Genomic DNA, 60,948 nt, shown 5'->3' with positions numbered 1-60,948 from the left:
AAAGTCAGGAACTATCTGAACACAATTATAAAACATTTTCCACATAAGTCAGATCTAATAAGTTGGAAAAATATCAAGTGCTCATAGGTGGGCTGAGTTAATATAATAAAACTATTTGACAAAAACTTCTGGGCAAATTGGAAACTAGTATGGCAGAAACTACGCATTGACCTATACCTAACACCATATACTAGGCTAAGGTCAATATAGGTTCATGATTTAGACATAAAGATTGATATTATAAGTAAATTAGAAGAACGAAGTATAATTTATCTCTCAGATCTGTAGAGAAGGAAGGAATTTGTGGTCAAAGAAGAACAGGAAATCATTACTAAACAAAAAAAACAGATAATTTTGATTATATTAAATTCATACAAACAAAACTAATGCAGACAAGATTAGAAGGGAAGCAATAAACTGGGAAAACATTTTTACATTCAAAGGTTGTGATGATAAAGGCCTCATTTCTAAAATATATAAAGAATTAATTCAAATTTATAAGAATTCAAGCCATTCTCCAATTGATAAATGGTCAAAGGATATGAACAGATTATTTTCAGATGAAGAAATTAAAACCATTTCTAGTCATATAGAAAGGTGCCCTAAATCACTGTTGATCAGAGAAATGCAAATTAAGACAACTCTGAGGTACCACTACACATCTCTCAGATTGGCTAAAATGACATGAAAAGATAATGATGAATGTTGGAGGGGATGTGAAAAAACTGGGACACTGATGCATTGTTGGTGGAACTAGGAAAGGATCCAACCATTCTGGAGAGCAATTTGGAACGATGCTCAAAAAGTTATCAAACTGTGTATACCCTTTGCTCCAGCAGTGTTTCTACTGGGCTTATATCCCAAAGAGATCTTAAAGGGGGGAAAGGGACCTACATGTGCAAAAATGTTTGGGCAGCCCTCTTTGTAGTGTCAAGGAACTGGAAACGGAGTGGATGCTCATTAGTTGGAGAATGGCTGAGTAAATTATGGGATATGAATGTTATGGGATATTATTGTTCTATAAGAAACGACCAGCAGGATGATTTCAGAGAGGCCTGGGGAGACTTAAATGAACTGATGCTGAGTGAAGTGAGCAGAACCAGAATTTCATTGTACGTGGCAACAGTAAGATTGTAAGATGATTAATTATGATGGACATGGCACTTCTCAATAAAGAGACAATTCAGATGAAGAGAGCCATCCACACCCAGAGAGAGGACTATAGGAACTGAGTGTGGATCACAACTTAGCATTCTCACTCTTTTTGTTGTTGTTTGCTTACATTTTATTTTCTTTCTCATTTCCTTTTTGATTTGATTTTTCTTGTGCATCAAGATAATTGTGTAAATATATATGCACATATTAGATTTGACATATATTTTGCCATGTTTAACATATATTGGATGGCTTGCTATCTAGGGGAAGGGATGGGGGAAAGGAAGGGAATTGGAACACAAGGTTTTGCAAGGGTTAATGTTGAAAAACGCATATCTTTTGAAAATTAAAAAAGTTAAAATAAAATAAAATAAAATAAAATGGTAGAACTACATCTGACATTGTTGAGAAGCACAAAGTGGTAGAGAGGACCCCAGATATAAATCTCATGACTTGAGTTAGGTGCTTAGCTTTGGTACTTACTAGCAACAATCTTAATTGTGGGGAAGAACCTCAATTCCTCTCTCCCCCTTCCGCTTCTCTGTTTCTTTATCCATAAAAAAGGGTATAAAAACTTATGTATGACTTATCTTATGGGGCAGTGGGAGAAAATGTTTTGCCAACCACTGAGCCCTCGGGAAAGCTGAGCATTTCTATAATCCATCCCTTTCCTGCTGCTCCTGCTGATGCCATGCTATACTATATATAAACTCTCATTATCCTTCTCATGAATTATTTCTACTTTTCCTGCCTCTTCTTTCCCCTTTTCTCCTACTCCTACTCTAATTCATTCATTGTTTGAAATGTTGCCAGAATAATATTTCTCACACATAGATCTAGTCCTGCCCCCTCTTCTATTTAAGAATCTTCAGTGGCTCCCCCTGGTCATCACATTAATTCAAACCTTCTGGTATACTAGCCCCTCCATAGTCCGATCTGACTCCAGATTAGTCAGTCCCCTTTCCACTCTTCATCCTCTCAAAAAAAAATAGATGCACAGCCCTCTTATTTATCTGTGTTTTTACCTGCATGCTTCCCTGTGCCCAGAATGCCTCCCCATTCCTACCCACGAAGAGGAAGGGTAGAAAAAGGCACTTCTCTGTGAGTGTGGCCCCAACATCATGACGGCAACTAGGTTATTCCTCGCTTTTCTCCCTATACATCTTGGCTTCTAGTTTCCTGTTGACCATTTGTTTTTTATTCTTACTCATCTAATGTTCAACCTTGTTGGTTGAGGGAGCAGAAGTAAATAGGAATGATCAGAAATAAAGCTTGTTTATCCCTAGAAACCACAGTTTCTGCATTGCATGTATGTGTTTGTATTCCCATCCAAACCATCCTAACAGTAGTTCTTGTGTCTAAATGCCTCTAGGTTGATCATGAGCCTTCTATCTAAGACTTAAAATAGACTTCTATATGCCATTACCCCTACTTTATGGATGAGTTAACTGGGACTCCAAGAAGTTAAGGAACTTATGATAAATACCCCCACTGTCTTCTGCTTCCTGTTGTGATAAGAAATAAAGATTTGCAGTGATTGTTCAAGTTAAAACTTGAAACACATTTACATTTTGGGTTTGAAATCAATAGATTCCATTTTATAATCCCCGAAACTCCTGATGTGATCGCTAAATGACTAAGGTTATAGGCTTGAAGCTACATGAATGTTCTGGCTCTAAGTCTAGTTGTCTCCCCCTTTCCCTCAACCCCTACTTTTCAAAGCTGGCGCTGGGCTCTCTGATCCTTTCCTGTGAAATCAATGACTCCATCCCTTCTATCCATAAGCTCTTTGGAGCCCATGGGGACATTTCTAATTTACAAGGCTCCCCTAATATGATAACTAGTGAGTCTTAAAAGTTTTAGGCAATAACAAGGAAGACATAGTTTCTGTATTGTTCTAGTACTTCCTTTAAAGTGGAGTCCATGTAACCAGAGACCTTTATATGATGAATGAAATTCTGAAAGAGAAAAATAAAAGGAGAACATTATGGAATAATGTCAAAATTTGATGGATCTGCCAGCTTCAGATAAATCCAAGTAGATAATATTAGTCATCATGATTTTAATGGAAAACTCGGAAAAGTAAGAGTAATTAGCATCAATGAACACTTTCTTGTGCTTTCTTTCCTGATCAATGACCTTTGCTTTTATCCCTTTTTCCTGATCAATGACCTCTGCTTTCACCCCTTTTCCCCATTAACATTTGGGCCAAAATTACCTTGTTTCTCTCTCAAGTATAAAATACGTGTGCATCGGGCAACTCTGTCCCGTCTATAAGAATGGCAGGCAGTGTCGGATCAATTAAATTTTGTTCTTTCATAGCTAAACTTTCCTACTGTGGTTGCTCAGGCATGAGGGACAAAATCAAATTCGTTTGGAAAAAAAAGTCATTTCTATGCCATTGCTGAAGACATTATTTTCCCATGGGCTGTATATTCTTGAAACATTTATTATCACGAACTGCAGGAGTGATACCCAAAATAAATGGAAAAAGACCCGAATAGCAACTGAAGATCCTTAGAACCAACAAAAGCCTTTCTCTTTATGATGGGATCCTTGGAAAGGGTTAAAATGATTGTAGAAATAGAGCCTTTCTAAGCTATAACTCTAAAGTAGTCCAGCTTTCTACAACTCTACACCAATTTATGTTGTGCTACCTTACCAAGGTTTGTTGTTGTTATTGTTATTGCTTTTTAATTGTGATATATGCAGTCATGAGGTTAAAGTCCATATGACTTTTGGATTAAATAATAAAAAGTCTCATTTCTAAGAGATCTTGAAAGTAAGCAAGTACTTTCTTTGGAATAGCCCCATAGGGGAGAGAGTACAAGGATTATCCTCATTATAAAGATGGGGAAAGTGAGACTACGGAGAGAAAAATGACTTGCCCAAGGTCATAGGACTAGGAAGTTTCAAAAGTAGGATTTGAACACTTTAGTCATCAAGGGTAAACCTTCTCCTCCCTGTTCCCCCATGATGTGGGCACACCTTCTTGATTTTATTGCCGAGGAAGCGGATCTTTGGGCACCGTGTCCAAACTCACCCCCCACCTCATTAGTAGCAGGATGGGATTCAAAAGCAAATCTTCTGTTCCCAAGCATAAAATGCCTCAGCATCTCATGCTTCCTCTTTTGTGATAAAAAACGAAGATTTCCAGGTATTGTTCAGGTCAAAATTTGAAATAGTTGAAAGTTGTGTTTGAGATGAACTCCGTTTCATAATCCCCTAATCACAGTCCCCTAATTGATGCTAAATGGAAGGCACTTCACCTTCAAAGTTTGTCATCTCCCCCTAAACTAACTCTAGGGAACATATACAAATGGGGAAACTGAGGCACTGAAAAATTGGTTACGAGTCTGAGAAAACAACCTAGGATACAAAGGTAACCAACATGGTGCTCCATACAACTGTTTTAATGGTAGACATGAATTGGTTTTCATACTGTTTTTAAATCAGTTCCCTTTCCCTTCTCATGTATTACTCCCAGTAAGTCTAGTGTGTTCTACCTTATTTGCAAATTGTTGTTTTCTATTCTTGGAGACATACTGACTGTAAACTATGAACAATGGCTTCTCTTTTTGGCCAGGGCCAGCCAGGGGAGCCCGGCAGATTAGAATGGAGTACGACGTGGAGTCGATATCTTGCTGCATTTTACAAAACAAGCTTAAATCTGATCTTTCTAGTTAGAAGATCTTTCCTTAATATTAGATATTCAAGAGTAGAAGCTGCAAGAACAAAGACGTTGGAAGGACCTGGAATCACTTTGGAACGATAGGTTCCAAATTGAATCTTCGTTATTTTGAGCAGTCTCAGCTAGTCATCGTGGTCTGTATAGAAAGATAAAATAAAGCCCTAACTCCCCGCCTTGCTGTTTGGGGCTCTTTCTCAGGGACTCTTTAGCGAGAGGGACAGCAAGACTAAGAGAGTTGGGGAGGATCCAAGAGGCGGGCAAGAGAGGCGGGCAAGAGAGACGGGAGTGCCCCTTCCTGCTGAGAGGACGCTGACCTACAAGGAAAAAAAGAGAAGCCAGTGGCTTTTCAGAGGTCACTATAGACAGCAAACAGCAAATAAGTGCTTGCTGAGGCCTTGGTGCCGTGTGGGATGCCGGGAATACACAGACACAAACCAAAATGGTCCCTGCCTTCCAGGGGAGTCCATTCTACTGGAGGAATGGAACATATGCCCGTATTAGAACAGGAAGAAAAGTAGAATATTTGGCTGGTAGAGATTCTGAAAAGGGATTTTTGCTGGGGATGAAAGGTCATTCATTCGTTTCTTCCATAGATATTTATTAAACACCTTCCATGTACCACATATTAAGGATTCAGAGAGAAAAAAAAAATCCTTACTCTTAGGGAAATTAGGTTCTATGGGAGTAGGGGGGCGTGGAATAACATGTATGTGCACATATTAGTAGAAACAGAAATCCATGCAGAGTAAATAGAGGTATATCTGCTAGTGGTCTTGGGAACCAAGGGAGAGATCAGAAAAGGTCCAGGGTTAGAGGGGCCCATTGAACTGAGCTTTGAAACAAATTAGGGATCGTAAGGGGTGGGGAGGGCAGCTAGATGGCACAGTGGATAGAGATCTGAGTTCAATCCAACCTCAGACACTTCCTAGCTGTGTGGTCCTGGGCAAGTCATCTGTCTGCCTCAGTTTCCTCATCTGCCCAATGAGCTGGAGAAGAAAATGGCAAAAACGCTCCAGTATCTCTGCCACGGAAACCCCAAATGGGTTCTAAGGAGTCAGACATGGGTGTGACCCTGGAACACTGGCCGGTAGCAGTTCCAGATGTATTAATTAATGGCTCCTACGTGCCAGGCATTGTGCTACGGGCTGGGGATACAAAGAGAGACAAAAGGCAGCCTCTGCGCTCGAGGACTCCCGGTCAAATGGGGAGACATCTCTGTGACAACCCGATAGACTCAGGATAAATTGGAGACAACCAGCAGAGAGAAGACATGAGTTTCAGGGATTGGGAAAGGCGGGATGTTAAGTGGGACAGGAATCGGGGAAGGGGAGGAGATGGGGACGAGGAGGGAGAACGTTCCACGAAAGGGGACAGCCCGGGAAAATGGTCAGGGATTGGAGGTAGAGTGTATCTGGGAGAGAAACAGCAAGGGAGATGCTAAGTGCACCCTCCCTTCTGAAGCAGATGCCCTAAGCAGGGTGCCCAGGTGTTGTTCTTAACCGGTGGTGTTTCCTGGATGAGACAAAGATGAGGTGGGGGGGGGCGTTTTGGGCCCATAGGACATCTCTGGCAGGGTGGGCCGAGGCGAGGAGAAGAAGGGCAGAGGGACGCCACGGGAGGTCACAGAAAGGAAGGGTGAAGGTAGCATGAAACAGCTTTGACTCTTACCCTGCAGAGGGAGAATCATGTTGCTGCCACATTAGCTCGGTTTCAAGACCATCCTGGAGAAGAAAATCCGTTTAAATGTAGGTACCTTCAGAAAGAAGCTGGACCAGAAAGTGGGGCTGGGGGAGACCTTCCGGACCATCTGGCTCAGACCATACTTGAAAAATAGAGTAATTCTCTGTTTTTATCACTTATGATTCAGGAAACATTTAGGGGTGTACTGTGGGTCAGGCAATGAATGGATGAATGAATGAATGAACAAATGAATGAATGAAGCATTTATTAAGCTTCTGCTATGTACAAAGCAATGTGCCAAGTGCTAGAGATAGACCTAGAAAAGTCAGACTCCAGGACTCACATTCTAACGGGGGAGATAATGCAGCTGGAAGATTTCAGCTTCCAATTGGGGGAAAGGTTCTAAGGTTTTTAGGGGGCTGCAGGCTCTCTTCTTTGTTATGGAGGACAGACAAAAAGGAAATAATCTCCTTTCTCACAGGGCTCGTATTTTCCTGGGAAGGAGGATATAACACATTTATAGAGAAGGAAACACAACTTTTCAAGATGGCAGCAGGGGGATGAATCGGGCAATTAATGCAGTGCGTGTATTCTAAAGGAAAGGAAGTATTCCAGAGGGAGAGATGGGAAGGGGACAGCTGGTAATTGTGGGAGAGGGCTACCTTTCAAAGACAAAGGGACAAGAGACAAAATGTCATGGACGATCACCATGATAGGGACCATAGGGAAAAGGAAGGAAAAGGAAATAAGACTGCAACAATAGATGGGGCCAGACTAGGACAATCTGAAGTGTGAGCCTGAGGCTTTTGTATTACGTTTAGAGGCGATGGGAAGTCATTGAGGATATTTGAAAATGGGGGTGACCTGGTCAGATTCGTATCCCAGTTCACTTCAGTTTGTCCGATGCATGGATTGGATGGAGGGGTTAGAAGGGAGAGAGAATGGAAGATTAGATTATAGCGATTGTCCAGGGAAAATCAACTGGGTTGGAGGTTGTGTGACTGGAGAGAAGAAGGTGGATCAAGAGCCGTAAGGCAGAATCCACAAGACTTGATCCAATGAAAGAAGCATCGGGGGCGACTCTTGGGCTGAGAATGGGCGCAGCTGCAAGTTTGGTGACGTCCTCCAGAGCAATAAGGAACAGAATGAATTCCCCATGGGCTGCTCGCTCCTCACAGAGAATACCCCATTCCTCTTCCTAATAAATGACACAGCCCGACTTATGCTCATTTTGTCTGGATCCCCCGGGGGTGGGGTACACCACAGAGCTCCCCTGTTCTTCTCTCTCCCTTGTGCTTTGGATCAATGTGCCCTGATGCCTGTGGGAGGGGCCCATGTCCCAGTGGTTCCTATGGCCAAGCTAGCCACAGCGTGGTCATCGTTGGGCTGCAGCGGCGCCCTGTTCTGGTGCTGATGTTCAGGACAGTCTGAGTGCTGTCCCCGTGCTTCCAAACGCTCTTCTGGGGCTGTTTCACCATCAGCTCCTTCCTACTCTAGAACTTGAAGGGGTCTTCTCGGATCCAGAGTATTACCCAGAAGGCTCATGTTCTGTTTTCTAGAAGTGAGCCTTGAAATGTCAGAAAATGAACAAGCCCCGTGACGGCCAAGACTGCCTTCAAAGGGGTCTCGGGGGCTGGGCCCATGGACCCCAAGCCCAAGCAAGATCTCCTAAGCAAAAGACCCAGAAACGGACCTTTGTTTGTATCGCCCAAGGAGAAGCCTGGGAAGGTCAGAGAGACAGAGATTAGCCGCCTGCCAAAATTGGCTAGGCCCAGAAACAGGAAAACCCATTTGCTAAGGCAGAGAGACGTTGGGGTGTGGGCAGTGGAAGCATCCCCAGCCCTACCCCCATCCCACAAGCTATCTCAGGCCTCGAAGATTTTAGGTTTTATTTACAAGGAGGGGGTTTAGTTTAGGAGGATGTAACACCTGCTCTGTGGCTACACTGGCAGGCTGAATCCCCCGGAGGGTAACCCTAGGGATAACCCTTAGGGGATGGAGTTTTTAGAACAGCCATTGGAGGGTCTCCATAAATGTGCTCCCCATTGGATTATCATGTAATTAACTTTTAGAAAGGGTATTTACCAAGTAGGAGAGTTATAAAAAAAAAATTCCTAAAGGGTAGGACATTCTCTCCTTGCCCACAAACAAGGTCCATAGGAAGCAAGGGCCCAGCCTTAAAGGTTCAAGAGAGAGTGAGGAACGGAATCCATGTGGCCAAAGGAGAAGCGGAATATTCTTCATCCTTTTCTCCTGTTTAGTTCTCTCCTGGACTCTGTGGATCAGTACCTTTCTAAGGGGAAAGGGATTCTTCCTCATTTGATCCATCTCCAGAACAATCCTGTAAGGTAGGTGCTAATTGTATCTCCACTTTACAGATGGGGGAACTAAGGCACAGAGGGGTTGTTAGTTGCCCAAGATCTCTATGATTGAATAACAACAAAAGTATTCTAATACTGAGGTGAGAATAAAATCACTGAGGCGATAGGAAAATTAGGTTTCTTGGGAAGATTTTCAATCTCTGCATTTATAAGTGGAAGCTGGAGTCTTTAAATATCAAGGTAAGAGTTTATGTTTTATCTTACACAATGGGGAACCATTGAAGGCAATTGAGGGAGGGAGAGGTTGTTCTGGTGGGTGTTTTAAGAAGACTTGGGCAGCTACGTGAAGGAGAGTTTTGAGAAGAACAGTCTAGAGGCACAGAGACCAGGGAGAAGGGAGGAGAACTTGGGGAGCTTATCCGGGTCCTCACAGTGCTCTCCCATCCCTCCACTCTTCAGCTCCTGGACTGGCACCATTCCTGCACTGATCACTCTCCTCCCCTGATCAATTCTAGTTTATGCTGCTTCCCTTCATCAAGTCCCTCCCCCCTATCCTATCAATGATCTTGATGCTCTTTCCTCCTCCCCTCTCCTCTCTCCTCTATTTTCCCTTCCACTGTCCCTCTTCTCTACTGTCTTCTCCTGTTATCTTCTTCCCTTTCCTCCCCTCCCCTCCCCTCCCCTCCCCTCCCCTCCCCTCCCCTCCCCTCTCCTTCTCTCTCCTTCCCTCTCCTTCCCTTCCCTTCCCTTCCTTCCCCTTCCCTCCCGTCCCCTTCCCTTCTCTCTCCTTCCCTTCCCTTCCCTTCCCTTCTTCCCTTCCCTTCCCTTCCCTTCCCTTCCCTTCCCTTCCCTTCCCTTCCCTTCCCTTCCCTTCCCTTCCCTTCCCTTCCCTTCTGTTTCTTTTGTTCTCTCCCTTTTCTTTTTTCCCTTTTCTTCTTTTCTCTTCTCTTTTCTTTGTTCTCTTCTTTATCTCCTCTTTCCTTCTCTTTCTACTCTCTCCCCTCTGTTTTCTTTTCTTCTCCTTTCCTCTCCTCTCCTCTCCTCTCCTCTCTTCTTTTCTCTTTTCTCATTTAGAATGCTCTTCCTTTTCCTCTCTACCTTCTGGTTTCCCTGGCTTCCTTCATGGCCCAGCTAAAATCCCGCCTCTCCAAGTAGGCAGAAGAACCTGGGTTCAAATCATGCAGGGGAGCGGGTCTGTCACTTCATATCTAGTACTCCGGGCCAAGGCAACAAGCATTCTCTAAGATATCTCTTTTCAGGGAATACGCCAAGCGCATGGGGGGGGGGGGAAGGGCACAAAGAAAGGCAAAATTCAGCATGGCTTCCTTCACTCTCTGTAACCCAGATGCAGAGAAGATGCAAATGAAGGAAAGTGGAGAGGGTCCCAGCTAGAAGGCAGCAGCATGGGGGGGGGCTTCCCAAAGTCTGGTCCCTGTCCCCCAAGAGGCAGATGGCCGGCGTGACCTGAGCAGGGCAGAGGACGGCAGTTCCATCAGTCTCCCTCTCTCCTTTCCTTCTCTAATCCCACAGAGGCGTGCACTCCCTGGAGGAGCTGCCTCCACCTCCAGGCCCCTGCACTTCTTCTTTTCAGTGCACTTCAGGCCCCGTGCACTCCCAGTGCCTTTAGAGCCTACATAGTGAAGCCCCCTGCTTCTCCCCAGGCCAGCCTGATGGCTTGGGGAGTGTGGGAAGGGCTTGGGAAAGGTTGCTGCCTTGGGAACATAGTTACGCTCCCATCCAAGGTATGGTTCCCTCTCTCCCCTCATCCTGCATAATGGCCAGAGGAAGACAGAGCCGGCTGTGTGACCCTGGCCAAGCCATGAAGTCTCAGTCCTGGATGGTAAGACTCATAATCCCGGCCTGGGGAGGAGCTGCCCAGCCAAAGTCGCCGCCTCTGATGGATGAGCTTGGAGGAGGCCGGGAGTGCTTCCCACCCGCCAACAAACTCAACGGCCTGTCTCCGATTGGTGGTCTGAGTGACCTTTGGGTGGTCTGACTGACCTTTGGGTTCCTTTGAGTTAGAGCAATACCCCTTTTAGAGTAATTACCCCTTTGAGGGGTGATCCATGAAGACGTGCACACTTTAGCCTGGGTTACTTTATTAAAACCTTTTCAATCAACACTGAGCAGAAAGGAGCAAGAGAACACAGCAAATGAGGTACAGAGAAAGTAAGCGGGAATCCCGGGGAGAGTGGGCAGAGTGTGTGCGCCAAGTCTGAGAGGGGACCCTGATGCGGTCCTGGGCCACTGAGTGTACCGGGTAGTGGGAAGGACGAGGCTCAGTGCAATGGCAAAGGCCAAGGTTCCACCCATCCCACACCCTCCTAGGGGGCACCCACCTGTGCGCGGCTGAATGGTGCACCCTCCGTGCCCTCCAGCCTGGGAGGATGCTCTTTATTGACTAGGTTCTTCCCTGTATGGGATTGCAGGGAGAGCACTGGGTTTGGGGTTAAGAAGATGGGTCCAATCCCACTTCAGGCTTTGTCTAGTAGCATAACCTTGGACCAGTCAGTTTCCTCATCCCTCTTAACCCTGATTTCTCAACTCTAGAATAGAGATAAAAAAGGTGTCATTTTATGAGCAACAGAGCTGTTCTGAGGATGCCCAGAAAGTATCCTCTCTCCTCTCCTCTCCTCTCCTCTCCTCTCCTCTCCTCTCCTCTCCTCTCCTCTCCTCTCCTCTCCTCTCCTCTCCTCTTCTCTCCTGTCCTTTCCTCCCTTTCCTCTCCTCTCTTCCTCTCCTTTTTCTCCTCTCCTTTCTTCTCTTCTCCTTTCCTCTCACAGCCAACCTTGGAGAAACGGTCTGCGGGGCCTCCGGCTAGAGAGCTAACTTTTGTGGAACGCTTTCTTTCTGTGTCTTATTCCACGCGTCATTAATGGGATTCCTGCTCTGGGCTTTACGTGCAAGTTTTGGGAACACACCCAAGGCGAGGCGGCCCGTGGGCCTGAGCCGGCCTTTCCCCGATTTTCTGTCCGAGGAGATAGCAGCACGAGCGGGACCGGCCTCGGGACTCCCCTGGGCCCAGCACTTGGATGGAGACGGGGCAGACGAGCCCGGTTTTTATTATGTTCTGCTGGCCTGTCACGGGGAGCAGAAACTGCTGGCTTTTCATCTGATGACCCGCAGGAAGCATTTGCACACCCAGCACTTTTCGCACAATGGGGTACGTGTGTGGACAAGAGCACATGTAAGTTTTAGAACCCTTTCGCTGACCAGTTCCATCTTTGCACATGGTCTCTGGGGGGTGAATGGAAACCAAGACCAGACTCCAAGCTGGAACACATGAAAAACTCCACCCTGCTGCCTGCACTTGGTGAGTAAAACAATTCACGGCGTTTCCGATGCTTCTTATTTTAAATAAAATTCTTAGCAGGTGGGAGCAAACATTTGTGGCTCGTGGCTGTGTTCTAGTAAATGCACTTGTGGTTTTCTTTTCATTTTAAAACTTTCATTAATTATAGCAAATGTAATCAATTTACCCTGGTGAATAATTAAAATGGAAACATAATGTGTTTAATGAAGGGCTGTTTACTGTTCAACTATTTCTCTCTCTCTCTCTCTCTCTCTCTCTCTCTCTCTCTCTAAATTAAAACTGGGGGGGCTTTTGATTGCTGCTGACGGAGATTTATTTCCCCTGAGTAATTGGTTTGGGGCATTATTAACATGCCTCGTTTGTTGACAAGTAGTTCGACTTTATTCCTATGCAGTAGACCTTATAATAGATTGTACAATTAACTTATTCCAGTTGAAAGAATCAAGTGGGAGCGGTTTTTAGGGGAAATCCAATCGGAATGAAGGGGAGAGCTTGTTAATTTCTCACAGTTTACGACAATGCGTGGTCCCCTGAATAAATCTGTCATTCTCTAAAATCTCTCGTTCGCAGTATGCAATAATGATGAGAGAAGGCAACGATATCAAAGACTGTGGAAATAAAGAGAAATTGAGTGAAATCCTAGGCACCAGACAAATTAGGAGAGAAAAGAGACGTTTAGGTAGGTCGCCAATAAAGCTCCCCTCTCCAAAGCCAGCTCGGTCGGGAAAAGAAGCAATCTCTCTCTGGGTTGGAAATATTGCTATGTTAACATCATCAGTCTGAAATTACACAGTGCCACTGGGCATGGGGGGATTTGATTAAGGAAAATGAATAGCGTTTTTTTCATGCATTTGTTCTTTGGGTAATGATGTGCCGCAAAAACAGAATTTCTCTAATTTAAATGTCACTAAGCAATTTGGCCTGTTTTCCAAAGGCTCTCTTGGAGTGGTTGCTTCTTGCCTAATTGAATTGAATATTAAAAATACCTTGTTAGTGTCTAGTTAGAGCAACGACTGTAAAATGTCATCTCTTGTTCTGTTTTCACCAGTGACTGCTGCTTTCTTTCATTTGTAAGATTAAATTGCAAAGCACGGGGGTTTAGGGGGAAGCGAAATCCCCAATCCAAAGAGTCTCGCATGTCTGAAGAGTCCGCCTAGCATCCATCGCTCACGGGGGATGGCTTCTCTCCATGATGGATTTCAAATGGTACCGAAGGCAACAGAAGCACTTTCCAGTTGACAATCCCGGGGAATTTTACAAATGTGAATTCCTTCAGGGCTCCCACCCAGGGAGATAAATGGGTGAGACACTTCGGTGACTGACCGCGGCCTTCGAGGCTAACGCTTTAATCAGGTCTCTCCCTGCAGTTCAGAGCCGGGGCTTTTCTTTTAAGATCTGTTGGGTTTCGAGAAAGTGGAGGGCGAAGCGTGATCTTAGTGGCCACGAGGAAATGGAGGGAGAAAAAAAGCCCCTTTGCTTAATTATTAACGAAAATATGCTGCGAGCTCTCAATTCAATCACTTCCATTTAAATGGAAGGCTCCAGCTGCCAAAGTGGATTCTGTTGCCTATTTCACTCGGGGGCAAACTGTTTATTTTCACTCCATAACTGAAAATGCCTTTAAATTAAAAACCAGCCCGTTACCTGGGTCTGGGCTATGTCCTTGACAGGCCCTGACACGGGGCTGAGTGTAGGGAGGGCTATGGGGGGGGGGGGTAGAGACAGAGACACCCACAGGAGAGAGAGACAGATGGAGACAGAGACAGAGAGAAGAAGGTAGAGAGAGAAAGAGAGACAGAAAGAGAGAAAAAGAGACAGAGGGAGAGAGACAAAGTAACAGAGAAAGGGACAGAGACAAAAAGAGAAAGAGACAGAAGGAAAGAGAGACAGACACAGAAGCAGAGAAAGAGAGACAGAGAAAGAGAAAAAGACAGAGGGAGACAGAGAAGCAGAGAGATAGAGACACAAAGACATACAAACACACACACACACATAAAGATCCACTGAGATCCCAGTTGCCAGAAAGCGACTTCACTTCCCCTCTTGTCAGGAATAGACTCCACAGTGTTTCCACATATGTCTGTCCTGGGGTAAGGGAAACTCTCTTTAAATTATCTACAAAATTCAGCCTCTTCCTCCACTTGCAATGTCTGTGCTGTTAAATGATAGTACCACAATCTGGCTTTCTACAGTTGTCACAAGGTATCTTGAAGTATAGTGTGGTATGGTGGAAAGAGCACAGTCCTTGGAGGAAGAAGATGTGGATTCAGATTTTTGTTTCAGCTAGCTCCCCCTTTTTCCGTGATTAGGTCACCTCACCCCGATGAGTCTTAGTTTCTCATCTGTAAAATGGGAAGAATTACAGCCACACCCCCGTGTCACAGGCTTGTTGTGAGCAAAGCCTCTTGGGAGCCAGAGTTCCCAAATCTGAAACTTCCCCCTTGTGTCTCCAGCTCTCCTGAAGGCACAAGAGGCAGATGCCTCCGATAGAATCAGCTTCACTTCCATTTATTGTCTCCCAGGAGAGAATAATTGACATTTATCTGAGAACTCGAAGTTTGCAAAGAACTTTAGTCACATTCTCTGTGAGGTAAATGTTACAAGTATTATTATTGTCCTCAGTTTATAGAGGAAGAAACTGCCTCCTCAGTGCTCTCCTGCACCTGGCCTAGAGTAAACATGTGCTTAGTGAGTGTTGATTGTTTAGTAAATGACTTTGTTGGGAACAATGCACCTAGGAAGTGTCAAAGTACCTGAACTCAGGCCTTCTAGATACTGAATCCTGAGCTATATCCCCTGCTGGAAAACGGGATTTTTTTAATGCTGAAATGAGCACTTTTGTGATCATGGAAGGGAAAGTCCCCCTTGGGAAGCCCAAAGAATGAGGCCCTTAAATATGGCTTCCAGCAACATCTGGTGGGCTCTGGGGAGGGTCCTGAGGGCATTTCTTGGGATCCAGAGGAGCCGGCTTCAGACCTTCAGGAGGCCCTCAGTAGTCACACAAGAACACCCTCATCTGGGCTCTCAAATCATCCTTCCCCGCCACTGGGCAGGAGCCGCCCGGGCTTTCCTTTGCATCGAGGAAATGAACTAAGCGTGTCTTTGACAAGATTTGCATGGGACTGTCGTTCATGGTTTGGTTATGTGTGTTTTAGGGGCCACTTTGACCTGCCGCCTGGGGCCGAGATTCTTGGTCTATGTCAGCTGTGCGCTTTCTATATGGGTAAGGTGAAATCAAATCATTTTTCTTGTGTTTCAAATGGTCAAGAGAGCTGTGAGGTTGAGAAGAACCAGAGTTTCATGGACAGATCTTGATATCGGGTCATTTCTGTGTGTTTCAGGATTTTAGATTTAGAGTAAACAGGATCTTTGAGGTCAAATCCAACCCCTTCCCTTTATAGATGAAGAAACTGAGGAAGGGAACTATCTTGTCCCCACCTAGAACCATAGATCTAGCACTTAGAATCTAGAAGGGATCTTCAAAGCCACCTGCTCCGACCCCTTCATTTTACAGATGGAGAAACTGAGGCCCAGGGAGGGGAAGTGAACCCCGGTCCTCTGATTCCAAATTCTTTCCTCCTCTCTACCCCGGATACATGAGAGCTGGCTGTATTGTAGGAAAATATCCTGCCTTCATAGCTCTGGGAAATTGCACAAGATGGTTTGTCCCCATTGCTGTTGTGTCTTATTCACAATTTCATCTCATTGATCCATAGGAAGAACCATCCCTAACCCCAGCCTCTTTTCCCCCGTTGCTGCTTTGCAGGGAGACCGGATGTGGCACTTTGCTCTGTCTGTGTTCCTGATAGAGTTATATGGTCGCAACCTTCTTCTGACCGCAGTTTTTGGCTTAGTGGTAGCCGGCTCGGTGTTGGTGTTTGGGGTTTTAATTGGAGATTGGATTGACAGAAAACCGAGAAATAAAGGTAATTCATTCTCTAAGAGCTCACTCAGTGCCTGTCCATAACAGATGTAGAACCAAGAATAGTTAATGCCTGAAAATGTGTTTGAATCTCAACTCCAGCAGGTGTTAGTATTATCTACACTTTACAGATGACTTACCTGAGGTTAAGATTATTGATTGATGATGATGATGATGATGATGATGATAATAATAACCAGCACTTCTAAACCTCTCTAGGGGTATAAAGTGATTTTCATGTTTTCTCACTGGATCTTCACAATTTTACAGATCAGGAAACTGAGGCTGAGATTGTGTGAATGGCTCAGGATCATGCAGCTAAGTGTCTGAGACAGAATATGAGGTGAAATCTTGATTCCTAGTCCAACATTCTATCCACTATGCTCCTTAGCTACCTGAAGGTCTAGGATACCAGGACTTTGGGTTCCAATTCAATTTAACACAATATATTTATTTTTTATTAAATGCCTACTATGTGTTATGTTCTGGTGATACAAAAAGAGGCAAAAAACAAGGAATTCACAGTCTGACAAAGCTCAAAGTCTTCCAAAGAGCAATGGAGAAAATGGAGAGTGTGATTAGACTTTAACTCGTTACCAACAAGAATTGAACAAGATATCAAGGACATATCTGACCAAAGACTGGGGAAAAATTCAATGGTCATCCAGCAAGTGATGAATTGTCTGGATACTCCATTGGTATCCACAGAAGGCCTGCTATATGTTGGCTATGTCACTTATGGGAAGACTTGGACAAGAGTCATGAGATGAAAAGACTTGCTTAGGTTACTATTTGCACCTTTGGATGGGATACCCACATGGATATCCTAGAACCACCAATATTTGAGATATGTATGTTATTATGTAAACTCAGTTTGTTTCTGGATATACCTAATTAAACACAGGTCTCCCTAGAGCTTTTGGCAGTTGACTATTTCATCTTCTTTTTCTTTTTAAAATAGTATTTTATTTTTCTAAATACGTGTAAATACAGTTTTCTTCATTCCCTTTTGCAAAACCTTGTGTTCCAAATTTTTCTTTCTCTCCTTCCCCCTTCCCCTCCCCAAGACAGCAAGCAATCCGATTTAGATTAAACATGCAATTCTTTTTAATATTAAATTTAAAAATTAATAAAAAATTCTTTTAAATAAATTTCCATATTTGTCATGCTGTACAAAAATATCAGATCAAAAGGGGAAAAGACACAAGGAAAAAAACAAGCAAACAAACAACAAAAAGCTGAAAATACTATGCTTTGATCCATATCCAGTTTCCACAGTTCCATAGTCCATAGTTCCATGGCTCTTTCCATCCCAAGTCTATTGGAATTGGCCTGAATCACCTCATTGTTGAAAAGAGACAAGTTCATCACACTTGATCATCGCATGATCTTGTTGCCGTGTACAATGATCTCCTGGTTCTTCTCATTTCACTCAGAATCAGTTCCTGTGAGTCTCTCCAGGCATCTCTGAGAAATCATCCTCCTGGTCATTTCTTATAGAACAATAATACTCTATAACATTCATATACCACAATTTATTCAGATTCCCCGGATGATGTATCCACCCAGTTTCCCATTTCTTGCCACTACAAAGAGATCTGCCACAAACATTTTCACACATGTGGGTCCTTTTCCCTCTTTTATGATCTCTTTGGAATACGGACCCAGTAGAGACACTGCTGGATCACAGTGTTAGAGCCTTTGGTCATAGTTCCAGATTGCTCTCCACCAGCTTCACCAATTCACCATTCATCTCCACCAACAATGTTTAGTGTCTCAGTTTTTCCACATCCTCTCCAGCATTCGTCACTATCTTTTCCTGTATCTTAGCCAGTTTAAGAGGTTCTGTCACCTTCTTCTTAAATCATCCAGTCAATCTGTTCATCAGTTTTAAAAAACAAGCCTTCACAAAGCCTTCTAGGCACTAGAATAGAAGGTGAAAGGATAATTAGCTCCTGCCCTCAAGGAAATGATGTTCTAGTAGAAATAACAGATAGACTCAGACATACAAATACATGCAAAGTGATGTGAGGGGGATTGTGAGTGGTCAGATGCTGGGCACCTTCAGTCTTTATTTTTTCCCTCCTGGTGACTAGGTCAATTCTATGACTTCAGGGTCCCCCGGGATGGACACAGCTGGCACTGGTCCATTCGTGCTTAGCTGATTTGCATATCTGATTGGGTCAGAAAGTTTTGCGGACACATTCTTCTGTCCTGTTTCCCTGGCACACTATCACCATCCAGGAGCCTGAAAATTGCTTTGTACTTTTCTTTTGTTTCTTGGTCAAAGAATTTATCACTTCAGCACCAATGTAATTACTAGCTCTGAGACCCCTCCATAGTCGGGCTAAGTTCATGCATGTCTTCCCATTTCTATAACCCAAATGGTCTATTTTGCCTTTCATGACCACCTCTAGCCTTCATCTGCTTATGAATTTGGTTCCAACCACAGTATTGAAAGAAAAGAGCTTCCCTTCTCCTCTAACATCTTTTATATTTAGCTATTGGTGCATTTAGAATGGATCGTGGTACATGGTATAAGATGCTGCTCTAAAGCGTTGCATTGTTTTTCTGTTGTATCTGCTTGATCAGAAATGTAACCTTGCTTTTGTATCAGGGTGTAACAGATAAAGGATTGGAATATGACGTGGGGCAGGCACAGGGATCTGGTTAAACGCACGAGCCTATGTCGCATGACAGGGAATTGTTATCTCCTTTACTGCCAGTTGCCCACGCATCCCTGTTCCTTCAGAACTCCTCGGTCACTGCCTGCTGCGTGGTCCTCATGTTGGTGTTCTCCTACAAAAGTGAGATCGAAGGCGTTTGGCAGGGCTGGCTCATGGTACGTGTGGACTCTTCTCTCTCTCTCTGGCACAAGGGAACGAGCCTCGGAAGTCTGGGCTGCATCTTCCTGGCGGGCCGGGCAGCACCCGCTTGGTCGGCAGTGTTCTGGGGACTTGGGGGTTTAAACCTAGAGATGTTGCTTTTCACCTTGAAGCTGTGAATCAGACCCTAAATCACAGATGAGCAATGACAACGGAATTGTGGGGCTCCCGTCTGCAGGACCAAAATTAGCATCAGATCTGGGCTGATGGAGTGGGCAGGAAGGAAACTCAAGTCAACAGAATAGTATTTTCCGCCTCCCCTAAGTTGAACCTGTCGCTTGCTACTCATCCCGGGTTGGGTCAAAAAACCATAGAAAAATCTATTCTTGGATGGTAAACTCTGCTTTCCAACCCGTCTCCTTAGGTGGCCTGCTATGTGGCAGTGATAATCTTAGCAGATCTGGCCAACCTGGCCAGCACCGCTCTGACCATCACCATCCAGAGAGACTGGATTGTGGTCATCACCGGGGACAACAGAAGCCAGCTTGCTGGTAAGTCCAAACCATTGCTCTACCTATGAACAAGCCACCATGACTTTATCACCCTGGGCGAAAGGGATTAAGGAATGCCCTGGATTTAAAAAAAAAATATTATTATAGCTTTTTATTTGCAAAATATATGCATGGGTAATTTTTCAGCATTGACCCTTGCAAAACCTTCTGTTCCAACTTTTCCCCACTTCCTCCCCCAGATGGCAGGTTGACCAAGACATGTTAAATATGTTAAAGTATAAGTTAAATGCAATCTCTGTGTACATGTCCATATAGTTATTTATGCCCTGGATTTTAATGAATCATCCCAAAAGGATGATGAGTAAATTCAGTGGGGTCCACGAGGAACAACTGTGGCTGTGAGAGCCATAACTAATGCAGCGTGACTGGACCTCTCCTCAGGGTGCTGATATGTAATGGGGGAAAGAAGGGGCAGACTGTCTGTGATTTCCTAAGGATGGGGAATTCCTGGTGAAAAATTCCCTCCTATGACAATTCTACCAAAATTAGTCTTATCCGGTGCCATACCAATTGAACTGCAAGAACTTGCTTTCATGAGCTAGGAAAAATAAGAACAGAGTTCATCTGGGAGAAAATTCCCTCCATTAATGCAGGTTAGCCCCTAAAAAGATTGCCTGGGACCCTGAGCAGCCTTGCTAGTATATGTTACTGATGTCACTCGAACCCAGGTTTTCCCAGCTCTGAGCCCAGCTGCTCCATGCTACCTCTCTAGCACCTTGTTAACAAGAATAATTCAGGAAAATAGGAAGTAATTGGAAGATACCAGCTTCCTGTCCCATACAACCTAGCTCTCCTCAGTTGGCCCTACCCTGCTCCTTCTCCTGAAAGATTGAAGGAAGGAAGTGTTTATTTTGTGGAAAGCATTATGCTAAGTCCAGATAGACAACTCCTGCTCTCAAGGGGCTTCTCTCATCCCGGGAACGGTTTCCAGGGTAGTCCAACTGCTACAGGGAGCTTACCTTCTGCCATAAGGCCCAAATTCTGTCCCCGAGGTTTGTTCCTCATCCCCTGACTGAATTTGTCTCGAAGAGTTGATTTGAGGCTCCCTCTTGTGCTACTTGTCCTATCTTGGACTCAGCAATTATGGTTCTGATGAGGGGAAGACAGTACCCAGATGGAGGTGAGAAGAGGAGATTGTGGGGGAGGGGAGAGAAGGGACCCCTCAGACAGAGGAGACATGGTACAGCCTCTGGGGAGCTTGGCTTGAGCCTGCTCCCCCTTTAGACTGGAGGCGGGGCCACACATTAGCCAGCTTTCTGTGGAGCTGAGGACCCATCTCATGTAGAACCATAAATGGGTGCCATTGATCCTGCCCGGCTCAGTCTGGACTGGCTGGCAAGCTGGCGTTACATAGAACTTTGGTAGCCCTGTGGGATGTGAGCATCATCACATCCATTTTACAGATGAGGAAATAGAAGCGGTCATTAACTAAGGCTGAGCTAACAAGCACGGAGTGTTTACTCTGTGTCAGGCACTGGGCCACGTGCTGGGGGTACAAAGAAAGGCAAAAGTACAGACACGGTTCCCTGTTCTCACGTTCTAATGAGAGAGACGCCGGGCAAAGAACTGTAAGTAGGAGATCAAAGGGAAATAGGTGGTGGTAGTTTCTGAGGGAAGGTACGAGCAGCAGGGGCCAGGAAAGACTCAGACAGAAAGGGGGATTTGGGCTGCGTCTGGAAGGAACCAGAGCTGGCAAGGAGGAGGCAGGGATGGCAGGCGTGGAGCACATGCCGTGCGGGGAGATGGGAGGTGAAGACTTGTGTTTGAGACTAGTGTGGAGGGCTGGAGTTTATGGAAGACGTAAACCTGGGAAGGCAGCAAGGTTCCAGGTCATGAAGAACTTTAAATGCTAGTTGTTCCTAGAAGTAACAGGAAGGCCATCAGGCAGAAGGATGACATGATTTAAGCCTCTACTTTAGTATGTCCCCTGGACGTTCCCTTAAGAGAAGGATGAATCGGAGAGGGATTGAACAGCCTTCATCTCTAATGTTAGAACGTGAGTCCTTGATCTCGATCTATGAGTCTAAGGCTCCCAATTAAATGCAAATCATTGGGGGCAGATGTAGATGATGGAGTTGATAGAGTACAAGTCTTGGAATCAGGAGGCCCTGAGTTCAAACCTGGTCTCAGACATTTAACACTTGCTAGCTGTGTGACTCTGAGCAAGTCACTTAACCCCAATTGTCTTGTGAAATTTTTTTTTTAAATACAAGGCATTTCTCACGGTACAAGATTGTCCCTTAATTTCCTGTGTTGGCTTTTAAACCACACTAAGGTGATGAACATTTGGATCGTGGATATTAAACTCACTTATATTTGTATTTTCACATCATGTCAACCAAAGCGATGTTTAGCCTTCGAGCAGGGTCATGGCACTTGGAATTCACTCCCAGCTCTGGCACTAAATAGTTCCACAATCAATTCTCCTTTCTGAGCCAGAGTTTCCTCCTCTATAAAAATGTCGAATGGATGGACGTGGCTCTCTTCAACAACGAGAGGATCCAAATCAGTTCCAATTGATCTGTAATGAACAGAACCAGCTCCATGCAGAGAAAGAACACTGGGAAGTGGGTGTGGACCACAACAGAGCATTTCCACTCTTTCTGTTATTGTTTGATTGCATTTTTGTTTTTTTCTTCTCAGGTTATTTTTACCTTTTTTTCTAAATCGGATCTTTCTTGTGCAACAAGAGAACAGGATAAATATGTATACATATATTGTATTTAACATATACTGTAACATATTTAACATGTATGGGACTGCCTGCCATCTGGGGAGGAAGTGGGGGGGAAGCAGGGGAAAAGTTGAAACAGAAAATTTTACAAGGGTCAATGTTGAAAAATTACCCAGGCATATGTTTTGTCTAGAAAAAGCTATAATAAAAAATGTAGAATGATACTTGAGCATCTCCATGTCTACATGCCTCCGATGAATAAGAGTTTGGCCATCGACTTTGAGTATCTTCTTGGATGTCAGGTGCAGAGATCTCTGCCCACCAGGCAGCGAGATGATTTGCTTTATTCTCCTTTCTAGGGATGAATGCAATGATTCGAAGAATGGACCAAATCATCAACATCTTTGCCCCTCTCTCTGTGGGACAGGTGATGACGTGGGCATCTAACGTCATTGGTTGTGGCTTCATCCTGGGATGGAACTTGGTGTCTCTGCTGGTTGAGTTCCTCTTTCTGTCGAAGGTTTATCAGTTTGTCCCTCAGCTGGCTGCCAAACCTCGGCGGTGCACAGGGGACAGCTTTCTCAAAAGGCAACTGGAACTTGTCAGCTCTCAAGGTAATTTTCCCTTCATCGGAGTTCCCGACTTGGCCTTCTTCTCTGAGTTTTCTCATTCCATTGGCTCTTACTTTCTCTCCCTTAAAAGATATTCCCTCTCAACTTCTCATCTAAAAATATGACATTATAGGAATAGATTTTGATGGATATCTTTTATTTTTCCATCACCTATATTTCACTTGAATCCCTCTCTCTCAAGCTCTTAATGTCATCCTTTATTTTAAAAAAAATTAAGAAGAAAAAAGAAGACAAAATTCATTAAAAACTAGTCAATATACTGAAAATAAGCTGATGTGATATTTAATATCCCTCCTCCATCCATGCAGAAGTTATGAAGGGGACTCTTCGTTGGGATCAGGCTTATTCTTTGCAGTTTTGCAAAGAACATTCACTTTTGATTGTTTTGTGGTTGTTATTATCTTCAGAGTTGAAGCTACTATATATGCTATTTTCCTGAGTCTGTTTATTTCAGTTCATGTAAGCTTTCCATGCTTCTTAGTTTTCATTATGTCCATTGTTTCTCACAGTACAATCCCATTATAGTTATGGACCATGATTTGTTCTCCTATCCCCAATATATGGACATGTTTGTCTCTAGGTCTTCACTACCACAAAAAATGCCATTATTTTGGGTGTGAGATCCTTTTTTCCAATGACTATCTGAAGCATATACTTTGCAGTGGGATCTCTGGGTCAAAGGTATGGATATTTTAGTCATTTTAGAAACTGTAACTGTTGAGAGTAATTTTTTTGATAGATGTCCCTACCTGCTTGCTTAGGGAGTTACACAATGGGGTACCAGCAAAACAAAACTAATCCTTTCCCACTTGATAGGAATCTATCAACCAATCTGTCTTAATTAATTATTAAATTTTTATTAATTACTATTATTAAATTATTAAATCAACATTAAATATTATTAAATTATTATTTTTATTAAATATTATTTTATTATTAAATATTAATTGAGCTCATTCAAGAATTTCCTAATCTCTACTCATGACAACTTTTAATGGGGGAGATAATAAGTATATATAAAATATATACAGAATAAATATTAAGTAAGTGCATCCAGACTATTTTAATACAAGATGATTTAGGGAGAGAACAATAAGGGATCAGGAAAAGCTTTTTTAAAAATTAAAATGGTGTTTGAGTTGCATCTTAAAGGAAAAGAGAAACTCTCTGAGGCAGAGATAAAGTGGGGGATTCCAGATATGTGGACAAAGACATCAGTACAAAGAGCATACAAAACATTTTTTCCAAGAAATGGAAACAATGTTGTTCAGTTTTTTTTTTCAGCCATGCATGTCTGACTCTTCGTGAGCTCATTTATGGCAAAATATTAGAGTGGTTTATAATTTCCCTCTTGAGAAAACCGAGGCAAACATGATTAAGTGCCTTGCCTGAGTTCACACAGCTGGGAAGTATCTGAGGCCAGATTTGAACTTAGGAAGAGAAGGCTTCCTGAGACCAGGCCCAGCCTCATATAATACAATGCAATATACTGTCTCTATAACAGGAATAATGTGTTTTTACAGAAAAGGGCAATGGCATTTCTGTAACCACCATTTTAAAAAAATGTGCTCCTTCCTTCCTTTTTTTCCTCTCTCTTTCTTCCTTTCCTCTTTTCTTTCCTTCCTCCCTCCCTCTCTCTTCCCCTCTCCTATCTTTTCTTCCTTCCTTCCTTCCTTCCTTCCTTCCTTCCTTCCTTCTTCTTCCTTCCTTCCTTCCTTCCTTCCTTCCTTCCTTCCTTCCTTCCTTCCTTCCTTCCTTCCTTCCTTCCTTCCTTCCTTCCTTCCTTCTTCCTTCCTTCTTCCTTCCTTCCTTCCTTCCTTTCCTTCCTTCCTTCCTTTCCTTCCTTTCCTTCCTTCCTCCCTCTCTCTTTTTCTCTCCTATCTTTTCTTCCTTCCTCCCTTCCTCCCTTCCTTCCTTCCTTCCTTCCTTCCTTCCTTCCTTCCTTCCTTCCTTCCTTCCTTCCTTCCTTCCTTCCTTCCTTCCTTCCTTCCTTCCTCCCTTCCTCCCTTCCTTCCTTCCTCCCTCCCTCCTTCCTTCCTTCCTTCCTTCCTTTCCTTCCTTTCCTTCCTTCCTTTCCTTTCCTTTCCTTTCCTTCCTTTCCTTCCTTCCTTTCCTTTCCTTTCCTTTCCTTCCTTTCCTTCCTTCCTTCCTTCCTTCCTTCCTTCCTTCCTTCCTTCCTTCCTTCCTTCCTTCCTTCCTTCCCTTCCTTCCTTCCCTTCCTTTCCTTCCTTCCTCCCTTCCCTTCCTTCCTTCCCAAAGTGCTGTTTTTTATTGATCCTGGTTGCCTCTTCTAGCTCTACTTTCTATGTTCAAAAGTAATATGCATTGTCTCCAGGGGTAGAGAGTTTATCACAGGAAGAACTTTAGTTGAGACCACTTGTGAAGAATGATATGGGATTTGAAGAAGTGATTGACTAGGTACATCAGACTGTTAGACAGTTTTGTCCCCAGATTCTTGGACAAAGCACATAATAAGCACTTAATAAATGCTTTATGAATGAATCAATGAGTGCATTTATAAGATTCTACTCATCTCTCCTTTATACTATTCAATTTCTTGGCTCCTTCCAGAATTGGCCACTATTTGGACTCCCTTTTGAATATTTTTTACAAATCTATTTTTTTTGAGTACTCACATGATTTTGTTCTCTTGGCTATTATTTCTGGAAAAAATCCATATCTTACCTTAATGAAAAACCATAAAAGTAAGCAAGCATTATGACTTCAAGAAATTTATTATTCATTATAATAGACTACATTTATGTCACACTACAGGAAAAGCATTATACACACATATATGGGTAGATGTATATATGTAAACACAGGTATATATAAGTACATATACATGTATACATCTACCCATATGTATATATAAAATGCTTATACATATGTATGAAAAAATTGTATTTGATCCTGCCTTTAAGGTAACTTGTCTTTGGAACATGTCTGATTCTCTTCCCATCTGCCCCGATTCCTGACACACATTTAGATCTGAGATTTAGATATGATAGGTCCATAAAATGGCCAATCAGACCACTTTGGAGATCACTATTCAAGACGATGGGAAATCACTGAAACTTCCGAGCGGAGTAGTAACACGATCAGATCCGGGCCTTTGGCCAATTCTTTTTCTAGTTCTGTAGGCGAGGAATTGGAGACAAGAGAGATCCAAGGAAGACCCATTTATAGAATGTCACAATAATCACCAGACAAGGAGTAATTAAGGTGACGTGAGGAGAAGAGAGGGGACAAAAGCTAGACATAAAATGGAGGGAACTTGGGAAATGACTGGAAGTCTGTGGAAAGGAGAGCCACGAATCGAGCCAACGCCAGCGTTTTGGGCAGAGAAGGCGGGGACGGTAGCCGAGTCCTCCGCAGAGACAGGGACTTAAGGCAAGGGCGGTGACAGGAGACAAGTTCTCGGCGTCCCCAGTCAGCAGATGTCCCCTTCATCTGGCTCGAAAATAGGCGGCAAGTTCAGGTGACACATTTCATCTCAGACCTTTCTGGATTTTTTAGGGGAAATTCACTCTTGCCCAGCCATGGACGAGTTCGCCGACGTGCCCAAGACTTTGGAAGCCCCGGAGGACCAGCCGTCTCCTCTGGAAGCCCAGCAGGACGCGACTTCGCGGTTTCCCCTGGGCCTCGGGAAGATGCGGAGATTAGTGCGGACCTGCTGCGACGGCTGGAAGACCTACTGCAGGCAGACGGTCTTCTTGGCGGGGCTGGGGCTGGCCTTCCTGTACACGACCGTGCTGGGCTTTGACTGCATCACCACGGGCTACGCCTACACCCAGGGCATCGGGGGCTCCCTGCTCAGCCTGCTCATGGCCATCTCCGCCTTTTCGGGCCTCGTGGGCACTCTCCTTTTCACCAGGCTGAGGAGGTCCTATGGCTTGGTGCACACGGGCATCATCTCCAGCTGCCTCCACATCGGCTGTTTGCTGCTCTGTGTCTTTTCCGTGTTCGCCCCGGGGAGTCCCTTTGATCTGGGTATCTTCTCTCTTCCACTAAGCCAGAACTCTTCCCTAAGTCACAAGATGCAGAAAGGGAGCCCAGTACATGGTTCTCCCTTCGAGAGGAACATCAACCAGCCTATCCTTCCGGCCGCTCCACCATCCACTGGACCAACAATACCGTTCTGCTGGATGGAGCCCAGGAGAGCAGCCAGCCCGAGTCCTACATCTCCATCATCTTGCTCTTCTCAGGGGTGATCCTGGCCAGAATCGGTAAGAAGCTATTGCTCCGAAGGCCGCCTGCGGCCACAAGAGTTGTTCTGGGGGTCAGGGAAGGGAAAGGTGATTTTTTTTCTCCCTACCAGGCCAGTGACCTGTTTGTTAGAGCTGGGTCTCTCGATAGGATACTGGATGAGCCCACGAGGAACCCAGGTCTCTGTTTTCTGTCCCAAGCCCGGCCATCTCACCCAGACAGGCCTTTTCTTCTTTTCAGGGGTCCCTGTGACTCCCCTCAAGCCCCCCTAAGAGACGCTTCATAACAACAGCTAACATCTCTTAGGCCCTATCCAGCTAAATTTCTAAAGCTTCATCAGGATGAGGCAATCAATATTTTGGCCACTGGAACTATTGAAGGACTGAGGACTTAAGCCAGCATCCCTATCATTGGAAGGGAAGGGAGTAGAGTGAGGATCTTATAAGCTGAAATCACAGGTTCTGAGAGGGTTGTGGTATTAAAGTCACTTTATTTCTTTGATTTATTCCAAATCTTTCTCCTGCAGGTCTCTGGTCCTTTGACCTCACGGTAACTCAGCTCCTTCAGGAAAACATCGCAGATTCAGAACGCGGCACCGTGAATGGCGTGCAGTGTTCCATGAACTACCTGATGGACCTCATCCATTTCATCCTCGTCATCCTGGCCCCAGCTCCTCAACAATTTGGGCTGTTGGTGTTCATTTCCATTCTCTTTGTGATTATGGGGCACACTATGTATTTTGTTTATGCACGTAGATACAGGAGTCAAAGTCCACATACCCAGAAGACACCACAGAGAGACAGAGAAGCCTTTTTAACTTGAGAAATCCTTCTATCTGAAAAAAAAAAACTCCCATTAGAGAATTTCCTCACATAAAACTGATCAGATTTCACAAGCAAAGTTTCTAGCTCCACTCCACATTCATTCATTCATTCGATCAATCACTCGTTCATTAACTAATTCGTACAACGTGCTCACCTTCCCTGTCTGGGGTGACTAAATAATAAGGTGATTGCCATATTGTCCAAAATCGAGGAGGTGGGCTAGAAAATCAATTGTAGTTCTCTCCCTATCTAAAGAGATGTAGAAAACAGTCCCTCCCTTTCCATCCTCACCCAAGACATGAATGTAGATGAATACCAAACAAATTGGAAGATGATTACATGAAAGACGTAGAAATGCTATGAGATGTGGTGAGAGAGAAATAACTTCAGACTTTTCGGAGGATGTAGCGTTCCAGCTGGCCTGGAAGGGTGGATAGAACGTACATATTATTTACAGTTTGGACACCGCTACAACTTAGATCGATTCTTTAAAAATCTCTTCTTGGTAATGTCATCTGAGCACGCATATATCTTGTATTGTAGGTTGGTTTCCATAGCTCAGCCACAGGAAAAAGAACCATCTATGTATATAAATGCTACAGCTAAAATTCAAACTTGGATCAATGTCAGGATTAGCCAGTAGAAGGTCTGAATAATATATTTTTTTCAATTCGGTCCAACTGTTTTCAACAAAGGTTTATCAAGAGCCCACTCTATATGGCACTGTGATGGGCACGAGATGCAAAAAATAAAACTGAAACACTTTCAGCCCTCAGGGAGCTTATAATCTACCGGTAAGGATATGACAAGTGTACAGATCAGTAACTCCAAAATAATTTCAATAGGGAGAATATACTAACAACTGGAGCCAGAGGCTCAGGAAGATCTCAGATATGGCCCCTAAGCTGAACTTTGAGGGAAGTCAGATATCCTAAGAGGCACATTTCAGAAGGGACAGCATTGCAAGCGTGGGGATGGATAGGCTACACAAAGGCCCAGTGGCGGAAGATGGACTGTTGGATTTGGGTTGATATTGGACCATTTGGACCAGAAGACAGAGCGTATGAAGGAGAGTAACTGGGGAAAAAATCTGAAAAGATAGATGGGTGCTAGTTTATAGAAGATTTCAAATGCCAGGCTGAGGATCTTGTATCTTCTAAGGGCAATGGGGAGCTGTTGAAGTTCTTTGAAGAATGAGCCAATGTGATCAGAACTATATATTGATTGATTTAGAAGCTGGGTGAAGGACAGATTGAGGAGGGGAAAGACTTGAAGCAGGAACACAAGTTAAAAGGTTGGGGTTGTATTTGTGAATGGGAGAAAAGGAAACGGATGTAAAAGATGTTGTGAAAGTAGAATTGATGGGATTTGGTGAGCGATTGGATCTTGGAGATAGAATCACGAATGAGTAGGAAGTTGTGAAGCTGGATGATTTTAACATGGGGGTGCCACAGCATAAATGGGAAGCCTGGAGGATAGATAATTATGGGCTGAAATAAAAGCTTTGTTTTAGTCCTATTGAGCTTGAGAGGCTTTTTTGGTGAGATCTGGGGAGCAAAAGAAAAAGCAGGAATAATACTCAAGAGAAAGATTAGGGCTGGATATAATCAGAGACAAATTCTATATTTATTTATATTTATATAGAAATGAAATATAGAAATAGGGGCGTGAGATAATTGGAGAAAAAGAAGATCCAAGAGAGTCTTGGAATACTCAGACCTAGCGAATGGGGTGTGGATGGTGACCCAACGAAGGAGACTGAGGAGGAATGGTCAGATAGGCAGGGGGAGGAGGGCCAAAGCAGAGAAAGCCAGGAGAGGAGAAAGTATAGAGGAGGAAGGACTGATTAACAGTGTTCAAAGTTACCAGGAGGTCAAGGGAAGAGAAGGGTCCCATTGAGAGTTTGTTGCTTAATTGATGGCAGTGGAGAAGCCCCATCTTCTCATCTGAATGTGTCAACAGCAGCTGGACCTTAATGAGACCAATTCCATGGCTCCCGATTGCAAATTTCTGCTCTTCAAGTCTTAAAGTAAAGATTAGTCAGAGATTCCTAGAGGCTCTTAGCATAGCAAAATGGTATTTGGTAAGCTTGCCAACATGCTTCTGCTTGTACTTCTACCCCACTCCTCGGGGGTAATTGTAGGTTAGGAACAATCATAGCTCACTTCTGTAGTATTTTAGGGTTTGTAAAGTACTCTGTTCACAACAGCCACCATCTTTCCCGCCCACGACCACGGGGTAGAACACGTATTCTTTCCCCCATTTTACAGTTAAAGAGACTGAGTGTCAGAGCTGATCAAGGACTTGTCCAGGGCCACATAGCTAGGAAGCATCAGAGTCAGGATTTGAATGTAGATTTTTCCTGACTCCAAGTCCAGCCCATGCTACCTCCACAACTTACCAGCACATGGGGATGATCTTTATCCTGTGTGATGATGACCTCGGAGTGAAATGCAACCATCTGTGATGTCAACAAAGGAAATCATTATAGCTTTATTCATTGCCAGGGAGCATTTGATGGCTAGTGATTATTAGCTGTGACATGTATGTTATGGGCCAGACCCCACATCTGGCTCTCTCCATCCATTCTCACTTTGATGACTGAGTAGGAATTCCAATTATACAAACAAAAACAACACAGAACAACTTTACTAACAGGATTACTGTTGCTTCTAAACACATCAACATGAATGAGTTGTCACCAGTTAAGACTAATGAATCATGACTTTCTTATTAGTTATAAATCACCAACATTGAAAACTGTGGCAAATTATCTTAATTTCTCTCTCTTTAAAAAATTACATCCAAAAGTAAGCAAAAAATGTGTGTGGTGGTTTAAATGGGAAATGACATTAATTGCTGCTTTACTGAGGGGTTCAAATTTCTGTGTCTGCTTAGAAAGCAAAATAATATAGCCAGTAACTATAAGGTTCATTTGGGTCTTAGTCACTGACACCCAAAAGTATTAGTAAAAGGAACTCCATGGAGATTTGGGGACCATCGTGTAACATATAATAGCACATCAGCTGACTAGCTTTGTAGAAGAACAAGGTATTAATAAAGGGTGAAAAACTCCATTTATACCTAAAATTACAGAAGTACGGCATAATGAATATATGCTGAAAGTACACAAAACGGATGTATTTTTGCTGTGGAAAGAAGCCACCAAATGAATGAGATTGTTATTTTAGAGTATAAAGTTGTATCTCCTACCACTCACTCACCTCCAGTTGAAAACGTGGAAAGGACAGGATCTTGTGAATATCTCTGCTTGCATTTCTCAGTTAGACCTATTAACACTTTATATAATAAATCCTGGTGATAGTTGCCTTAAAAAAAAAAAAAGGACATTTAAGAGACATCAGGAAAGTAAAGTAATTAGAATTATGCCTCACACAACTTGTTGACAGGGAAATGGTGCTATGACAAGGTGTGAAATCCCAAGCTAGGGGCCCTTAATAGTTGTAATTAGCGCACACACACATTTATATAGAAAAATCTCCAAAGAAATTCATGTAGTTTTTAATTGTGTTTGAAAGCTTCAGAAGTTTGGCAGCTGGAGGCTGGATTTAGGTCTTAAGGTCTTTAGGTCTTCTCTGGTTCTTTCTACCAGCAACTTTTGCCCTTTTGAGGGGAAAAAAGCCAACACATGCTAGTTATTTGAGAATTCTGCTTATTTGAGTGCCAATTAACCAGAGCTTTAAAGTATATTTATTCTCAAGGATTTACATAATGAGGAAAACAATCTCTTCCTTCAGTAGAAAATAATCTGCCCTTTAAAATGTTAGAAGAGATTGGTTGTTTTATGCTTGATATACTATATTGAAATATTGGGCCCACTCAGTTCAATTCAACAAAGTTTTATTAAATGCCAACTATATGGGAAGTATATGGGCTCTGGGGATTATAAAGGCAAAGATGAAGTCATCCCTGCCCTCAAAGACTGGGCGTTCCTTCTGGGTCTGAAATTCTTTGAAATCTTACATTAGACATCATCCATAGAGCCCCCGATTATCCCCTCACTTCGGGGACTAGTAAGAGATGGCAAGATCTGAATGCTGTCTAAAGTTAGAGGGGGTGGGAGGGACAACCGAAAACCAACTGAAATCCTTTCTGCCATATTGGTTCCACTACTCCAGTCCCAGAGAATGTGCAAGTCTATTTTTATAGACAAATGAACACTAATTGTTCTTCTCTCTGTGTGTATATAATATCTTGATACAAAGGTGTCACCTTTGAAAGCTACCTGGCAATTTCAGCAGCTGAGGTGACTTCAAGATCTTCCTTTGTAGTTTAAGAATGAGGCCATAAGGTAGAAGTAGAAGTTGTTCTATTTATACTAATTCAGGCTCATCTCAGGGGCTAGAAATTGGCACAGGCTTCCAAACCACAAATTTACAAAAATACAACGTCCATTAAGATAACAGAATTATTAACAAAATGTATTTTAAAAAGCAATTTTTACAACAGATTTTAAAAATCATTTTAAAAAAAAAACTCCACAACCCTTTTATTCATTTTTCTAGCTGAACTTTTTTTTTTCCTGAGGCAATTTTTAAGTGACTTGCTGGGTCACACAGTTAGGAAGTGTTAAGTGTCTGAGACTAGATTTGAACTCATGTCCTCTTGACTTCAGGCCTGGTGCTCTATCCACTGCCTCACCTAGCTGTCCCTAACTATCTTTTTATAAGTCAGGAAATTACAATGTTAGTCCTTCAAGGAAAGGAAAGTTTTCCTTTCAGTCCCTCAAGATTCATCTCAGCATTAACATCACACACACCTCCAGGGACTTGATGATCAGTTTTCTGGTTCCTCTTTTCCAAAAATCCTCTTCCTGACTGTCCTGGTTTGGCCAGATGGCCAGACTTAATTCTCCTTGTGGGCCAGAAAATACCAGCTCTCTCCAATATTTCTTTGGATCTCCCTCTGTTTAGGCATCTTCTCAAATTATATTATATACATATATACATATAATATTCTCATATTATATTAATTAATTATATTTTTCCTCCATCTACAATATTAGAGTGAGTGGGAGTTTGTATTCATCAATTCACGAAACTTCTAGACTAAGTAGATTGCAGATATTCTCCTCCTTTGTTCTTAAAAAACTCCGACAAATTCGACAAGTATCAAGTATGGACTCTGAAGTAGGAAGAGAAAGACATAAATTAACAGTGCTGGTCAGCCCAAGGAGCTTACATTTTGACAATGCATCTTTGCCATCATGGTCCCCCAGCCCCTCTATTAAGAGGAGGGAATAATAACATATATATAATATATATACATATATACATAAATATATATATATAATATATATATATATATATATTTATATATAGCACGAACGCCTCTCCAGCAATGGAGTGCCATGTTTGGGTTTTCATTTACTCACATCTTGATTTCCTTTTAATCCCCTTTCCACTGATATTGCTAAAATCATTATGCATAGTCTTCTTCTGGCTTAGCAGCACCTGGCTGGCACAGTAGTAGAGCAGTGAGCTTGGATTCAGAATGATCTTAGTTCAAAGTCAGCCTCAGACACTTATTGGCTAAATGACCTTGGGCACATTGCTTAATCACAGTTTCCTCATCTGTAAAATGGGCATAATAAGAACCTTCCTCCCAGGGTTGTGGTGACAATCAAATGAGAAAATATTTGGAAAGTACTTGACACCTAGTAGGAGCTATATAAATGCTAGCCGTTATCATTCTTTTTCTCTGCATTGGTTTTTCAAATTTCTCTATTTTCCTCTACATTTTTCATATTTATCTTTCTTACTACACATTGTATTTATTTGCCCCAGTTTCTTCAGCAGTCCCCAATCAATAGACACCTGCTTGGTTACCAGAAAGAATTCTACTATGAATATTGGGGGTATTCACATTGCATTATCTGGGCCCCAAGTCAAGAATGCTCTTCCTTCTCACCCGGATCTTAGAATTCCTGGCTTCTTTCAAGACAAATGTGACCTTCAGCAGGAGGATTTCCCAGTCTCCCCCAATGGCTTCTTCCCCTTGAAGGTTACCTTGTATCTATTCTGTAAAGAGATATAAAATCTCCATAGAGTTGTATATGTTGTCTTTTCCATTAAAATGTTAGCCCCCTGAGGACTCATAGGAACAGTTTCTGCCTTCAAATCCCATTATTTAGTACAGCGGTTGGTAAACAATAAGCACTTAATAAATGCTTGTTGATGAACTGGTTTCTGTATTGGGATATATTATACTACTATAATTCTGTTTCTGTCTTGGGGTCTATGCCGTGTGGTATAATCAGTGAAACAAAGGGCCTAAATAGTTCACTTTTCTGGCCTAATACGGAAGATTTTCACAGGTTTTGTCTCTCTCTCTCATTTGTCAAATTGACCATTAGGGACTCAATTTTTAGAAACTTTTTGTTCTATATTGAAAAATGCACTGAGATGATTAACTCTTTTATTTTAAATGGCTGCTATCTTGATCAACTTTGCTGTTAATATCAGGAAACCAAGACAAATTGAGCCTCACAGTATTGAAGGCAGCCAAGGCGGGAGTGAGTCCACACTTATTTGGGACAAGAATATTTGCAGTATATGTCTTCAAAAACCACATTATGCCATTCTCTAAGATTCTATCTTGTACCTGGTAAGTAAAAAGACTTAGAATTGTGAATATAATGTTCTATTAGGCCCTGAATGTTATCAAATATTATATTAATATTTTGATTTACAATTAATTACATCATTAAAAGGAGACTTTTAACATTATTCTTTTACATTATAAGATTTCTAGAGAAGCTGCATCTTGTAGGTAATAGAACATAAATCTTGAAGTCGCTCAAATTTGGATTTGGGTCTTGCCTTTGGCACATGCAGCCTGAATTATTTTGAACAAATCACTTCACTTCTCAGTGAAGTATCTCCCTGCAACTCTCCATAAATCACAGTTCAGGCAGAAGGCTGTGAACCTATATATTTGCATCAATTATCCCATACATGAACAAAGTATGGGAAAGGTTTCCAACCTTAATCTTTCTAAGTCCTCTCTTTTCCAAGCTGAAAATCCCAGTTTCTTCATATGGAATCATCTTGAGGAACTTTGCCCTCTGAGCTGAAATTTCTCTGGTATTTTATATTGAAACAATATCCTTATATTATTATTCTATAAGAAATGATAAGCAGGCTGACCTCAGAAAATCCTGGGAAGACTTGTGTGAACGGATGGGGAACGATGCGAGCAGAACCAGGAGAACATTATACACAGTAACAAGAAGATTATATGATGATCGGCTGTGGTGGACTTGGCTCTTTACAGCAATGCAGTGATCCAAGATGATTCCAATAGACTTGGGAATGAAAATGCCATTTGCATCCCGACAGACTGTGGAGAATGACTATAGATTGAAGTGTAGAAGGTCGGAACTCTGGAGAAGTCTACTTGAAACAAGGATACTTACAACAAGGTGTTACCTCAGTGGAATTAATGAGATGATTGTTCTGGAGTTCTCATATATATTCAATACTTAGCGTGGTGATGTCATGGTTCTCCAGTTCCCATCTATACTTAGTGCTCAGCGTGGTGATGTCGTGGTTCTCCAGTTCCCATCTATACTTAGTGCTCAGCGTGGTGATGTCGTGGTTCTCCAGTTCACACATATTCAGTATGATGTAAGGATGTAATTGTAATAGGGTATTTAAACTGGGGACAAAGTCAGACTCAGGGGGAGACTGTTTGAGACTAGCAGACTGTCTGACTGCTGGAGGAGATGGGTCAGACTATGTTATGGGCCAGAACTTGAAACAAGGTGCTAAGTCAGTGGAATTGAGAGAGATAATGGTTATTTAGCCGGGTGCTTAACAGTTCTCTAGTTCAGTACATGTACTTAGTACTTACTAGAGTTCCACAAGATTCACACCTTTGCTAAGAGAGCATATATAAGCTTGGAGCGTCAGCCAGGATTCAGTGGGGAGATTCAGAAGCTGGAGAAGGCAGGCGGGAACTCAAGCTCTCGGAACCAAGGCCAGTCTGAAAGGCTCTCCAGAAAGCTGCCCAGCCCCAGGAAGGAGATAATAAAGGATCTGGACTATAAGAAAGCTAACCGGGCCGCAGGAAGGGAGACAAGACCTGGAAAGAGACAATAAAGGATTTGGATTTTAATCCCTGCCTGCACTTATGGTGATTACTGAACTGAAATGAAGGCTGTTCCCAGAGATCCTAAGAACATCCCAACAAGAGAAGATTAAAAGACTATGACAGACCCAGACTGTGTAGGAGACAATAAAGACTTTGGACTCTATTCTTGTCCACTCTCGTGTCTATCCTGCTGATTCCAAGGCCCTTCCAGAGGACCTCCAGAAAGCCAGCCCAAACATTACATCAAAGCATAGTATTTTTATCTTTTTTGTTTGTTTTCCCTTACTCATGTTTTTTTCCCCTTTTGGACTGATTTTTCTCTTATAATATAACACATATGGAGTTATGTTTAAAGGGATTGTACATGTTTAACTTATATGAGATTGTTCACTGTCTTAGGGAGGGGAGAGGCAAAGGAAGGAGGGAGAAAATGTTGGAGCACAAAATCTTACAAAAATGAATATTGCAAACTACCTTTACATGTATTTGGGAAAATAAAATAGTATTGAGAAAAAAAGAATCAATGACCAGCAGATCTAGTTCTGTGAAGGACTTCACTAATTGTTTCCTAACTTAAGGCTCTCTATAATATATATATATATATATTATATATATATATATATATATATATATATATATATATATATATATATATGATGTGGCACAATGGAGTGGGGGGATGATGCCATTGTGCAGATGTCAGAGCAGCTGTGATTTATGGAGAGTTACAGGGAGATACTTCACTGAGAAGTTAAGTGATTTGTTCAAAATAATTCAGGCTCCATGTGCCTATATATATATAGGGGCAGGCAGGGCCTGCACTCTCCATCTCTGGACGATCCCCTTCTCTTTATAGACAAGGATCCCATTGGCTTTTCTGATTGCCTTATCACACCCAGGGACAGATATGCCCCACATTCGCAGGTTGGTTCCTACACTGGCTGGTTCCTACACTTCACTAAAAGCTGAAGCCACTTTTTTGGCCTTTGGACTTGGTTTTTTGTCCGGAGCAGGGACAGCTGGTAACTTATAGTGTTTGAGACTTGTTTGGGGCATGAAGAGGTTGTGTGACTTGTGTCCAGTCTCCTAGTCCCTGTGTGAGAAGGGGAACTTGAAGTCAAGTTTTCCCAAGACAAACTCTCCCCCTGCTGCAGAAAGCTGCCTCCCCCCCTTCCCCCTGACTTTTCCACAGACTGCTTCCTTGTCTCCTACTTGTGAGGTCGGTTTTCAAAAGTCCAAGGGTGAGGTGCAGTTGACATCCAATCCCATGTGATTTAATTTTATTAAAGTCAATCCAATGTTCTCACCTGTCAAGCCCTTTTTGGATCTGGGCTGCCTGTCATCCTGCCTCTTGATTGGCCAGGATTTCATTTGGGGCCCACATGGTAACAAAAGGATAGAAAGTGCAATCCACAGCCTTAATTGAAAGTAACGAGTTTCGAGCTGCCCTAATTGCATTAAGCAATGGAAAGAGCCCGGTCTGGCTGACACACAAGCGGAGCCTCGGCCTGACTGCTGATGAGCCGGGTGGCTCAAGCCTCAGTTTCTTCCCCTTTAGATGTTTACAGGTAGAATGAGAACGGGCGGATTATCCATCCCCTATTTATTGGTGATCAAAAGGAACACTGGCTGCCAGGCCCTTTGAAAGCCACAAGGCAGGATTTGGAAAACAATCATTTTGTGAGAACAACAATCATGTGAAAAACCCCAACTGGGAGAGCAGGGAGAACCTGCCAAAGTCAGGTTCAAGGGGCTAAAGTTGGCCCAAAGCACTCAGCTTCCAGTGGGACAAATCCCTACCCCCCAACTCTGGGCAGGAGGCACTGAGGTGGGACCCGTCAGCATCACTGATCTGCGTCTGCTTCCTTTGGGTTACAGAAGATCATGGGTCACCGCGAAACCAGACATCTGGGCCAAACCCCGCTCCCTCTGCCCAGCTCTCATTCACTTATGGGCTTTATTACACTCGGGCTAGACTGAAGGGAGCTCTGAGGAAATGACTGGGGCAGGGGGTGCACCACCCCAGTCTGACCCTCCCAGTGTTACCTCTGTTGGGGATGGTCGTGGTCTGAGAAAGGAGTAGGAAAGTGTGACAACCAGTGTGAGGGGGTGGGGGGCTGTGGGAGGCAGGGCCTCATTCGTTGGTGAGCCCTCGGGTGTGGCACAATGGAGTGGGGGGATGATGCCATTGTGCAGATGTCAGAGCAGCTGCCCTCACCCGGTGGCTTGTTGGACAGAGACCCCGAGCTCGCCTCCTTTGCCTGGCATCCCTTGGCTCATGCTACCCCTTCTCTCAGCAGGGCGGCCACGGGAAGGGGGAAAGAGAAACTCTTCTCTGTTCCAACTTCTCTCCTCCCCGACAGGATGAAGGGCTCTGATAGCCTGACTTGGGGTGATCCCCCAATCTTGCTTCAGGTTTTTGGGCACATCAAGTCCCACCATTTTGGTTCTCTAAAGACCCACAAAGGCATACCTTGTGTACCTCAAGGCTCCACACATAGGGAGGGAGGGAGTGTGTGTGTGTGAAAGACAGAGAGAGGCAGAGACAGTGAGAGACAGAAAGGGACAGACAGATAGAGACAGAGAAAGAAAAAGAGACTGACAGAAACAAAAAACGACAGACAGGCAGAGGCAAAGAGACAGAAAGACAAAAAGACAGTGACAGAGAGATAGAGATAGAGTCAGAGACAGAGAAATAATAGAGATTAAAGAGAAGATAGAGACAAAGAAAGAGAGACAGAGACAGAATTAGAGACAGAGAAATAATAGAGATTAAAGAGAAGATAGAGACAAAGAAAGAGAGACAGAGACAGAATCAGAGACATAGAAATAATAGAGATAAATGAGAGAGATAGAGACAGAGATAAACAGAAAGAGAGAGATAACCATATTCCTTACAAGGGTGAAGGGAGGAAAAACTGAAGAAGGGGCAGAGCAAGGGCCTTCTTGGGCTGCTGCCCCTGGGGCTGGTTACAAAGTCTGAAGGAATCCCAGGCTCCAGACCATGTGAGCTGCTGGCCACTCCGACTTCCAGGGCTAACTCCTGCAGCACAGGAAAGGAAGTGATGAGCTGCTGCTGCTGCTGCTGGCCAGCCCGGGGACGCCAGGGCCAGGTCCACAATCACTGGTGGTCACCAGCTGTCTCTTGTATGTCAGGCTCCAGAGAAATGGCAACTGTTCTCCTGAGGGAGCTTGCTCCCGCCATGGGTCCCACCTTGGACACAAGGAAACTTGATCTGTGGTAGAGGAAAATGAGGTCAAGGAGAGAAGCAGACAAAAGGGCAAGGGCTAAGGCACTTTATTCTTCTGGGTCTCAGTTTCCTCATTTGTGGAATGAGCACATTGGTCGATGGGACCCCAGGTTCCTTTCAGCTCTAAATCTCTGAGCCTTTGAGCTCTACTATTGGACAAAGGATCATGGAACACTTGGCCTGGAAGGATCTCTGGGAGTCATCCAAAGCAAATCTCTCGGGCCAGAAGTGGAGAAAATGAGGTCTGGATGGGGAAGTCATGGACTCAAGGAGTCATTAAAAAAAATCAGAAGGGAGGCAGGATTGGGACCCAGTCCCCATACTCCACACCTGGGACTTCTTTGGACATGTCAGAGTCTTTTGCCTGCTTACTAAGAGCCCATCATATTGAAAATTCTTAGGATGCAGGGTAGGCAGCAAGGTCTCAAAGATGGCATCTTGGAGGTCTGTGGGTAACAGAACCAGGCTTTCAGCCCATTCCTTACATACCCATTTTCCTGCAGCAACAGGAAGAACTTTGGGTCTATGGTCACCTCTTGGGAAACAGTTCATCCAGCTCCTCATCAGTTCTAGTTGCCTGGAAATCATTCTTATTTAGATTCTTTTAGGACTTGTGTTTGCACATGGCTTGGTCTTGCCCTCTGGTCATGAAGCACAATGCAAAAAAGCCCTGACTTTGGAATCAGAGGTCCTGGGTTCCAATCCTGCCTCTGATGTTGACTGCCTTGTCACCCCGGCCACATCCCTTCTTTTTGGACTTCATTTTCCTCACCAGTCCTTTGAAGGAATTAAATTTGATGGCCTCCAAGACCCCTCCTAGCTTGAGCTTTATGAGTCCATGAGGGAGAGAACATTTTCAGCTGGAGCTGGGGATATTGAGGACATTTTTTTTTTAGTGAATGGGCCCTCTGAACCTTGAAAGAAACAGGGAGAATGTGAGAAGTATTCACAAAGCTCCCAATTCTCTTACCTCACGGGGTTGCCTTTGTACCTTCCCCCACCCCCAGCTCCCATTGTGTTCTTCCCTTCCCCGGTCCAGAATCCAGCCACCATCTTGGAGCTGGGAGAGCTGGAGTATGGGAGCGGACAAGCTGGAAAGGGGGCCACGATCCCATGACGTCGGCAGAGACGTGGTGTTCTTGGCAGCCAACGTGGAACACGGCGTGCATTTTTTCCCATAGAAACACTGTTCTGCTGGATGCTGAGGGTCCCTGGGCACGACCACTTGTGTTACGGGTTACACGGGCATTCGCTGGGCAGCTTGGGAACCATGCAGACCATTGTTTCTATGGGAAAATGTTTATCAAGTTCCAAACAACTGACCTAACACGCTAACTTTTGGATCGCAACCCATTTGTAATTAAGCCAGAGACGGAGGAATAAGGAAGCTTTGTCTGAAAGGCCCAAACAAAAGGATTTGGTGACTCGTTAACCCAGGTACCATTTGAGAAGACAGCTGCGGCTCTGACCACCAGTGTGCCTCTCAGCCCCTTTGGCTCAGTGTAAAGAGGGAGAAAAATCGCATTAGCCTCGGAATCCTGCGTGTCCTGCAGCATTGCTGGGAAAGCAGCAGGTACCCCTCCACACGTCATTTGCTGGCCGGGCCTCCGCTTCCCTCTGCCCACTTCTCAGCCCACACCCTCCCGCTGTCGGTTTTAAGTTGCCACCCATAAGTTTGCTTTTGGGGATCCCTAAGCCCTGAGGCTCCCCCAAGGGTTTCCTTCACCTCAGCTGCAGCTCACTCCCAGATGCCAATCTCTGAGGCGTGCTGAGAGACTCTGTGGTACAGGTTGGGGTGAAGGGTCGCCATCCCCCGTGGAAGGGAAGGCCAGGGTCTCACAGCTGGGAAGGCACAATCCCAGACCTGCTCCAGCTGAGGGTCCCCTGCCTACATCAGCTGCTTTCTGTCTTAACTTCTCACTCATTCGTCCACTAAGCCAGAAAGCTTACTACGTGCCAGACACTGGGCTTAAGCACTGGGGAAATAAGGGAAAATATGGTTTTTGCCCTAGAGGAGCCTGGCCTGATGGGGAGACAACGTGTTGACAACTGGGTACAGACAAAGTACAAGCAGGACAAATCATAGGGCGGACACTGGAAATCCCCTGGGATTGGGACGGACTCCTGGGGAAGGTGGGAGCTTGGCTGGAATCTGGGGGAAGCACGGGGCAAAGAGGAGAGGGGAGAGCATCCCGAGTGTGGCCGGTGCTCAGGATGGAGAAGAGGGCCGAGGTGAGGAAAGACAAGGAAGTCAGAGGCCGGGGGTCACCCAGGGGAGGTGGAGCAGAGGACAGGAGGCCTGAAGAGGATGGGAGGGGTCAGGGGAAGGGGGTGAGGGAGGGGATTTGTGAAGAACTTGCAGAACCAAATGGGATTTACATTTGATTCTGAAGGTGATGGGGAGTCATCAGAATTTAGTGATTGGATTCATTAGTGAAAATGTCAGTAACGACCTTTCTGTAGTGGTAAGAAACTGGAAACTGAGTGGATGCCCATCCCTGGGAGAGTGGCTGAATCAATTATGGGATATGCATGTTATGGAATATTATTGCTCTGTAAGAAACGAGCAGCAGGAGGATTTCAGAGAGGCCTGGAGAGACTTATGGGAACTGATGCTGAGGGAAGTGAGCAGAACCAGGAGATCATTGTACTCGGCAACAAGATTATATGATCATCAGTTCTGATCATATGACTTCTCAACAACGAGATGAATCAGGCCAGTTCCAATTGTCCAGTGATGGAGAGAGCCATCTACACCCAGAGAGAGGACTATGGGAACTGAGTGTGGACCACGACTTAGCATTCTCACTCTTTTTTTGTTGTTTGCTCGGTTTTTCTTCTCTTGCTTATTTTACCCTCTTTTGGATCTGATTTTCTTGTGCAGTGTGATATTTGTGGAAATCTGGAGAGCAGAACTGCATACATTGAACACATTTTGGATTACTTGCTGTCTCAGGGACGGGTTGGGGCAAAGGGAGGGAGAAAAAATTAGGAAGCCAAGGTTTTGTAAGGGTGAATGTTGAAAATTATCCATACATGTGTTTTGAAAATAAAAAGCTTCAATAAAAAATAGAATTTATTGATTAGACATGGTTTAGGGGATAGAGTCCCTCAAGGCCAAGGAAACCTGGGCTCAGAATCTGCCCCTGACAAACACTGACTGGCTATCCTCTCTTGGCTCTCCCAGGCTTCTCTTAAGCCTCTGAGTTACTGGGGTGTCAGCTCACACTGGTAGAGGGAGTTGCCCATCTTTAAGAACAATCTAGGACCCAGACCCAGCCTTCCTCTGTGTCAGGCAAAAATGACCCAGGGCCTGCCTCCAGGGAGCTTACATTCTGGGCCTTAACATTAACCTAGCTCTTTGGTCATGGTCAGAGCTGCCCCGATTCTGCTGGGCTGCGGTGCCAGTGAAAACGCCGGCCTGCGGAGATGTCAGCCACGTGGGCAAGGCCGAGAATTCCTGCCCAGGTGGGATACTCGCCACTGATACCAATCTTTGAAATTGTGGACAGATGTTGGAAGCAAGTTCTTGGATTGTTTCCTTCCCTTCTCCTAAGGACCCTGAAGGCATCTTCCAGACTCAGCCCCCTTTCCCTCTTCCCCAACCTTACAAATGAGGAAGCCAAGACTCGGGGTCAGCCAACCAATCATTGAACATTTATTGAACACCTTCTTTCATCAGGTACTAAAGACATAACCCCCCTCCCCCAACAGTTCCAAGGAGTTTCTCTGTAGCAAGGGAAGAAAAATGGTTGGATACAAAGTAAATGCAAAGTTTAGTTTTAGTTGGGATGGAGCGTGGTCAGGAAGCAGGCCTGTGGCTAGGAGTGCCATGGTCAAGGTCGCAGCCAGTGACCCCTCCAAGGTCGCAGCCAGTGACCCGTCCAAGGCCGAATTCAGGGATTCCCTGACTGAATTCCCTGCCTTTGCCAAGACATCCAGCTCCGAATTCTGGATCCGGCATTCACTGAGCATCTACAACGTGGGAAGCACTTTGGTCAGGGCCGGTCAAGCGGGCCTGCCCTCAGGATCTTCCCCTCTCCTGGAAGGGCCCACATCTTCTCTTTACCCTCTCCACCCCGGGCAGAGCAAAGCCTCTCATTTAGCTCTAGAATCCTGCACGTGCCCAGAGCATTTCAGAAAATCAGAGCAAGGGGCCTATGAGAAATGGACTAGACAAGAACCGGCCTTGAAGGTTCTCACTAGAACTGGGGGTGCATCTGGCCATAGCCAGATCTCAAGGCAGGATGTGCCTCCCTCCCCAAAGTGGCCGTGGGCTTGTTGGCAGCTGAAGTCTGTTTCAGAGGAGAAAGAATACGGGACTCCAGGCAAAAGGCCTCTGGCCCGATTTCCAGCCCCACCGGCGGTGACCTCGCCCAGGGACGCACCCTTCACTTCAGGCCCCTAAGACTTCTTGTGGCTCAGTCCCGAAGGGAGCTGGGGCATGGGACCAGTGCCACGCTTGGCTCCGCCATCTTGGGCTTTTTAAGGATGCCGTGGCCATATGCTTTCCTAACCGGAATTGCAGAGAAATTCCCCAAGGAAAGGCTCCTTCCCAGGTAAGAACTTCACAGTGTATGGCGGAGGGTACAGTAATGGAATGACAGGTCCCAACCTAGTTCTGCCCCAGTTACCCAGAGACCTTGACCTTGTCATTTAGCCTCAAGAGCCTCATCTCCACATTCTCTCCTCCCAGGCTCCCAGAAGCCCTTCGGCGGCCACTGCCTCATTGTCTCGGCATCGACGACAAGCTTTCGCTGCTTCTCTCTCATCCAAGGTCCAGAGCTGGCAAAGGAAAAACATCATTCGTTATCCTTTGGGTCTATGGAAAAGAGTAATGAGTGGTAAGCACAGGGGGCAGGCGGAATTCTCTATGGTTCTCTGCTTGGTTGATTGTTTCAGATAACATTCAGGGACTTCTGGGGGTTTCCTTCCCAAACTCATCTCCTATCCTTATAGTCAAACTGCAGCATAAAAATATCCTGCAAACTTAAGGCAGAGGGGAGCTGTTTCCCCCCATTTCTCCAGATCTTTTTTTTTTTGGGGGGGGGCTCACTGATCTTGGCCATTGAGTTTCTGGCAATGAGAACTTTCAGTAAAGGCCATGGGCTGGAATGTCCCAAAGCCAAGCTCAGCATGAGCTACGGTGATAAAACCTTGGCCCTTGCGGGAAGTCAGGCGGGAGATATTCAATGACAAAATCTCCAACCCCAAAGAAAAATCTGGATATTTCCCTTAGTCCCCATGACCATCTCCCCGTAGAAGGCCCTTGGTTCTACCCTGTCCCTCTCAGGGCCCATTTAACTTGGTTAACTAGTGACCCGGGCCTCCAGGCTTCCATCTTATAGCCAAGAAGTCAAGGGTCAACAGCAGGAAAGGCTAAGGAAAACCGTTTACAAGGGGGGATGTGGTGCTTTCCAGGGACTCAGACCCCAGGAAAGAAGTAGTCACTAGGAAAAGAAGCCCATTCGCTCACCTGACTTCCCTCTGGGCATAGATATCTCATCCTATACAAGATTTTGTGTAGATAAAGCATAAAACAAGAACAACCAGAAAGGCCTGGGGCTCATTTAGGGAAGAGGCCCAAGTTCTACAAACTTCAGTCATCCTTGAGAACCCAACCTCACTGCATGTCATAGCTCCAGTGACTGATCATAGCAATCAATCTTCAAGAAAAGGTAGTCATTCTCCTAATACTCTACTTATTCTGTCAGGGAAATGGTCTACATTTCTGAAAAGATTCAAAAAAAGCCCCAGGCACTGACACTAAAAGTGCTAAGTTCTTTACCTGGAAACTCACATTTTCAGAATATCTGATGGAGGTGGGAAATGATGCTCTAATGAGCTTTTATTTTTATTTTTTTAATGAGAGTCCTTGCTGTTCAGTTTTAGGCAGTTTTTGTGCTACAATGATCCCGCCGCCAAGCACATTTTCCCAACATCTTAAATATCTAGAAGAATGTTCACGTGGCCTCAGGTAAATCCTTTAACCCATCAGAGCATATGAGCTGTGCCCAATCAGACTGTGGTTTTCATCCTCGGCCAAGTATTCGATTCCCTCACAACCTGGGTTAAATTACACGCCGCTGACCCATACCTGAAATGACTGGAAATTCATCATAAGCCTGCCTTGTTTTCCTCACGGACCCTGGAACAAAGAGAAGAAAATAAACAGCTTTATGCTTTTGTTCAGGTGTGAATGCAGGTAGTCAGGCGGGAGATATTCAATGACCAAAATTAGTCTAGTTTTTCCTGGGCTTCCAGTACCGTGAAGACCTTCTGGTTGCTGGCAGTCTTAACAGAGGCAGCCCAGACACTAATACTAACTCCCCACAAGGACCTCCGATGCAGCACTCAAGCTCTAAGCTGGGCTTCGGGTGGGTAGAGAGGTCACCAAGTCCAGACCACTCCAGCCCTACTCCGCTCTCTACACCATCAAGGTTTCCCCGGTCCTATCAGTTCCACTCTCCATCTTGTCAAAATTGCCCCAGCCCTATCAGTCCGCTCTCTACACCATCAAAGTCACCTCCGCCCTATCAGTTCCACTCTCCATCTTGTCAAAGCCGTCCTGGCCCTATCAGTCCGCTCTCTACCTCATTAAGGTCACCCAGCCCTATCAGTTCCACTCTCCATCTTGTCAAAGTTGCCCCAGCCCTATCAGTCCGCTCTCTACCTCATTAAGGTCACCCAGCCCTATCAGTTCCATTCTCCATCTTGTCAAAGCTGTCCCTGCCCTATCAGTTCCACTCTCCATCTTGTGAAAGCCGTCCTGGCCCTATCAGTCCGCTCTCTACCTCGTTAAGGTCACCCAGCCCTATCAGTTCCACTCTCCATCTTGTCAAAGCCGTCCTGGCCCTATCAGTCCGCTCTCTACCTCGTTAAGGTCACCCAGCCCTATCAGTTCCACTCTCCATCTTGTCAAAGTTGCCCCAGCCCTATCAGTCCGCTCTCTACATCATCAAGACTACTCCAGCCCTACCATTCTGCTCTCCAGTGGGATTCCTGCTACAGTCGTCCTACCAACCACATAATCAAACCCAGATTACCTTTTGTCTACCTAGTGCCCCAGCACTCTGGGACTAGCCCTGGAATTTCCCAAACAAAACACCCCTGCCTTTGCCTGGCTACCATTCTTGTCTCTGGACATCTCCCCCATGAGACACTGAGTTCCTTTAACTTTCAAAGCTGCAGGCTAAACTTCTGGTGTATTTAAAAGAAAAGCAAACTGAACATAACAAATATCTGGTTTCACGGACAGTCCTTTTTCTGTTCTATTACACAGACACAGCTGCCCATCTGTCTGCTGTTTGTTAAGCTCAGAATAAAAATGAACTTTAGGATCTAGGCCCCTTGTATTGGTAGCTCCAGTCAGGGTCTGGCTTATGGTAGGTATTTAATAAAAAAGAAAAAGATAGGATCTTACAATCTACTGATTTACTCCCCCATTTCACAGAAGAGAAAGGTGAGGTCCAAACAAGGTCATGGAGGTCAGACGGGGCAGAGCTGGAATTCCACACCTCTCCCTCCCCCCCACCCCTTAACTCTAAGTCCTTTTTACTTTGCAGCTCTTCTCCACCCCCCCCAAGGAAAAATCTTGATATTTCCCTATCAGTCCCCAAGACTATTTCCCCATAGAAGGGAATTTCCCTGAGGGCAAAGGCACTGCACTCCAGCCTGTATACCCTTAGCTAAGACTTATTCTCCCCCTCCTCCAAGGAGATCTAGAAAATCTGAAATACTGATTCCCCTGAAGCTCTGGGCATGTCCATTTAGCTCAGAGAAGGGAGCTAGCTAAGGGCCTGCCTCCCCATGGTCTCAGGAGGCTCCCGTGCTGGGGGCTGGCCAGACTCAGATTCCTCTGGCTTTTCCTTTGCAAATCTCCCTAGGCTGGAGTCCCCTGGAGGCTACTCTACTATTACAGAAGAAAATGGTCAAAGGGCACAGATCTGGATAGAAGTCCTCTTTTGGTTGTAGCCTTAAAGTATGAGGGAGTGACAGTTTTTCCCATTCTCTCACACCCAGAAACAGAACCCCAAATTCAAAATCTGTGCTTTTTCTTCTCTAACTGCACTGGGCTAACCCTACACTGAGCTAATCTTGTACTAAGCTAACCCTTCCCTGGGCCAACCTTGCACTGGGCTATCCTTGTACTAGGCTAACTCTACATTGGGCTAACCTTGCACTGGGCTATCCTTGTATTAGGCTAACCCTACACTGGGCTAACCTTGCACTGGGCTATCCTTGTACTAGCCTAACCCTACACTGGACTAATTTTGTCCTGGGCTATCCTTGTATTAGGCTAAGCCTACACTGTGCTAACCTTGCACTGGGCTATCCTTGTACTAGCCTAACCCTACACTGGACTAATTTTGTACTGGGCTATCCTTGTATTAGGCTAACCCTACACTGGGCTAACCTTGCACTGGGCTATCCTTGTATTAGGCTAACCCTACACTGGGCTCACCTTGCACTGGGCTATCCTTGTATTAGGCTAACCCTACACTGGGCTCACCTTGCACTGGGCTATCCTTGTATTAGGCTAACCCTAAACTGGGCTCACCTTGCACTGGGCTATCCTTGTACTGGGCTAATTCTACACTGGGCTCACCTTGCACTGGGCTATCCTTGTATTAGGCTAACCCTACACTGGGCTCACTTGCACTGGGCTATCCTTGTATTAGGCTAACCCTACACTGGGCTCACCTTGCACTGGGCTATCCTTGTATTAGGCTAACCCTACACTGGGCTCACCTTGCACTGGGCTATCCTTGTACTGGGCTAATTCTACACTGGGCTAACCTTGCACTGGGCTATCCTTGTATTAGGCTAACCCTACACTGGGCTCACCTTGCACTGGGCTATCCTTGTATTAGGCTAACCCTACACTGGGCTCACCTTGCACTGGGCTATCCTTGTACTGGGCTAATTCTACACTGGGCTCACCTTGCACTGGGCTATCCTTGTATTAGGCTAACCCTACACTGGGCTAACCTTGACCTCCCAGAACTCGTATCTCATGAGAACATCTGATATTGAAATCATCTTTCTTCAGGTCATTTCTGTAAAATGAAAGGATTGGGTTAAAGCAGGCTTCTTAAAGACTTTTTTGGCTCATAGATACCCCTATCCATCCCATTCTTTGGGCAGTCTGGTGAAGATTAGAGACCCCGTCTCAGATGTTTTCAGGTTCATAACAGAAGGAAATATTCAATTCAGATTAGGGAAAATAGAAATGTAATTTTGTTTTCCCTTCCAAATTCACGGATCCCTTAAAGTCCAGGCTGGGGGCCCCTGGTTAAGAAGCCTTGCCCGAAAGGATCTCACAGGAGCCCTCTTGGACAGCGTCCAGTGGTCCACGGGCACGTGTAGAGGCACGATCCAGGGGAAGTCAGATGCTGTTGCCATGGCCGCCCCCACAGTCAGTTTCCAGGACACAACTTCCTCCAACATCACTCTGTCCAGCATCCCAGCAGGCCTGGCCACCATGCTGACCAGAAAATGACTGCTTCATGATTTCCCTTTACTCAAGTTCCTAACACACACCTCTCTCTTTCTCTCCCTCGCTGCTTAAAGAGTTTGTGCTTAAGAGCTCTAGCAGGGGGCATTCACTCCCAGACCCCCATTTAACCAAACTACACAATAGCAAACAGGCTGGAAGTGACTGTGTAGGAGAAATCAGCTGCCTGTTGTTTGTAAGGACCTTTTCTTCTCAAGCTGAATACCGCTCCAATCAACGGGTCTTTTACCCTCCCAGCCCCAAAGTGGGGGTGTAATTATCTCTATTATTCAAGGCTGGACTTGACGCACAGGAAAATGGTTTGAGAGATTTGGCAAAATGGATTTCAGGACCATAGAATTTAGGACCAGGAGTGACCGCAGAGGGCATTTCCTCCCACTCCTTTTTAGACAAGAGAATTAAGGGCCTTGGACATTGGAAGTTTTAGCTGAGCTCAAACTTTGTTCTCCAACTTCTGAGATTTGGGGTGTTTTTAGGGTTCTCAAGGCACAGCAGCAAGCCCAGAAATTGGGTGCAGATTACCCAAAGTTCAATTGAGGGAGAGGTGGGCTCCAGACCTATGGAGCTTTCCATTTCCTGATTCATTTATCCTATCTATTCCTTCTTAAGATCACAGAATTTAGAGCTAGAAGAGATCTCTGAGATCCTCTAAGCACAAGCCTCTAATTTTACAGATGAGGAAACCGAGGTCTAGAAAAGGAAGCCAATTAAACTCACAGGCAGCCTTGGCTAAGACTATGCCACAGGGGTAGAAGGTGCTTCTGGGAGCACTTGGGAAATCACAGGTCCCCTTCTAGTTTTCATGTCCTTGGAACATAGTGCAGCTATTTTCAGAGATCAGCTGTCCAGTCAGAGAGAGAGAGAGAGAGAGAGAGAGAGAGAGAGAGAGAGAGAGAGAGAGAGAGACCTTTCTGGAGTGCTGGTATCTACTTGGGGAGAACAGACAAAAGCCTAGAAAAATCATGACTCAGAAAAGGGGTAATTAAGCTGCTTTTAAAATGGGGGGAGGAGGAGACATTCAAGTCTCATCTGGAAATGGGAGCTAGGCAAGTTGGGACGCTGTTTAGACTCTGGAAGGCCCAAATATGGGGCTCCTTTCCTTCCAAAGGGACACGAGGAGATCCTGTGTGCCAGAGCCCAAGGCCCACTGAGCTGGGCTGGGCTGGGTGGACACTGTGGTCTGGATAGGAGAGAAAGGGCTATGGAAAGGGCTTCTGGGACCATCAGGGATGAAGGATAGATTCAAGGGCTAAGGTCTTTGAGCCCAAGATCCATGTGGATTTGGCAGAAAGCACTTCCCTCCAGTAGAAATGGCCTGGAGCTTGAACATGGGGCCTGGGGAAAGGGGCTTCTGTTACCACGTGGGCTTTCTGGGATGGGAAGGAAAGAAAGAACCATGTGACTTCTCTCCTGAGTAAAGGAGTTAGGGGTCTGGGGCACCGTGTGTGACTTCCCTCCTTCGGGAAAAGGATGGGGGGCTCAGGCTCAGTCACTATGCAGACTCCTCTTTGAGAAAGAGGGTAAGAGACCCAGAGCCCACATGGCCTCCTTCCTTGGTAAGGGGAATGGGGCTCAGACCCCCTCCCCACGTGGCCTCCTTCCTTGGTAAAGGGGATGGGACTCAGACCCCCACACACATGGTTTCCTTCCTTGGTAAAGGGGATGGGGCTCAGACCCCCTCCCCACGTGGCCTCCTTCCTTGGTAAAGGGGATGGAACTCAGACCCCCCCCCCACGTGGCCTCTTTCCTTGGTAAAGGGGATGGGACTCAGACCCCCCCACATGTGGCCTCCTTCCTTGGTAAAGGGGATGGGGCTCAGACCCCCCCACATGTGGCCTCCTTCCTTGGTAAAGGGGATGGGGCTCAGACCCCCCCACATGTGGCCTCCTTCCTTGGTAAAGGGGATGGGACTCAGACTCCCCCACATGTGGCCTCCTTCCTTGGTAAAGGGGATGGGGCTCAGACCCCCCCACATGTGGCCTCCTTCCTTGGTAAAGGGGATGGGGCTCAGACCCCCCCACATGTGGCCTCCTTCCTTGGTAAAGGGGATGGGGCTCAGACCCCCCCACATGTGGCCTCCTTCCTTGGTAAAGGGGATGGGACTCAGACTCCCTCCCCACGTGGCCTCCTTCCTTGGTAAAGGGGATGGGACTCAGACCCCCCCACAAGTGGCCTCCTTCCTTGGTAAAGGGGATGGGGGCTCAGACCCCCCCACATGTGGCCTCCTTCCTTGGTAAAAGCAATGGGGGCACAGGGTGCCACATGGCCTCCCTTTTTGGGGAAGGGGATGGGGGCTCAGAGCACACATGGTCTCCTTTCTTGGGAAAGGGGAAGGGGGTTCAGTCCCCCCCACATGGCCTCCTTCCTTGGTAAAGACAGGGTCTCAGAGCACCACATGGCCTCCTTTCTTGGGAAAGGAGCAGAGGAACAGTCTTCTGGGGCCCCACAGATGTGTGCTCCTCCCAGGTCAGGCTCCTAGGGCCTGATGCTGACAGGGCCATGCGGGGATCACTTTTCCCCCAACTCTGAGCTCTCCAGGGGCTGAAGCCCACTTAAGTTCCCAGGAAGGGAACCGGTTCACTAGGAGTGCAGGGATGGCAGGAGGGAGGCTGGAGGGACTTGGGACAGGAGGGCTGCGCCCAGTTACTCACCAATGAGACCCAGCGCGGGGAAGGGGGCCAGGGGGCCCCTGGATGCCCCCTCCCCCCCGCCCGCCCAGAGCCTGCCCCTGAGAAACGTCCGGTGCCTTGGAGACTTGGTGGCCATGTGCCCAGGCGCGCCAGGGTGCCCAGAGCAGCCAGCTGCGCGCATCTGGCCCAGAGCTGCAGAGGCGCCCGGGAGGGGCCCAGTGGCAGCTCCCCCCACCCCAGCTCCGCCTCCCAGGGGCCCCCGCCCCTCGGCCCGTGGCCCAAGTTCCCCGCCCTGGCCCCCGGGACTTTGGGCTGACTTTCCAAAGCTGCAGTCCGCCCGGCCCGACTTGAGCTCGCAAAACTGGCTCTCGCTTGCCCCCTGCCGTCCTTGGCCTTCAATGACACCTCCCGGCCGCCGCCCTTCCCCCGGCTTCGGCCGGGCTGGCCTGGGCTGCTGGAGACCTGGGATGGGTGTGGCTCCCATCTCCCCTAAAGGAGCCCCGCGGTTCTGGGGCGCTCTGCTCTTAGGGGCCCCAAGAGGCCTCAGAGGGCAGCCGGCTCCAGCCCTTCTGGTGCCAGAGGGGGACGATGTCCCCGGGGGGCCCACACCTCAGCTCCAGAGCAATGGCTGAGGCTTGAAGCAGCGCGCAAAGGTGGGGGAGCTAGCTCCCCATTTCTAGGCCGGCCTGGCCTTCCAGTTTCGCACCCCCTTCTCTCCCAACTTCTCCCTGGAAGGGAAGTTACTCCCGGCGCGAAGGGAACTCGGGGCCAGGTGTCTGGGCCGGCCTCCATCTGGAGGAGCAAGCAAAACCCTTGTTCTCCGGAACCATTTCAATCCCAACAACTCAGTGAAATGCAACAAGCAGTTCTGGCGAGGTCTAGTATGTGAAAGGCTCAGGAAATTACAAATACAAATTAAATTAAGCAAAAGAAGCCACTTCTGCTGCCCGTGACTGTGGCCACGTGCTCCCTGGGACTCAGTTTCCTCATCTGTAAAACGACCGGATGACCAACGAAGCCCTTGCCCTAAGTTTCTGATCCAACACTTTGAAGGGGAAAAGAGAACTAGCAAGTGGGAAATTAGGAAAGGGGTTTAAGGCACCAGAAACAGGTGGCTCCCCTCCTTACCCTCTCCTTTCCAGCTGCCAGATTAGTCACCACCATGTGGCTGCCCAAGGTTCTAGGAGCTTCATTTCAATCCAGGTTTTTACAAAAAAAATAGCTATTTTGATAATCATAGTTCAATATAATTAGTTTTTTTTGCAATCCTCTGTATTTTATTTTACATTCTGAAAAGAGCCCTGTTAGCTTCTCAGACTGTCAAAGGGAGCCACCACACTAATAATAATAATAATAATAATAAATAAGCATTTATATACTGCTTACTATATGCCAGTCACTCTCCTAAGCGCTTTATAAATATTATCAGATCTCACAACAACCCTGGGAGGTCAGTGCTATTATTATTCCCATTTTACAGTTGAGATAAACAGAGGTTAAGTGACTGTGCCCAAAGTCACACGGTTTGTTAGTATGTGAAGCTGGGCGGAGAAGCCCTGCTTGAGGGAAATTGCAATCAGATGCAGACTTATTTACTTTTTATGGTTTGGTGCAAATTCTCATGTAACCACAGGAGGTTGTTGGTTAGTGTCAACAGTATGGATGATGAAAAGGAGCCCTTTGCTGTGGGTGGTATTGGCATTTATGTCACGGGGCTGTTTTCCAGGTGAAGAGGGCTATTGAATCCGCCTGTCTTCTCTGGAAGAGCCGGGGAAATATTGTTTGGTCAAGTACCGGCTTTCCTCGTGCATCAGAATTCAGTTCGGTACAAGAACATTCAAGGGACTGTTGTGTGCCAGGCCCCGGGCTTGAAAACCCATAAACAAAAGTTTTTGGCTCTCAGGAGATTTAAATTCTAGCACTGGTATTTCCACTGATAGAAATAATCTTAGCCTTGTTGGGTCAATAGCTCCTGAAGTGCCTCCCCGCACCTAGACTATCCTGGCAGTCCCAGGGAAGCAGTATTTCCTCCCTCCCAGCTCTAGAAATACATTGACTTTCCCCAAGAGCAGAGCAGAAGGGTTATAGAGGATCAAACTCCATTGGAAGATGAGGAAACCGAGGTTCCTAGGAGTCCAGAGACTTACCCAGTATAAGTGATAGAAACAAGAACCAACCCCAGGTTCCCTGACTCCAAATAGGGAAGATTTCCACTGTCTAATTCTTTTAGATAGCATGGCTTTTTCCTGTATATTCTGTGTATCTTTGGTTCAGTTGTAGAAAATATAAGTATATAGATTTACACAAAAAGAGTAATACCATAAGCAAATTAAGAGAGCACAAAATAGTTTATCTATCAGATTTATGGAGAAGGGATGTGCATTAGAGAAGATAGAGAGCATTAATTACCAGATGTAAAACATAATCTTGATTCTATAAAATTAAAAAAGTTTTTGCACAAACAAAACCAATGCAACCAAACTTATAATGAAAGCAGAAAACTGGGAATTTTTGCAACAAGTATCTCTGATGACACCCTCATTTAGAACTAACCATAAAAATACAAGTCATTCTCCATTTGATAAATGGTCAAAGGATAAGAACAGGCAGTTTTCAGATGAAGAAATCAAAGCTATCTATAGTCCTATAAGAAAATACTCTAAATCCCTATTGATTAGAAAAATGCAAACTAAAACAACCATAAGGTACCACCTTATATTTATCAGAGTGCCTAATAGGACAAGGAAGGAAAATGTTGGAGGAGATGTGGGAGTTGGATGTGGGGAGGGGGCGCTCATGCCGACACATGTATTATTAGTGGAGTTGTGAACTGAGCCAGTCATTCTGGAGAGAATTTCGGTATTACGTCCAAGGATTATAAAACCACATATATTCTCTGATCCAGAAACATCACTGCTTAGGTTTGTATCCCAAAGACATCCAAAAAAAGGAAAAGAACCTATTGGTACAAAAATATTTGTAGCAGCTCTCTTTGTGGTGGCTAAGAATTGGAAATCAAAGGAATGGTTTGGAGAATAGCTGAAAAGTTGTGGTACAGGATTGTAATGGAATATTATGATTCTGTAAGAGATGACAAGCAGGATGATTTCAGAAAAACCTGGACTTCCAGGAACTGAGGAAGAATGAAATGAACAGAACCAAGAGCATGTTGTATATAGTAACAGCAATATTGTTTGATGAAGAATTCTCAGCAATGCAATGACCCAAGACAATCCCAAAGGATAACGATGAAGCATACTCTCTGCCTCCTAGGAAAGAATTGATATTGATTGAATACAAACTGAAACGTGCTGTTTTCTTTTTCTTTTTCTTTTCTTTTTTCTTTTTCTTCTTTTTTCTTTCACTTGAGGCTTCTTATACAAAATGGTTGTATGGAAATGCTTTTCCTATTTGCACATGTATGACATGTCTGATTGCTCATGAATTCTGGGAGTGGGGGAGGAGAAAGAGGGAAGGAGGGATAGAATTTGGAACTCAAAACTTTAAATAAAAATGCTTAAAAAATTAGGGAAGGGGAAGAAAATATATGCATATATATTATATACACAGAGATAGACATAATGTATTATATATACAAATACATACACATATAGACATATATATTTTTTAAAACATAGAAAACCTGCCTGCAAATCTGAAGAAATCATCTCAAAATCTGAAAGTCATGGGAAAAAATATGTTTAAAATGTTCCTGAACTGTTGGGGAAAGAAAACACCATTTTCCAAGTTAACAAGCATTTATTAAGCATGGACTCTGTGTTTGAGCCTTGGCAAGATACTGCACTAAGTTCTGGGAAGACAAATTCCAGTAAAATGAAAGACAATTCCTGTCCTTAAGGAGCTTACATTTCTTCTTTCCCCCCAACCCCCCAAAGAAGCCAATTTATTAATGTTTCTTGTCAACAGCTGTCTGGCAATTCTTTGCAGATCTCTCTGTCCCTGAGGGGTCAGCTCCCAGTCTCCAACTTAGTCCTTCTCCACCATCTTTAGGGCCTTCAGGACATACAGGACCCTTTGGGCTACAAAAGAGCTTACATTCTAATGGGGAGACAGGTACCAAAAGGGACCTGAAAGGGGACTAGAGAAGAGGGTCCGTGTGCATGATGAAGAAGAGATGTCTAAACAAGTGGGAGTGAAGCTGGGAGAAGAGGGAAGAGTAAGCTTGGGCTGGTTCCTCAAGACAGAGGCTCCAGGAGGAGCCCATCAATCAGAGAACAGATGGCAGCAGCAATGGCTTCTTCTAGGCTGGGAAGGGACTCAGGATACAGGCCACAGACACTGGCAGGTCCGGACAAGGCCGGAGAGGAGGAGGCATCTTCCGCTCAGGAGGAAAAGGAGCAGAAACTATGGAGGAGTGAAGATATATTTTCTTCTGCTCCTAAGTTCAAGAAGATGAGTTTTTAAATGCAAATATGTGTGTTTATTTTAACTTGGGAGAGAAACCACAAATGTTTCCAAAGGATAAACCATTTATGCGATCGATTCTGGATATGTCCACACAAGAACAAACGCTTGCTGTTACTGGCTGTGTTGGTAACATCGCTCTTTGGACAAGCACCAGGACGTGGTCCCTATAGTCTAGGAAATGCCCTCGTGTGGCTGGGTATCAAGGGGCAAAGATGTTGGGGAAGGGGTTCATATAGTAGAAAGTAGAGGTCAGAATATTCCACTGGAGATAGGACCTTCTAAAATGGCTGCCTGGAGAATAAAGAAAAGCAGAGTGTTTGTCTGATGGCAAGGTTTAAGATCTTGGACTTCTGCTTAATCTCCATACAGCCCAGCCATGACTCATATGTACCATAAAATGCTAGGCTAACGCTATGGAATACTGCCTGTAACATTCCGTCCTCTGGCTTTTCCGGCCCACTTGGTATATATAGCCCAACAGCTGCTCCAGGTTCTTGGAAGCCTCGTCAGGGCATATAATGGCACATCTATTCCCGAAATCCACAACCGAAACATACTTCAAACATATAAAAAGTCATTTATATTGGCCCGTTTCCTCTCAAAGAATCCATCAACCGACAAAAATTTATTGAACGCACATCCCATCTCCCCATTCACCACGGCATCTCGGCCCTCGGGCCGGCCTCGGCCAGGTTTTGTCCGTCCCTCTCACGGGGACCAGAGGCCCCTCGTGGCCCCCGAGCCGGTGGCTCCTTCCCCCGACGGCCCCCGACTCTCTCCCGGTGGCTTTGGTCGCACACCGGGTTCTCGCTTCTCTTCCTTCCTGCCCGTCCCATCTGTCTCCTCTCTTGGCTCCCTCTCGCGTCCCAGGAATGTGGGCATCCTCCTCGGTTTCGCTCCCTGGCGTTTTGCTACGCTTTGTCTTTGGGAAATCTGCAGAAATCTCATCTGTTCTTCTGGCTTGGGGAGCATGGAGCTTCCTTCCAAGTCGGTGTCTCTCAGCTCTAGCCCTCATCCCCAGCTGCCTGCTGGCCATTTCCAAATGGAGGTCCTGCCATCAAACTCGAGAGTCATCTCGGCCAGAAGCTAATCCATTTCCAAATGCTGTTCATGCTCATTTGCTGGAGGGATTAGCCCCTCGGCCTATGAAGTCATTCATTATCAAATCGGTTATTTTTTGATTGGCGTGCTATTCAATGGAGGATTTGACTATGAAATGAGAACATGCTAAGGCTGATTAGGGGGACTCTGGGAGAGATCTGGGCATGAAATCTATTAGGACTTGGCTCTAGCCAGGTGTCCCTCCGAGCATCCCACTAATGTGATGGAGGGGAAAGGGCACCGGGAGAACGAGGCAAGCCGTGTACAAGATGACTCCAAGAGAGCGACAGGACTTGGGATTTCATTAGTGTTAAGGAGTGCTTAGGTGCACAAATCCCTGGGACCCCTCTGCCATCTTGGATAATCTTAGAGCACTGGGAGGCTACAATGGTAAAACAGTGTAAGTCTGTTGAAGGACTTGAATCCAGACCTTTCTGGCTCTGAGTCTGGCTTTCTAACCACTGTACCATACCGCCAACTCGGTGGCCCTGACAACTCAACTAATAAGACAGCTAAGCTCAGATTAACTGCCATCAGGTCTTGATTCTGGATCCCAAAGGGTATGTTACACGTTGCACTCTCTTTGTAAGGAGGTAATGGGCTTTGGGAGGAGAATTCAGTCTACATGGCTAGCCCATGTTGCTTTGGAGGTGCTTCGGGCCACAACTGTTACCAGGGAGGGGAGGAGTCAGGACATAGCCAAACAAGAAAGGAATGGATGGAGGGGAATAAGAAGGAAAGAAAAAGAGAAAAGTGAGAAAGAGGAGAGGAAGAGAGAAAATAGGAGAGGAGGAGAGAAACAAGGAGAGGGAGAGAGAAGAAAGACAAAAAGAAGGGAGAGAGGAGAAGTGAGGAGAAGGGAAAAGAAAGGAAGAGGGAGGAGAGGAAAAGAGGGGAAAAGAGAGAAAGAAAAAGCTAAAGAGCAGAGGAAGAGAGAGAAAAGGAGAGGTGAGATAAAAGGAGAAAAGAGAGAAAGAAAAAGGAAAGAGAGGAGAGGAGAAAATAAAAAAGAGAAAAGGAGAGAGGGAGATGGTAGCATGGTGAAAGAGTGGCAATATGGATAGAGAGCCCTTGTCAGAGACTAGAAGTCCAGGATTCGAGGCCGGCTTCTTTCACACCCTAGCTTGTAGTCCTGGGCCCAAGGCATCTAAGAAGTAATTTAGTTATAATGAGGAGCTGCTGCTGTGAGCCAGTGGAGGGCATTTTCACAACGAGAGTTCTCAGCATTAACGTTAGCATAGGTAGGTCTAGCTTCTGTCTTATCAATTTTCCTCCAAGCTGACATTCCTGTTCTTTTGCCTGGGACTGTCCTCTCTCCCTGTCACAGGGTCTTTCATTTCTCCCTTCCCCACTCCCCCACCACCCAAGTCCTTTTTTGGCTTGAGCTCCGAAAACGGCCTCCCTCCTAACTTGGGGCTTTCGGCCTCCACTCTGGGATTTGGGTTTCGTTTGTTTATTTTTAACATTAAATCACTTCCAGATTTAATGACGGTAATCAAGACGTCTCCCCCTGCCCTCGTTCCCCTCATCTATCTCCCCAAATATTTGAGGTGGTTTACAGAGACTACAAATGCTGCCAAATGGTCTATTTACGATTGAAACCAGAAAGGAGGTGATGGAGGAAGAGTGGAGATGGCAGATGCGCCCGGGAACGCGGAGGAAGCTCGGTACGGCCGTTGGCACTGAATTTGGCTCGCCGCTCCTGGCAGGCCCGGCAGAAAGGGAAAACACGTTGACTTACATAGGAGTCATTGTCTGACCAAAGGAAGCATAAAAATCCATTTGCAGACGGAGACGTTTTTCCTGGAAAGCAGGGGACGACCAGCGGACTCGGCTTCTTGTGTGAAGGGCATTGTGTGGCCGCGGTGGCGAATGACTTCAGCTATGCTATTACGGCAAGCAGACGTCAGTCCTGGGCACAATCCTCCCATTGACAGTCACGGAAGGTGGAGGAAACACCATCAAGTGGGAGTCGGGGGAGGATGGTTTGGGAGGGGAGAAACGGAATCATGCTTTTCTGGTACTTTTTTCGATAGGCCGCTGGGAGATCCTGCCTCAGACAACTCCCAGTAGGGTAACTCTGGCCAGATCACTGGCCCTTGTTTGTCTCAGTCTCCTCAGCCGTGAACCAGGGATGATGTTTAATATTCCCTCGCAGGGTAGTCCTAAGGATCACATAAGGTGCTATTTGTAACGGGCTTAGTCCAGTGCCGGGTACATGATAGGAGCCATAGAAATGTTTATTCTCTTCCCTTTAATAAAGGGGCACAAAATGAAGGATTTAGATGAAAGTAGAGTTAACACGTGTCCGACACCAGGGGGAACGTTTAAATTGTGTTACGCTGATGTAAAGGGACCCGATCGGTAAGTGTAAGGGACACACAGAAATAGAGAAAGGCCTCTGTGAAATAATGCAGAGTGGGAAAAACAAACAAACAACCCAAAAGTAGAACATTGGAATATCCACTCACTTCCACTGGAAAATTAAATAAATCGGACGGAAAATTCCCATGGGGCGCTGTAGACAACGTGGAGGCCGGAAGGGTTCAGATTGAAATTTCTTTATTTCTTTTTTTAAGTGGTCGCCAAGCAAATTTAGGTGTTTTTAGTGACGTTCAAGATTGTTTCTAATCAAACATTAAATAAGCAGTCTCTGGGATCCCTCCAGGGCAGCCAGATCCCCGGCTAAATCCCTTCCTCACTGTGTGCACAGAATCCCTTGGAACTCAAGTTCTGGGGAAGAGAGGAGCCAGCTCTCTGTCCCTCAGGGACGGTTCTTTCTGGAGGAGAGTCTCTTGTTTTCTGGGGTTGGGCCGGGAGTATTGATCTACTCATAAGCTTAGCTCTGGGCCCCCACTCACTCTCCCTTCTTCTGGTTATGGCGCATGTCGGCCCATGTCTGTCCCTTGTTCCTGATGTGCGTCTGCTTCTAGAAACATATACCGGAATGATATGGACAGTGTGTTTACTTTTGGCATGAAATCAGTAAGTAAATGAAGAGCAGTTATGCGCAACATCAAGCAGCTGCCATTGGTGGTTTCTTTAAGTTGTGTCCAACTCTTTGTGACCCCATTTGGGGTTCTCTTGCTGAAAGTGGTTGGGCATTTCCTTCACGTATTTATTTTACAGGTGAGGAAACTGAGGCAAGCAGGGTAAAGTGACTTGACCGAGGTCACACAGCTGGTATCTCTGGTCAAATTTGAATGCAGGGTCAGCAACCTAGCTGCCAACCCAGCCCTCTGTTAAGACACCAGGAGTCACCCCCCAAAACCCATCTGAACTAAAGGATCCTAAGATACACACAGTCTGAGCCCTCCCCTGAGCAAGCCAATAACTGATGCCCCCCACAGTTCCCATGGGATGGTCAGTGCACTCGGTCCCCAGGTCCAAGCGTCCCTCACAGGCCCAGCACTACCAGGATGTGGGCTCGCTTCACTTCACGGCTCTCAATTCAAATGAAAAGAGTCCCCCCCACCTTCAAAAGCTTGTGGTCTAACGGGGGAGTGGAGTCCGGCCCAAAGAGGAGAGACTTTCTTTCTCTGAGAGGGGAGGGAGGAGGAACCCGATCTGGATGATGTGGGCGATGTGCCAGTCACGGCAGGCGGCAAGAGCTGGGGTTCGATCCCGAGAAGGATTCACAAAGGCCGTTCTCTTTGGCAAAAGGTGGATTTATTTAGGGAGAAGGTTATGGACAAAATGAAGGGACACACCGGAAATGGTAAATATGAAAGAGTGGGAGGGCTTCTGAAAGACAAGAACCCATATTTCCCCAGAAAAAGGGACCCCCCCTGGGAGGTCGGACCATGCTCTTAGCTGGTAGGTTAAATCCTGAGAGGGACTCAGCACCCCAGGGAGTAAGTTAGCTTAGGGAGGAGAAGGGGGGATAGGAAGCACAGTGGAGTTAGGGGAGATAGCACGTGGCATGGGGGAAGGGGAAGGAAAAAGACCCCAGGAGGCGGAGGGTTGACTGACCCAAAGGAGGGCAGCAGCCGCGGGGCGGCCCATAAGTAGATTTTATGGGGAAAAGTTAAGCCCAGGGATTTCTGACAGGGCCCAGCAAGGTGAGGCTGACCAATACCCCTGGGAAG

General features: G+C 45.4%; 1 protein-coding gene, 2 long non-coding RNA genes and 1 other non-coding gene across 4 annotated transcripts; 2 read left to right on the top strand and 2 right to left on the bottom strand.

Moving 5' to 3' along the window:
• Nucleotides 1-11,722: 11,722 nt before the first annotated feature.
• Nucleotides 11,723-27,607, top strand: LOC127538498 (solute carrier family 40 member 1-like). The gene is made up of 9 exons (XM_051962313.1): nucleotides 11,723-12,010; nucleotides 12,731-12,839; nucleotides 15,316-15,383; nucleotides 15,927-16,086; nucleotides 18,809-18,924; nucleotides 19,332-19,458; nucleotides 22,513-22,767; nucleotides 26,305-27,014; nucleotides 27,521-27,607. Exons 1-8 carry the CDS (start codon nucleotides 11,723-11,725, stop codon nucleotides 26,997-26,999), a joined length of 1,818 nt encoding a protein of 605 aa, XP_051818273.1. The 3' UTR covers nucleotides 27,000-27,014; nucleotides 27,521-27,607.
• Nucleotides 27,608-45,152: 17,545 nt separating this feature from the next.
• Nucleotides 45,153-45,229, bottom strand: LOC127539515 (small nucleolar RNA SNORD93). Its single transcript, XR_007947950.1, has one exon. It is a non-coding gene; the product is annotated as a small nucleolar RNA SNORD93 (small nucleolar RNA).
• Nucleotides 45,230-45,771: 542 nt separating this feature from the next.
• Nucleotides 45,772-46,594, top strand: LOC127564684 (uncharacterized). The gene is made up of 2 exons (XR_007954332.1): nucleotides 45,772-45,866; nucleotides 45,988-46,594. It is a non-coding gene; the product is annotated as an uncharacterized LOC127564684 (long non-coding RNA).
• Nucleotides 46,595-47,417: 823 nt separating this feature from the next.
• Nucleotides 47,418-49,412, bottom strand: LOC127564685 (uncharacterized). Its single transcript, XR_007954333.1, has 3 exons — nucleotides 47,984-49,412; nucleotides 47,745-47,792; nucleotides 47,418-47,696 (listed from the first exon to the last, which is right to left on the bottom strand). It is a non-coding gene; the product is annotated as an uncharacterized LOC127564685 (long non-coding RNA).
• Nucleotides 49,413-60,948: the final 11,536 nt, after the last annotated feature.

Source organism: Antechinus flavipes, chromosome 5, assembly GCF_016432865.1.
Source record: "Antechinus flavipes isolate AdamAnt ecotype Samford, QLD, Australia chromosome 5, AdamAnt_v2, whole genome shotgun sequence".
Lineage (NCBI taxonomy): Eukaryota > Metazoa > Chordata > Mammalia > Dasyuromorphia > Dasyuridae > Antechinus > Antechinus flavipes.
Note: the sequence above shows the minus strand (reverse complement) of the source record. Positions and strands in the feature narration are given on the sequence as shown.

Bases quoted from the DNA above. Each gene is read 5' to 3' on its own strand.
- LOC127538498 (XM_051962313.1), top strand. From the start codon at position 11,723: ATGGGATTCCTGCTCTGGGCTTTACGTGCAAGTTTTGGGAACACACCC. The intron at 16,087-18,808 runs GTAATTCATTCT...CTTTACTGCCAG, and splicing joins CAGAAAACCGAGAAATAAAG to TTGCCCACGCATCCCTGTTC. The intron at 22,768-26,304 runs GTAATTTTCCCT...TGGATTTTTTAG, and splicing joins GGAACTTGTCAGCTCTCAAG to GGGAAATTCACTCTTGCCCA.